Here is a 60,948-nt window from a genome sequence, read left to right on the forward strand (position 1 = left end):
ACTAGGCTCACTTTCCATTTCCTCATAATGAAAACTTTCATGTGCTGTTCTGTACAATTCCCGCAAAAGTCAATTTCCTAAATATTTTTTCTTAATGTCACTAAGCAAGCTTTAATAATTATTCCCCCCAGTTCTGCTTGTGCTTATCATACAGATGCTGACAACGCTTTCTGGATTTGTTTTATTTTATTATTCCAGGATCACAAGATCTTCTGTAAATTAAAGACATTGTATTACTGAAGGGAAACAGCTGGAACTTAATTCACGGGTCAACTCACCACTTTGAGCTGGTTACCAATGCAACAATTAAAACAAACCCGGAACGCTGTCATTGTAGCACTCAGTGGCCTCAAGAGTGAGATATTAAAAGCAGTGTGTTAAGCTTGTCATCGCTAAGCACCATGCTACTGAAAAATCAACACACTGTTTACTTCAAGCTTTTAGCAACCTACCTAGGACTGCAATCCTAAATGCACTTACCTGGAAGAAAGCTCCACTTAATTCAATAGGACTTAATTCTAAGTAGGCATGATTTGGACTGCATGGTTAGAATACATGGTCAGGTTGTTTCCTATCCAGTTGTCTAAATGGAAAATATATTCCTGGTTTTGTTTAAAATATCTGAAATTCTATCAAGCAACTTTACTTTTCTCCAGACCTCTATGCATCTTGCTGTGCCATTCAACAGTACTAAAAGAATAGGGCTGCTGTAGGGATTGTGGTGTTGCCCAGGCATAAAATGTTGAGTTTATATACAGTGGTACCTGTACTTAATTCATTCCGGAGGTCTGTTCTTAACCTGAAACTGTTCCTAACCTGAAGCACCACTTTAGCTAATGGGGCCTCCCGCTGCCGGAGCACAATTTCTGTTCTCATCCTGAAGCAAAGTTCTTAACCCGAGGTACTATTTCTGGGTTAGCGGAGTCTGTAACCTGAAGCGTCTGTAACCCGAGGTACCACTGTAGCAGGAATACATGTTTTAACATGAAGGTAGTTCCTGCCACAGTTAGCTTTACAAGAACAGGGAGAGAGTCATTCTTGCTGATCTTGCAATACTGTGTCACCAGAAAGGTCTTAGATAAAGACATTTACAGGAGTATGAACTGTTAACTCCTGTAAGATATTTCATTAGACTACCTCAGAAGTTATAACACAAAAGCAGCTTCTGAACAAGGAATAGCCAGAGTCTATAGTATATGAGGATATTTTGCTTTATCATTCAATACCAAATAGAGTTGATTTAATGCAAGCTCTTGAGTAAAAGCTATCAGCTGTATTTTAGACAGACAACATATTTTACCAAATCCATTTTTACTTAGCCCAATTAATAAATAAATGTGAGGTGCTACAAAGCAAGGAACAACATTTAGGAACAAACAAACAACCAAGTCTTCTAAACCAGCCACTGCTCTAAATACTATAGTTTTCCTAAAATGAATGTTAAAATATGGTATACGGTTCTTATAAAAGCACAAAAATTATCACCTGTATTTCCTCTGGTTTATCACCACTGCATTCTGTTTTGTTTTCCTCTGGGTGGAGCCCTTCTCACATATACTTCTCCTGTTAGGGCTCATTTGCTGAGGCATATTTACTTGGAAGTAAGTACTGTATGGTGGGACGCAGGTGGCGCTGTGGGTTAAAGCCTCAGCGCCTAGGACTTGCCGATTGAAAGGTCGGCGGTTCGAATCCCTGCGGCGGGGTGCGCTCCCGCTGCTCGGTCCCAGCACCTGCCAACCTAGCAGTTCGAAAGCACCTCCGGGTGCAAGTAGATAAATAGGGACCGCTTACCAGCGGGAAGGTAAACGGCGTTTCCGTGTGCGGCTCTGGCTCTCCAGAGCAGCGATGTCATGCTGGCCACGTGACCCGGAAGTGTCTCCGGACAGCGCTGGCCCCTGGCCTCTTAAGTGAGATGGGCGCACAACCCCAGAGTCTGTCAAGACTGGCCCGTACGGGCAGGGGTACCTTTACCTTTACCTTTAAGTACTGTATAAGTGAATTCGGTTGTATGTAATCCCAGGTAAACATGCATGGGTTTGTGGACTTAATTGTGCCTTCATATTTTTCATTAAGGTTTCGAACCTACACGACAGCAGTCACCGAGATATCTATAATTATTTTGATCACCAATATAAATTAGTGTTTTCAAGCTTGCATAGTTGCAATATGCCCCCAGTCTTGCGAGGTACTACAAGAGATCCAAATTTTTGTTCATGAGGAATATATAGGGACTCAAGATGAAGACCTGTGAAAGGAATAAACTCATCACAATTAAACAGTCCACATCTGGGTTTGCATCGCCACATTTCATGGTGAGGTAGATTATATGTGTGTATGAGGATTGTTTCTTTTAACAGAAATTTAATAAAAAAGAATTTTAATAAAAAATAAAATTAATAAATATGTAACAGCTATATGACAGGTCAAAATCCAACAGGTCAAGCTGTTCTTTGAACCTTGGTGTCCATCAATGCGGGCTCCAGACCTGCAGATAATAACGTGACAGGAGTTCTTCAACAAGGAATTCCAATTAGAAGCCAGCAGCCTAATGTCACTAAAAGTCAGGCAGAGCATAAAATAAGACAAAGTAATGCCTGTCTACAGTCACTGTTTCATGTAGAATTGTTAGAGCTCCATAGGGGGAAAGAGGGAGAAATATAGACTGGTGTTTTGATGACGACGATCTCTTGTAATCGCTACTGTTACCGGAAAAATCCGAGGGCTCCCTTGGACAAAACAAAGACACCAACCAGGATAACTTGGAGCAAAACAGCAGCCTGTAGGCTTGGCCTTTATTGAACTGTTGCAACAGGGTGTTCCCCTCACTTGCAAGAGAGAGGAAAAGACCCACAAGAATAGTGTGCAAGGTCTTATAAAAACTTTTGAAATTCCCCTCCTCTAGGTCAAGCCCACCCCCAGAAACATCATGCATACATTACAGAAAGGAGGGGTTGAGGGAGGAGTTGTGGTGGTAACCTGAGTGTCTAGTCACCTGCCTGGTTCCTCCTTTCCCCCCCTCCCCATGAGTCACTTCCAGGAGACAAAGGGGAGTTTGCAGTTTCCTGCCCCCAGAGGGAAGATCTGATCATTGTCCTTTGTTTCAGTCCATGCTGAATCCACTCCCATATGCAAGTTCTTTGTGATCTTGATTGTCTTCTGTCTGGGATCATCAGGGTTGGCATAACAACTGGGCAGGGCTCCTGTGGATGTGCTGAGATGGTGAAGGGATTATGGCTGACCAGAACCAAGCCACCCCCTTTTGATAGTCCTTGTCATATGGAATAAAATAAAAATGGAACAGTGCAAATCCGATGTATGGTTGATTTTTCTATGAATTTATAACAGAAGTGTGGCGTATGTAGTGTGTGAGTGTGAGTGAAGTTTGTACAAACTGGATGATGGGGGGGGGGGTTTCCTGCTACACTACCAAAATCACATTCATGAGGAATAGGGGGTCTCCCATTAGTCACTGGATTTCTGCCTTTTCACTATTTCCATAGAAACTCACCAAGTAAAAATGGGGCCTGCTCTTTATGAAGCAAGATATATACACAGTAATATCCAGCAGATATAGACAGCAATACCAGTTTTGAATCTGCAGACATCTGTTTTAATTTCTGTAGCGATGGACATGTTAGCCTCTGGCAGCAAAAGCAATGAACCATCTTGTGGCATCTGAAAAACGCTAGTCCACAAAACGCCCTTTTAAGAGTGCACTCCTATACAATGCCTACTCAAAAGTAAGTCCAATGAGTTCAATAGGACTTACTCCCAGGTAAGTGTATTGCTGCTTGGCAATACGCTCATCCTAAATCAGCTGCACTGACCACATCAAGACTTAAACCAATTAAGTGTATATAGGATTGCCGGGCTCATTTGTTAACGTTTGAGACAATGTGTGATTCTTATATGAACGTTTGATTTTCTCCTTTTTCAAATTTCCACAAATCCTTTTAATTCCATCTGTGGAATGCTCTCCCCAGGGAAGTTCACCCGGTGCCTTCATTATACACCTTTAGGCGCCAGGCAAAAACAATTCCTTTTTAACCAGGCCTTTGGCTGACCTGATTGACATTTAAAAATGTGACTCTTTTTTGGGTTATTGTTTTTATTTTGATTTTATATATTGTGATCTTTTCTGTGAACTGCCATGAGACCTCCAGGTATTGTTGTTGTTGTTTAGTCGTTTAGTCGTGTCCGACTCTTTGTGCCCCCTTGGACCAGAGCACGCCAGGCACTCCTGTCTTCCACTGCCTCCCGCAGTTTGGTCAGGCTCATGTTTGTAGCTTCGAGAACACTGTCCAACCATCTCGTCCTCTGTCGTCCCCTTCTCCTTGTGCCCTCCATCTTTCCCAACATCAGGGTCTTTTCCAGGGAGTCTTCTCTTCTCATGAGGTGGCCAAAGTATTGGAGCCTCAGCTTCAGGATCTGTCCTTCCAGTGAGCACTCAGGGCTGATTTCCTTAAGAATGGATACGTTTGATCTTCTTGCAGTCCATGGGACTCTCAAGAGTCTCCTCCAACACCATAATTCAAAAGCATCAATTCTTCAGCTATCAGCCTTCTTTATGGTCCAGCTCTCACTTCCTTACATCACTACTGGGAAAACCATAGCACTTTTTGCAACTACTGCTAGGAAAATTAGAGCAAATTATATAGCCAAGGTAGCACTTTTTGCAACTACTGCTAGGAAAATTAGAGCAAATTATATAGCCAAGGTAGCCATTAACTGTAAAGGAGATGAATTTATTTGATCCTATCTACCTACCTCAGGCTATGCTCTATCTTTGTCACCAAACTCTTGAGTATAAATTGCACACTGTATTAATTGATATTGTTTTTAACATTAGTGGCCACGTGATTTTAGCTTATGAATTTTATTGTTTAATGTTTTTATTTGTACATTGGGGTACTTTTATAGCTCTGTTTAGTGTACGTAATGTTTTAATAATATAAATGTTTTAAGTCTTTTTTATCAATTCAGTATATTTTCTTTTAATTGTCAAATAATTCTGTGTATATTGCGGCAGCCTTTGGCTATGTGCAATAAAACTGACTGAGACTGAGACTGAGACTAACTATACGGACCTTTGTTGGCAAGGTGATGTCTCTTCAGGTATAGGGCAGCATATAAATTCAATAATTAAAATAAATAAAATAAAACCTACCACATATGATCGAATGAGCCTACAAGATAAATCTTATTATAAGCAGTGCTTTTTTTTCTGGGGGGTACTACTACATATTTTGTGAATCTAACAGAAGAAACTATTTTTTTTTGAATTTTTTTAGTTTCTCCTCTAGCATGGTGAATCGTCAGTTCTATTGCTACCCCAATGTCCTTTTACTGTATTTGTTTTTCCAGATTTGAATTACAAAATTGTGATTTTCTTGAGTCAAAATGAGATTTTTATTTAAAGAAAAAAAACACCGATTATAAGGTACCGTTCACGGTTCCATCTACCCTCCTCAGTGAAAAATAAAATAAAAACAAACACCGCTTGGTGCTACCAATAACCTTCCCCACGCAAATCTGCGACCTCCACCCTCCCCGGAAGCTGTAAAGAAAAGGAAAACGTGCGCTGGGCGAAGAGTCATTGCAAGGTTGCACGATGGGGGCGTGTCCAGCGTTGCCAGGGGGCGGGGACCGAGGGCCAGCCAATGGGAATCGAACCCGCCTTCGTTTCTGCCCCCGGGTTGGACAGCGCGGACATTCCGCCGGCGCTCCGGGCCCGTTGGTTGGCTGCGGCGCCCCTTCCCGCCCAATGAGCGCTCGCGTCGCCCCGGCGGAGAGGCGAGAGGCGCGCGCAGCCGTTAGCTAGCTCTTCTTTTCGGCGAGCGCTTCGCCGCGGCGCGGACGGCTCTCGCTCTTGCCGCCGTTTCCCGGAGATAATGGCGCCCCTCGGGAGCTGACGCTCGTGGTTCCTCTCTTCCCCCTTCTCTGTCCTCCTCGTCCTCCTCCTCCTCTAGCTTCGGAAGGGACCGACTGTGAGGGAAGCCGACGCCTCCGGGCCTCGCGCGCAGCAGCAGCATCACCAGCATGAAAGTCATCGTCGGCATTGGCGGGTGAGGAGAATTTGGGCGCGTGGGGCGCGGGCGCGAGCGAGGAAGGCGCGCGCGGGAGCCGAGCGGGCGGGGGGGGGGCGCGGGGGCGCATGGCTCTGGACCGACATATATTCGCCTTGCTGCTGCTGCTGCTCTTTTTATTTTATTTTCACTTGCTTTTATTTTTTATTTTATTACAATTATTACTTTATTATAATTATTCCTGTTATTAACAAGCGGAGACAGGACTCATGGCTTTGGACCGACATATATTCGCCATGCTGCTGCTGCTGCTCATTTTATTTTATATTCACTTGCTCTTATTTTTTTATAATTATTATTTTATTATAATTATTACTATCAAGCGGGGACGGGGGCTCATGGCTTTGGACCGACATATATTCGCCATGCTGCTGCTGCTCTATTTTATTTTCACTTGCTTTTATTTTTATTTTTATTATAATTATTACTATTACTGTCCAGCGGGGACGGGGGCTCATGGCTTTGGACCGACATATATTCGCCATGCTGCTGCTGCTATTTTAATTTTTTTTATTTTATTTTTGTTTTATTATAATTATTACTGTATTTATCAAGAGGGGACAGGGGCGCATGGCTTTGGATCGACATATATTCGTCATGCTGCTGCTATTATTATTAATTATCTCCGCTATTTAGATGGCTAGTATCTCCCAGAGCGGTTCAGTTTTGAACGTTTGTTTCTAGGGGATTGGGGAGAGAAAGGAGAGGGGGCTGAATTTTTATTTTTTAACTTACTTATGGCTTGCTCTCGTTTGTACTATGATTGTCCCCAACAAATAAATTTCGTTTAACTGGCTGATTTAAAAACAAGCAGCAGCAACGGGTTGCATAAAATAATATAAAATGTTATAATTGTGAAACACTTCTTTTGAAAACTAAGGCGGTCTTTAAAACAGATTTTTGGGGAGGGGCTTGCGATGCCATCAGGTTGGCAGAAAAGGCGCGCCAAGGGCAAAAGGGGAAGGTGGTGAGATGGGAGGGAAAGACCCAGAACAAAGTGGCGAATTGCACAGGCACTTATTTGGGGGATCCAGGCTAGGCTTCCCTCCCTGTTGCTTCTTTATTATATTATTTTTATTTGAGTAGAGGTTGGCTTAGAGGGCACCTTCCCCCTCCAGGCCTCCACCGTTGCAGGGAAAGTGGAGCTGAGCATTGTTTCCGGTAGGGAAAGTGATGGGGGGTAGCGAGAGAGGAGCTGAGTCTGCTGCAGTTGCTGCTGCTTGTGTTGGATGAAAGGGGCCAGGATGGTTTTCACCCTCCTCTGGGGATGGGCTTCAGCCCTGCTGCCCATGTGCAAGATCTGGCAGCCGTTGCAGCAGGAGGCTTGCTTCCACATGCTTAGTTTCCATTCTGTGCCACAGCAGCTGTTGAGGTTATGGTGTAGGATGTTAAAAGTGTGAGGCAGGGCTGGTTGCTGGCCTCATGGAACTGTTTCATTTTCTCTCTTTTTTCAAAAAAAAATTTATGCTTTTTATTCTGACAAATTAATAAAAATAAATAAATAAGAATAAAAATGTGCACCCCACCACTGAGACCATTCCATTTTAACTATGCAACCTCCGCAAATTTCAACACCTCTTGCAATGGCTTGACCCTTTCCCGTTTTAACAGTACAAGTTCTACAAACACCCTCCATATCTCCTCAGAATAATTACAACACCTCTTGCAATGGCTTGACCCCTTTCCGTTTTAACAGTACAAATTCTACAAACACCCTCCATATCTTCTCAGAATAATTTATCCTGCATATTCCCCATCTTACCTTAATGGCACATGTTAATTTATCATTAATAGCTATATCCCACACTTCTTTGTATCATTCTTCCTTTTTATATTCTGGTTGCCCCTTCCACTTCCTCACTATAATAATTCATGCAGCTGTCAATAAATATGTGAGCGAGTCCTTCCTAGCCTGTGAACCTTCCACCCCATCGTAAATTGATAATAACGCTACCTCTGGGCTTTCAGTCAGCTTTGACCCAGTGATTTCTGTTACTTGATTTTTATGGAGATCTTACATTGTATGGTATTGATTGTTTAATAAATGTGTGCATTAAAACCAGTTGGATGGTCAGAAGCTAGATTCTGTGTCTGGTTGGGGAGGCTGCTTAAGAACCCACGCTGATGATGACAACGGCACAGCTTTTTTAAAATTATATTTTTATCTTGCCCTTTCTTCAAGGAAAGGGCGTAAGACAGCTTCACAGAAGATGAAGTTAACAGTGGCTCCTATGCCTGCTCCCCCCAGGAACAGAAGCAGCATAGCACTGAATACCAGTTTTGGGAGAACAACAGTGGGAGAGGACTATTGTCCTTATGTCCTGCTTGTGAGCTACCCATAGGTTGGCCACTGGGAGACTGGATGCTGGCCTAGATGGGACTGTGATTTGCGCCATCAGAACTCTTGAGTACCGAATGGTGCATGTGGTTCTCCCCATGCACAAACGTGGTTCTACTTTGCATTGACAACTCTGAGCTAGGCTGAAAGGGTGTGATAGTTATCCTATGCACTTTACGGCTGGTTGGGCTGCCCTAAAACCTTTAACTAGTGCTTTACTTTGGCTTGTCTATGAATAAAAGCAGTGATAAAACAAGGACTTAATGCATCTGACTAAGCACATTGTGTGTCTCCAAAGCTACAGTAAATGGTGCCTTGCTGTTTAGCTGCAGTAAGCTGACATGGCTACGCCTTTGAGTCTTAAGTTTTTGTTCTTACTGAGGATGTTTTAAAATGGTAGACAGTCAGTGTGTGTGTGTGTGTGTGTGTGTGTGTGTGTGTGTGAAAGAGAGGGGGGGAGGGAAGCTGATGGGTGGTAGTCAGGACATAGTTTGCAGCCACTATAAGCAGAATCAGGAAGTACAGCTGTCTTTTCTAGCAGCTAGTTTCATATTTCCCCTTCTTTATCTCTTTGGTTCACTCATCTCCTAGTAACGTTTTCCCACACAGAGATGTTTCTTGCTTCCCACAGATGTGTTTGGAGTCTGCATGTTTTCTAATTTAATTCACACCTTTCTTTTTCCATCCTTCCTTTCATATTCTTATTTCAGGATCACCAATGGTGGGAAGACCACCCTGACCAACAAACTTATGCAGGCACTCCCTAATTGCAGTGTTGTGCACCAAGACGACTTCTTTAAGGTGAGGCAGAATTCAGTTTGTATACCCTTCTATGATCTCCACATTCCTTGCATCACTTCCTGCCGTATCCTCTTTTGAATACAGGAAATCCTGCAACCTGCATCTGTTGTAAGTAGACTACTTACAGACTTGCTGTCTGTAAGGAGTACTTCACTTGACCCTTTCTATATAAGGTGGCTTTGGGAAATGGGTTGAATTCTTAAGATGAGGGTTGTACTGTGTGGCAGTGCTAGGGCCATCAGCACCCAGTGTTCTGAATGCCGAGTCCAAAATACATCCTATTTCTGTCTGAGATGTCTGTGGAAGGAGCGATGGCTGGAATCCCCATACAGTCCCACAACAGTAATAGAATGCTGCAGAGTTTCTGCTGCAGCAAGTAAACCACAAAGGATGTTTTAGTATCTAATATCCATAATTGTGTATTTCTGTCAATACAGTGGAACCTCAGGTTGCGAACATGATCCATGTGGGAGGCGCGTTCGCAACCCACAGCGCCGCATCTGCGCATGTGCGGGTTGCGATTCAGCGCTTATGCGCAATTTGGTGGTTCTGCGCGAATGCCGAAACCCGGAAGTAACCCGTTCCTGTACTTTGGGTTTGACACAGTGCGCAACCCGAAATCACGTAACCTGTAACCCGAGGTACCACTGTATCTACATGAGAAATAATTGAGAAATTTCTGTTGTGCCGTTACCTGTGCACAAACACAACTGAACTTCCACATAACATGGGCAGAACTGCTGTTGTAACCTAGGGCAGCCATCTCGACTACCTCTGTGTGTGCTGAATAATGGCCACTGTATGCAGAAGTTAATACTAGTTGATCATATGTTGTCCAGTAAGTTGTTAAAACCAGTGTTATTTATTTAAAGTACTTTTAACTCTACTTCTTAGTCAAGAAGGCTCCCAAAGTGGCTTAACGAGATCAAGTAGTAAGATGGTCCCTGCCCCCCAGCTTACAATCTTAAAATAGGTGACTCACAAAGAAAAAAGAATGATGTAAAAAGCAATCATAGGCACCACTTATTAACCTTGTGACTCATTTGTGTAAGTAATGCCTATAGAAGTTGCTCATTTCTTATAAAAGTGGTATTTTCCCCTTTTGTCCCACAGCCATAGTAATGTTTTGAAGGGCAGGGAAGGGAGGTCATCTTGCAAATGCTAGAATACAAATGGTCCTGCTAAAATGGATTTTTGTACTGGCCACGCCTTAGTGAGGCAGATTTCTAGCTGTTATAACTGAGGAGAGTTTTGCAGATGTGTTAGAAAATAACCTGCTATTTGCAGAGGTTAGTGAATGGGGCTTCAGTGATGAGCATAGCTTGTTTTCCTCACAACTAACATAAAATATGCAGAAACATGTTGGTTTGCTGGTGTTACCTTACCTAATTGCAAATGTTGGCTGCTTTTAGCACAAAATGTTCACCTTGGTGCTGAATTCTTAACTTTACAATAAGACTCTAGATAGCATCAGCAGCAGATCCATACATTTAAAATGGGGGACAAAGTATTCACTTCTAACAGCTGAATGGGATGGTGAGTGAGGGCCCTGTGTCCATTGTTTGCTTCCCCATAGCCTTTCTTAGTCTTACAGCTTAGCTCATGTCTAGTATTGGAACTTAGCTGAGAAGCACACACCTGGAGGGAGAGATGGACGGCTGGGTACACCACCTCTTTTTGCTGTCAAAATTAAATACTCTGAATATTAAGAGAAAATTGGTTTCAAATATGCAGATCTTCTGTGGTTGTATCTAATTACCTCTACTTTAAACAGATGTGATATTGGACATATTTAGCCCACCTAGTCCTTTTCCCCCACACTGCAAATCACTCCCCTTCTTTCTCTTTTCCCCACCTCCGGCATTGACCACTCAGTTGGTAACTTTTGATCCTAGGAGTATAGAATCATCCCACTCTTAGTGAAACTGCTCCATATCCAGCAGCATTTGTTTTCTCCAACTTGCTAACCTAAAGGGGTTTCATACTGTTCCTACCTGAAGTTTTAAGTCTTCCTTGTCCTCTTGGCCTTGTTTTTGTTTTAATATATCAATTTACTTTGGGAGGAGGGTTGATGCCTGTGAGTTGTTCTGCAGTCAGTGGATAAGACTTCTGGTGTGGCCTCTGGATGACATTTCTGTTTTTGAAAGTAGGTTAGGTGTGCTTGTGGTAGTGATTAGATAAAGGGTGAAGTGTCTTGTTTCTGCCTTTTAGATCTGCACTACTTAAATTTATTTAAGGTGCAGCTGTAATACATTTTTAAGGGTAGTGAATTACCAGAAATCTGTTTCAACGGGCTCTTTTACCCATCATGCTCCTCTTAAAATGGATGTTGAATTTGTCAGCAGTTCTGTAGACAGTTCTTATTCTGTTTCAGCCCCAGGATGAGATAAAGGTTGAAGATGGATTTAAACAGTATGATGGTAAGTTCTGTTTATATCCATGCAATTACTAAAAATAAAAATTCTAGTCCTAGAACTGCACAATAGGGCATGAGTTGGTAGAGTCCCTTGGAATTCATAACTTTGATAACATGTGTTTTTCTTGAATCTAATGAATTTACTGCTTTTTTTGTCTTAGTTATTAGTGCTTTGGACATGGATGCCATGATGAGTACCATCAACGCTTGGAAGAAAAACCCAATTAAGTTTGAACGATCTCATGGCATCAACACACTAGATACTAGAGCAATAGAGGATTCAGAGGAGAATGATACCATCCATATTCTTATCGTGGAAGGATTCTTGCTTTATACTTACAGGTAACTGAAGCACACGGTTAATGAGCTCTAACTAGGTGATTACTTTATAGAGTCATAACATTTAAATGATCCCTTCTGTTTGTAAGTAAAACTTAATATTCCTAAAGCTGTTCCAGCCGTCTGTATCTAATCACATAACTGCTAGCAGCTGCTTGGCAGGTCTTTGATAATGAAATGAGTGTTGTGTGATTATTTTTGATTGTATGAGCACATAACAGCAGACTGTGATAACATAAGCATTACTTGTTCTGGTGCGTGATAGATAATTGCTGTTCTGATGGGCAGTTCTTTCAAAATGTGATTTTTGGTGGGGCTGACCAGGGCAGAATAGCAGAAATGAAGGACTAGGTTGGCATATTTTCAATGAGGAAACTCAAATCTTAGCAAGCCTTTTAAAAATTTATATTCCTGGTTGCAGCTTGAATATGAGCCAGCCCTATAGTAAGGACTTGGACTTCCAAACAGCTTTGGATCATCTCCCTCACCAAAATCTCCTGAGTGAACTTAATGATCATGGGGTAGAATTACCAGTTCTTTTATGGGTCATCTGAGTTGAAGAGCAGAAAACAGCAAGAACAGAGAGTTACGTTGTGCTGTCTGCCAAGGATACGTATTGGGACTAGTACTATTTAATCTATTCTTAACTATCCGGGTGAGCTGTGAGATAGTTAAAATTGTGAATGTGACACCAAAATGTCTGAGACTGAAAATCCAAGCTGATTACAGAGAACTCTAAAGCAGGTCTCTTCAACGTTTTTCAGACCCACACCCACTTTTAACCCAAACATGCATTTGGGACCCCATTTCTTAATTTTTTAAATCATATATTGTACAGTTGTACCTTGGATCCCGAACACCTTGCGAGTCAAACATTTTAGCTCCCAAACTCCGCCAGCCCGGAAGTGAGTGTTCCAGTTTGTGAACGTTCTATGGAATCTGAACGTTTGATGCAGCTTCTGATTGGCTGCAGGAGCTTCCTGCGGCCAATTGGAAGCTGCGCCTTGGTTTCCGAACGTTTTGGAAGTCAAACGGACCCACCAATTGAAGTCCAGTTCTCTCAAGGACTTGTCCAAGTTGAGTGAACAGGCAACAAAATGGCAAATGGGTTTCAATGGTAATAAATGTAAAATGATGCACATTGTGGCAATAACATTCACATGCATGCTGCAAGGATATGAACTAGCACCGACTCTTCAGGAAGGATCTTTCGTTATATTGTGTAGTAATATCAAATCATCAAGCCTTTTTGTGGCAGCCTTGAAAATAAAGGTCCATGCTAGGAATTGAAAGTAAAATGACACATTGTAGCCCTGATGGAAATTTAATGTGACCACATTCAGAGTACAGGTAATTTGCAACTTACAAGTGTTTAACTTGTGAGCATTCAGCTTTATGCGTTTGGCAGTTCAAAAAATAATTAGTAGAGGAGGCAGGTATATGGGGAAAAGCCTGGCAATCCCACCTGCCGTTGATCCTAGTGAGTTTTGACTATATGCACTGTTGGGTTTAGGTGCTATCCTCTGAACCTAACCCCCCAGGGTACATTGAGAGTCACTGTATTGTGTATACCTCTGGTTGCTCAGTCTTTAATAAAAGTATGGTAGAGCTTTAAAGGTGTAGCAAAGGGAAATATAAAATATCAAAGAGTTGAAAGGCAGAGCATGTGGGCTTTTCAGTTTATAACACCAGTGTAGGAAAGGGCATGACATATTATTCATGGTTATGGATTTCACATAATGAATTTGATGAGCAGACCATTCGGGACAGAAAAGAAAATATTCTTTCACAGGAGCTTAATTCACTGCTACAGAACATGGTTGCAGCTTAAATGGCTTTAATAGGGGATTAGACAATTCATGGGGAATACGCCTGTCAATAGTTCTTGGCTATGAGCCGCGTAACAGGCAATGTCCTGGTTGATGGATGTAAGTATTGTGTTGATGCCCATTGTTGGATAAAGGACGCTAGACCATTTGGTCTATTCATGAGGGGTTTTCCTTTGTTTTGTTGTATTAAAAAAAACACCCTGGTCACCTTTTCTTTTCTTTTTAGGCCCTTGATTGATGTATTTGACTACCGGTATTTTCTTTCTATTCCCTATGAAGAATGCAAGAGGAGGAGAAGGTAAGCCAAACACACACACACCCACACCCCTACAAAAAGCACGTTGTTTGATAATCTGAAAAGGTAACCGAATAAGTAAATGGGGCTTGCATGAGCAAAGGACTTTCTTAATTTGCTCGATAATAAACACATTCAAGCTGAAACTTATGGTGTGTTTTTTCTCCCTCCTCCCCAAATATTTAGTTCAAGGAATTACACTGTACCTGATCCACCAGGTTTGTTTGACGGTCACGTCTGGCCCATGTATGTCAAGCATAAGATGCTAATGGAAGACCTTAATGTTGATGTGGGTAAGTTTAAATTGGGACATGGGGTCAGTTTTAAAGAATGTATTCTGTGAGGTAGGTAAGTTTATTTTAAGATTTTATAAGGCAATGTTCCCACAGTGATTTTACCGGTGTGAAATATTAGTGTTATTGAAACGATCGATTTGCTTAAGCTGCAACTGTTGCTCATTAAATAACTGTTCATAATGAATTGACTTTCAGTATATGACTGATTGAGTAGGGCAGTGTTGAATTGATAACACCTGTGTATCTGCCCATCCTTCACTTCAAAGTAGTCCCTTTCTAGCAGCCCAGATTGTCTCCTTTACACAGCTTCAAACTGCTGGGGCTGCAAAGGATGCTTCCATGCCACATGGAGTCTAAACTTTCCTCCCCAAGATTCAGAACAAGTTGTCAAATTAAAAATGGGTGGGATATAGTGTACTCAAAGCTCACAAATCTGTCTTTGGGCTAGGACACCTTTGGCCCTCCAGATGTTGCTAAACTACAACTCCCATCTCTCTTGATGGGGCTGAAGAGAGTTATAGTTCAGCAATATTTGGAGGGCTAAAAGGGTAGGTGGTTTGGATGGGCTTGCTTAGTTGTCTGGAGACCATTTTACTCATTGCAGGCACATAACCTTGCAGTAATCTGTAATCAGTATCCTAGCTCAGAGGTTTTCAGCCTTTTGGGGTCCACAGCTCCCTTGACCCAACTACATTCTTTCTGTTGCACCCCTGTGGGGCTCAGGAGCCCAGTTATGTCACCCCTTGCCTGCAGAGCTGGCAGCCCCTCACCCCTCCTTTGTGGAGGGTTCCCTCAGCCTCCTCTCTTCTCCCCTCTCATTGGGAGTCCTCTGGGCAGCTGCTGCCCCTGATCTCTGAGCTGCCCACCTTGCCCCAAAGACAGGTGCCTCATACTGCCCCACAGGTGCCTGGGGAGCAACCCTTGGCCATCCCCAGAGGCACCATTTGCTTGGGGAGCTCAACAAACAGCTGTTGCAGGCCTTTGAGAGGCAGAGATGTGTTGAGGGCATCAGAGGAAGGAAGGAAAGAGAGGCAGAGGCCAGGGTTGCCTATGGCAACCCAACCATCATTCAAGGCACCACAGAGTGCCACGGCACACTGGTTGAAAACCACTGTCCTAGCTTGTTAACAAACTGTACTCTCCTTTATTTCCTGTTTGCTGAATTGCCATGGTTTGTCGCTAGGATCAGAAACATTGTAACAGCAAACCAGTATTTTGTTACATCTGAATCAGGCCTGTAAATGGTCTGAAAACTTTGAATAATCCAGTATATATTCATGAAAATGAAACTGCATTCTTCAGGAAGATCTTTGTGAATCTTAAACATCTTCTTTCCTCCTCTAACTCTTGTTGGCCAGATTTAAAAATGCATTACATATGCAGATCTGTGCGCCTGGCATACACAGAAATAGCAATACTTAAAATAACTGGCTTATTTCAGCTTGCTTCTTCAAATGGTGGTGTTTTATATTTCAGTTCAGTTGGATGGAAGAAAATCAAGAGAGGAACTCTTTAATGAAGTCTATGAACACATTCAGAACAGCTTAGAAGAACTGCTGGTAGGAATTGTTCTTAAATAGGGGGGCAAAATGAGTTGCAGATTGTTCCATGTAAGATGATTAACACTCATTACAGTTCCAAAAAAGTGTGCATGTGCATCAGTGCTCTGTATTTTAATTTGGGCTACCTGCTAGGGTTGCTAACAGGTACTTGATGGTGAGAAATCTCTCAAATATTGATTTTTTTTCTTCAGATGATTGCAATTATATAAAGGCTACATCCCATGCCATATAGCTGTTAAGAGCATATAATTATCTCTTTTGGAAAATGTGTTTATGTAATTTTTTTTATTTTTTACAGAGATAGACAAGTGGTTGGAGGATTCTTGTGAAGTAGAAGACACTTGTTCAGTAACTTATTTTTTTCTCTCCTACATATGCCTGGCTTGGCAGTAAAGTTCCAACTTCTATGAAGATTTTTTTCCCCTTTGCTGTTAATAAATACATTTTTCTTGCTGACATAAGTCTCTAAAATGTGGCCTTGATTAAAAAGCATTTACCACCTTCAAAGCTTTTGAGATTTATTTTGTGCTTTTGTATTAATGCTAATCTGTATTTGCATAGGAATCCTAGAGGTTGTATTGTGCAAATTATATTGTCAATAGTACAGGATGCTTCCTAATACCTGGTCAGACTGCCTTGTCTATTATTATTTATAACCCACCTTTTTCTCAGTGTGGCTTACAGCTAAAAAGAAGAACCACTAAAATAGTAAGCAATAATTAAAGAACAATTAAACACTTAATATAATTAAAACTATAATCCTTTAAAACCACGTAAATAATTACAATAGAAACAGCACAGCACCAGCCCTTTCATTAAAAGCAGTCAGTTCCCAAAAGCCTGTTGGAACACAAAAGTCTTCATGCCAGCAGGACAACAAAGGGAGCCAGTCTAGTTTCTCTAGGGAGGGAGTTCCAAAATCTGGGAATGAACTCTCCTGAAGAGTTCAAAACCCAGGCAGGTTCACGTGAGGGAATACAGTCTTTCAGATAGTTTGGATCTAAGCCATATAGGGTTTAAGAAGGTTAACCAGCACTTTGAATTGCACCTGGAAAGACAGGTAGCTAGTGGAGCAATTGTGGAATGTCCTCTCATCAGAGATGTCAAACAACTACCTTATTTTTCACTCTATAGGATGCACTTTTCCCCCTCCAAAAATTATGGGGAAATGTGTGTGCATCCTGTGGAGGGAATGCAGGCTCCTTGGATTCAGCGATAGCAACGCAAAGTCTCCAAAGCGCAGAGGGAGCGCTTCCTCCGCGCTCCGGAGGCTTCGCGTTGCTTTCGCTAGAGAGTGAGGGGTCGGTGCGCACCGACCCCTCTCGCTCTCCAGGCTTCAGAGATAGCTCCCTGAAGCCTCGGAGCGCAGCGCAAGTTCCCACTGCACTCCGCAGGCTTCAGGTTCCTTTCGGTGAAGCCAGGAGAGCAAGACTCTCCTGGCTTCAGGAGAGAGGGAGAGCTGCGCAGTGCCCCTTCAGCGAAGTGGCAGGAGAAATGGAAGGGGCTCCGTTTCTCCTGCCGCTTCGCTGAAGAGGCACTGGGCAGAGGGGGAGAATTCCCCCCCTTCTTCTCCCCCTCTAAAACAAGGTGCATCCTATAGAGCGAAAAATACGGTATTTGACTTCTAGAAGACATCTGAAGGCAGCTCTGTTGAGGGAAGTTTTTAATGGTTGATGTTTTATTGCGTGTTTAGTATTTTGTTGGGAGCTGCCCAGAGTGGCTGTGGCAACTCAGTCAGATGGGCAGCATACAAATAATAAAATTGTTAATTATTAACAAGGGAGTCTTATGCGCCCTATAACCAGCCCTAGTCAACAATCTGACTGCAATTATTTGAACCCGTTGAAGTTTGCGAGCACTTTTCAAAGGCAGCTGCACATATATCCTGTTTAGATTATTGTCACATGCTATAACTAAAGTGTGTGTCACTGATCAAATCAGGCATCTCAAGGAAATGGGTGCTCCTGGCTGGCAAATGTGCTCCTGGCCACCCCAGAACTTCTCTAGCTTAGTATTGCTTACTGGCAACTGCTTTCCAGGCTTTCAGGCAAAAAGGTGTTTTACACCACCCAACTCATTCTTTGAATTAGCGATTGTACCTGGGAAACTGCCTACAAAACATAGGCTCAATCCTATTGAGCCATGACTCCTCCCCAACAGGAGAAAATTCTGCAATTGCTGACAAATCATAGGAAACAGGCAGTTGAGACAGTTCCCACTTACCGTATTTTTTGCTCTATAAGACTCACCTTTTCCCTCCTGTGTATCTGAAGAAGTGTGCATGCACACGAAAGCTCATACCAAGAACTAACTTAGTTGGTCTTTAAGGTGCTACTGGAAGGAAAAAGATTTTTGTTTTGACTATGGCAGACCAACACGGCTACCTATCTGTAACTTTTCCCTCCTAAAAAGTAAGGCGAAATGTGTGTGCATCTTATGGAGCGAATGCAGGCTGCGCAGCTATCACAGAAGCCAGAACAGCAAGAGGGATTGCTGCTTCACTGCGCAGCGATCCCTCTTGCTGTTCTGGCTTCTGAGATTCAGAATATTTCTTTTCTTGTTTTCCTCCAAAAACTAGGTGCGTCTTGTGGTCTGGTGCGTCTTATAGAGCGAAAAATACGGCACTTGGCTATCTAGGGAATATTAAGCAGTGTGGTACAATGCGTTTAACAATGCAGATATTGGCAGTACTGATAGAAAAGGCCCCAAAATAAAGCCTGGTTTTCATTGAACAAGGGCAGAATGTTCCATATTTGTTACAAAGATAAGTTCTATGTAAGGAGGCACTTGCTGATAAGGAGTTGGTACAATTGTAACGATGACACGACATTTTATAGAACGCTTTCTGAATTTTCCCTGTAGCCCTTCTGACGGGATTTGTAAGGTAGTCCATTACAGTATCTCTGTATTACAGACTTGTAACACTTCTTTAACTGGGATCATTCAAGGTTAACGGTTAGCCACTACACCAGCTGTTAAAGCTGGGAAGAGAGCGCATATATAAGCTAACACAACTCAGTATATTATCTCATGGGTAGACTCAAAATAGAAAGTCAACAGCTAAAAATGCAGCTGTTGCTACACTATGCTGGATAGTTCATTTACTAGCTGGATAAAGTTTTCTTTAAAATGTAGATTCAGGACCTACAAAGACATTGAAAAGTACCAAGTTTATTTGCTTTAAAAAATAATACATAAAATCCAAGTATTTATGAGTCTGAAGCTCTAGTCTCTGCTCAGAAACTTTTATTGATATAAAGCACAGGACATCTTTCTATATCTTGCTGTATACCTTTTTAAGCTGTGGTCGTACTTTTGTGGTTCGTAGCAGGTACAAAAGGACTGGCGGCTACTTCAACCCTAGGTGTAGCAGTTTTCGTATCGGAGCTGGACCTCCCCAGTATCCCCTAGAAGAAATATTTCAAGGGTTAGAACTGGGATAAAGACCACTTCAAGCTTCATCATCCTATTCACCAAAAAAACCTTTTGTATTTAATGTTGGTGCTTTCCTTACAATCACGATTCCCTTCTCATACTTGCATAAGTTATATAACTGGCATGACAGAATATAAATTGAAATGGTTGCTATTTGCTGCAGTGATGACTTGTTCATATAGCTCGTGTTTAATCTGAGATGTAAAAATTTGGAAACCAAGGGAAAAAATTGTGTTTTTTTTAAAAAGGGGGGGACACTTAATACCTGTGTTCGTTTTTAAATACACATTACCTATCAAAAACACTTTAGGACAGTGTTTTTCGACCTTTTTTGGGCAAAGGCACACTTGTTTCATGAAAAAAATCACGAGGCACACCACCATTAGAAAATGTTTTAAAAATTAACTCTGTGCCTATATTGACTATATATAAAGTAATTCTCTTGAATAGGAATCAAATAAACACAAAGAAAGTATTTTATAATTACTTTATTATGAAATAGTAAGTAAACAGAAATATGAAAAATTATAAAATACTTTATTTTTAAATCTTAAGAATTTTTCAATTTTTCCCACGGCACACCAGGCAACATCTTGCGGCACACTAGTGTGCCGCGGAACAGTGGTTGAAAAACACTGCTTTAGGACAATGACATGAAATACAGTCATACCTTGGATCCCAAATGCCTTAGTAATCAGACGTTTTGCCTCCCAAACGCTGCAAACCCAGAAGTGAGAGTTCCAGTTTGCAAACGTTCTTTGGAACCCGAACATCTGATGCGGCTTCCGATTGGCTGCAGGAGCTGCCTGCAGCCAATCAGAAGCCATGCTTTGGCTTCTGAAGGTTTTGGAAGTCGAACAGACTTCCAGAACGGATTCCGTTTGACTTCCAAGGTACGACTACGTATAACTTGGTTTACTGTAGAGTTATCCTGTCTGGTATATTATTAATAATAACAACAATTATTATTTATACCCCACCCATCTCGCTGGGCTTCCCCAGCCACTCTGGGCGGCTTCCAACAAAATATTAAAATACAGTAATGCATCAAACATTAAAAGCTTCCCTAAACTGTATTAAAAGTACAGTTTACCCCAATAATAATTGCAAGTCAAATTTAGTTACAAATGGAGCTACAAGCTGCTGAACCTGTAACAGAGCAATCCAAACCCCTGAATCGCAGTGCGGAAGGAGTTTTGGATAGAGTGCAGCTGTCTCTCTGCTCAGTTCTGCCTGGTTCTGTCAACAGTTGAGCTCCACTGTCGGGGAGTGCCCTTGGGTGTACCCACCCAAACAGGCAGGCAGAAGCCCCTGAAATTGGGGTGTTCTGGGGCTGGCATGAGAGTTCCTGTCCTTTGACAGCAATGGGCCTGATCTGGGCATCTTTGCTGAACCAGCCTGAGAGATGGCTCAGTAAAGGGCCATTCTTCCCTGCTCCCCTGCCTTGACGGCCTCCAACTTGGATCTCTTTCAAAGAGGATAAAACAAATTGATGGAGGATCTGAATACTTAACTGCTGGAAATGGCAGCTTCTCCTAGGAAGTGGTTCTGCTTGTGGGCTTGCCATGGGCGGCAAATTGTCCAGATTTTGGACAAGATGAGGGCACTGGTGTGATCCAGCAGACTCTTATGACCCTAAATTGGGGTGATGGTTGTGTCAAGCCTCACTATGGCCAACCCAGGCGTTGGACTGCAGTTAAAGCTATCCCTCTGAAAAATGAACTTGGCAAGTCAAATTTCCCTCCCTGCAGCTACGTAAGTCGAAAGCTGCGTCACCATTTGGAACGGCAGATTGATAAACTTTTTTTTAATTTAAAGTGCTTGTTTGGTGTAAAGTAAAGGTAAAGGGACCCCTGACCATTAGGTCCAGTCGTGACTGACTCTGGGGTTGCGCCGCTTTACTGGCTGAGGGAGCTGGCGTACAGCTTCCGGGTCATGTGGCCAGCATGACTAAGCTGCTTCTGGCGAGCTAGAGCAGTGCACGGAAATGCCGTTTACCTTCCCACCGGAGTGGTACCTATTTATCTACTTGCACTTTGACGTGCTTTTGAACTGCTAGGTTGGCAGGAGCAGGGACCGAGCAACAGGAGCTCACCCCGTTGCGGGGATTTGAACTGCCGACCTTCTGATCGGCAAGTCCTAGGCTCTGTGGTTTAACCCACAGCGCCACCCACGTCCCTTTTGCTTCTTTTGTGTACTTCGGCATTAAACTAATAGCACATATAGAACTTCCCTCTATAAAAGCGTCTTTGAAACACATAACTGCATCTTTAATTCCCCCCCCCATATAAGATGTTAAATGTTCTCTATGACGGTCCAAATGGCTTTTTTTTAAAAGACATTCACCGTTCAAACGAAAACCTACCTGTGCAGTTAAGAAATGTGCAGCTGGTTTGCCGCATTGCACAAACCTGTGCCACCAAAAATGCCCTTGCATTTTGCGTCGGTCGGTTTTTCCAAAACCCGCGCAAGTTAGTTGGGCATATATACACAAGGGATACTTACTTCAATAGCCCATGCCAGTAAAGGAATGGCATGAGATCAGCTTTCATGTGAAAACTTGTCAGCCGCTCCTTGCTCTGGTCAAAAGGAAACGTTTCTAAAGGCTGCGCGCTGTAATCAAATTCTGCCAGGATCGCACGGTTGTAGTTGGTTACCAGGGGACAGGATGTGTATCCATCATACTACAAAAAAAATTGTGGTGTACATTTTACATAATGGAACAAAACCAAAAACTTCACCTGAATATTGCAAAACAATTTCTCAGGTTTTTCACCGCAGAAGGGTCCCTCCAGTCTGCTTATGACTCAGTGGTGTCCAAACTTTTTTCAAAGAGGGCCAGATTTGATGAAGTGAACGGCTGTGAGGTTGTGAGGGCCGACCAAAGTTGTTGAGCTTTTTTTAGGATTTTATTCCAGGATTGCCACAGGGGCCGTCGGGCCAATTTAGGCCCCCGAAACAGTCGTACCTTGGAAGTCAAACGGAATCCTTTCCAAAACTCCATTCGACTTCCAAAACGTTCGAAAACCAACGAAGCTCCTGCAGCCAATCAAAAGCTGCGGAAGCCCCGCCGGACGTTTGGCTTCCAAGAGAATGTTCGAAAACCGGAACACTTCCGGGTTTGCGGTGTTCGGGAGCCAAAACGTTCAAGACCTAGGCTGTTCGAAAACCAAGGTATGACTAAAGACCTTTGTGTAATTCTATCTCTTTACCTCTTTCATACAACATAAGGTAAAGGTAAAGGGACCCCTGACCATTAGGTCCAGTCGTGGCCGACTGTGGTTGTGGCACTCATCTCGCTTTACTGGCCGAGGGAGCTGGCCTACAGCTTCCAGGTCATGTGGCCAGCATGACTAAGCCGCTTCTGGTGAACCAAAGCAGCACACAGAAACATCAACCTTCTGATCGGCAAGCCCTATGCTCTGTGGTTAAACCACAGCGCCCCCCGCGTCCCTTCATACAACATAGTATAAGTTATAACTTATTAAAAATTAGTTTGGTGATGGTACTTAATGTAGTACTAGATTATGGTAAATCAAATAAACAAGGAATATTCAGTGTTGGAGGGGATGACAGGAAACGAGGAATTATGTTCACATGTGGTGTACATAAACGTGTACAATTATTTGGGCAAAGGGTGTTTAAGGAGATAACAGAAACCACTGGGTTAAAGCTGACCAAAGGTCCAGAGGCAGCATTTTTATCAATTTACGATGGGGTGGAAGGTTCACAGGCTAGGAAGGTCCTGCTCACAAATTTATTGACAGCTGTACGAATTATTATAGCGAGGAAGTGGAAGGGGCAACCAGAATATAAAAAGGAAGAATGATACAAAGAAGTGTGGGATATAGCTATTAATGATAAATTAACATGTGCCATTAAGGTAAGACGGGGAAGATGCAGGAGAAATGGTTTTGAGGAGATATGGAGGGTGTTTGTAGAATTTGTACTGGTTAAACGGAAAGGGGTCAAACCATCGAAAGAGGTGTTGAAATTTGTGGAGGTTGCTTAGTTACAATGGAATGGTCTCAGTAGTGGGTGCACATTTCTATTCTTATTTATTTATTACTATTAATTTGTCAAAATAAAATAAAATTTAAAATAAAGATGCAAAGAGAGAGAGAGAGTGTGTATACCTCCCCAGTACCCAGTTCTAATTATGATGTTTTGTCTTTTTCTACTAGCTTGGTTTATGTCCGAAAGCAGGGATATAATGGCAATTTGGAAGTTCTCTTGCCTGCTGTTGTTTGTTAGCAGTATTAAAAAATGAACATTGCAGAAAAGCCCATAAATAAATTTGCAAGAATTTAGCGTATCATAAAATTGTTGGGATGATATTTTTCCATAAAATGCAAGAATCCAACCTATGAAAAGCATAGGCACAAGTTATATCTGTTCTTGTATTGCCAGTAAAAATAAAATATCTGAAGAGGTGTTTACGAAATGCGGTTGGACCATGATAGCAGAGCAGCAGAAGAATGGAACCTTGTTTTAATTAAATGGATTAATTTAATGCTCCTAATTGGGGGCTCCTCACATCATATTACTAGGAAATATCATTTGCCAATACTTGTGTGGCCAGATATATGGAGAGAGAGAGATTTTCTTAAACCCATTTATATACCACTTATCTCCCAATAGTCTCTTAACTGGTTTACAATGATAAAAAAATAATAATTTGAAAATATAAAATCAAGCTATAATTAAAATGCTTGCTGGATTTTTTTTAAAAAAAGTCTTCAGTTGGCACTGAAAGTTCAGTCTGACCTGAATTGGAAGGGAACTCCAAAATATTGGGCCCACAATACTCATTGTACAGATCCTGGTGGATATTAGCTGTGCCTTCGCCAAAGAACTCTGTGATAGGGCAGGGATATAAGGGATTAGGTGGTCCTTAAAATATTCTGGACCCACATTATTAAGAGTGGGGCTGCCCTACGTCCTGAAAAATCAGGACATGTCCTGGAATTCACCTTTGAAAATGGTGTCTTAGATTATTTTTCATAAATCGGGCAAATATCCTTGAAAATTGGCAATGGGGGTTAAATCGTATCCAAAATGCCTCAAAAATTCTTGTAGCTTTTGCTGAAAAAGGTCAACAATTTTGGCAGCTTCCTTTAAAAACCTCAACAACTTTTGGAGTGTCCTGGTTTTCACTTTTTGAAATCTAGCTAGTGCAGACTTTAGAACACTGGGGTTATGCGCTGGTGACAGTCTGTCCCTGACAACTGTAGGAACAGCTTTTTGCATCATTTTTTTTTTAAATGCAACTTAAATATCCCTGCTCACACAATGCTTTGAGGACGACCTGTGAACAAGGCATTTTGAATTTGGGTGAGAACCTTTCTGATCTTTAATAAGTTAAACAATACTGCCTCAAAATATGTTACAAAACCTAAGTCATTGCCCATGGGATCTTTATTAAAAACATAATTCTTGATTCGAAGTGATAATACTACCCATTTAATGACCAATTAGTTGAATTAACTAACTTACCTTTTTAGCTGGAGGCTTGCCCTTCATTACGCAAGATATGGTTTTATCAAGCACACCAGACTGGCCAGCTACAGAAGAGATAATGGTTTGTTTACATTAGTGCCGCAACGTTTTCTTCCCGAAATAGAAACACTAGAGTCTAAAAATAAAATTCTATTTTTAAGTGCTACCCCTTGAAACATTTCTCTGTGTATTCCTCTTATTGTTTTTATTTATTATTATTTAAGCTACTCATAGACCACTTAATTGCCAAAGTTTCTAATTGGTGCTGTGTTGCAATTTCTTTTTCTGTCTCAATTTCCAAACGGACCAACACAGCTTCCTCTGTTAGAATATCCACTAATTTGTACCATAATTTAGTCAGTGATAAAATAGATGGACCCTGGTCTAGCTAAAATTGGTTGTACATAAGTTCTATTAATTTGTTCTAAGGCCTAACTAACTAAAGACCAATGCTTGCTTATAATAGGGCAGATTAGAGAGAGCAGTTGTGTAGCTCAGGAGCAGAGCAGAGAAGACCAGAAGAAGAAATAATAATAATAATAAAATAATAATAGTAATAATAGTAATAATAATTTTTTATTTATACCCTGCCCTTCCTGGTTCAAAAACCGGGCTCAGAGCAGCTAACAACAAATTTAAAACACTTTAAAAACAATTATAAAAGCAGCATAAAATACAGTGTAAAAACATGAATAACAATAAAAATAAAAAAATCAATTAGATAATCCCCAGGGCTAGCTGGCTGAATTGGTCTGAGATCTAATCCCTGGTATCTCCAGTTTAACAAAACTGGAGCTTCAGATACAAAGGCTGGAAAGGCTGATATCTGAGGCCTTGAAAAAATTGGGATGGAGTAGAACAAGTATGGGAAACCTCAGGCTCAGGGACTAAATCTATTCTAACTCAGCTACATTAGTCAAAAAACAATATTTTGAATGCGTTATGAACATGCAACACCAGATGGTACCAGAGAGCAAAAGAATTTCTCTGTGATTCTTCCAGTGTTTTTTCTCTTTTGTTACAACGATTTAATTTTAATAAAGTTTTTTTCCCTGTGTGTAGATGTACCCTTGGTCAGTCAAAGAAACTTTTTTTTAAAAAAAATCCTATTTCTGATCTTTCTGACATCAGATCCATAAAAGGCTTCTTTCAGTATAGGAAGCTTAATACTCAGTGTTTAAGGCCAGATTTGCAGCAAGCTTCTATTCTTAGTTATTTCAGGTATTTGTATACTGCTTTTCTTCAGATAGCAAAAGGGTTTGCAAAGAGAGCGAAAAAGGCTACATTAAATAAGAATCAAATGTAGTATTTATGTTAACACAGAATTAAAAAAAAAAAAGGTAAAGGACCCCTGATCCAGTATGGTGTAGTGGTTAAGAGCGGTAGACTCGTAATCTGGTGAACCGGGTTCGTGTCTCCGCTCCTCCACATGCAGCTGCTGGGTGACCTTGGGCTAGTCACACTTCTCTGAAGTCTCTCAGCCCCACTCACCTCACAGAGTGTTTGTTGTGAGGGAGGAAGGAAAAGGAGAATCTTAGTCGCTTTGAGACTCCTTCAGGTAGTGATAAAAGTGGGATATCAAATCCAAACTCCTCCTCTTCTTTTGATGACAGTTAAGTTCACTAGCAAACGACTCTAGGGTTGTGGTGCTCATCTCGCTTTACTGGCTGAGGGATCCGGCGTTTATCCGCAGACAGCTTCCGGGTCATATGGCCAGCATGACTAAGCCGCTTCTGGCGAACCAGAGCAGCGCACGGAGACTCCGTTTACCTTCCCGCCGGAGCTGTACCTATTTATCTACTTGCACTGGCGTGCTTTCACATTGCTAGGCTGGCAGGAGCAGGGACCAAGCAACGGGAGCTCACCCTGTCGCAGGGATTTGAACCGCCGACCTTCCGATTGGCAAGCCCTAGGCTCAATGGTTTAGACCACAGTGCCACCCGCGTCCCTAACATTGAATTAACATTGAATTAGTTAATGGCAAAAGCTACTCTTACCTACAGCTGCAGCCGTCTTTGAAGTGGGGAGGTTAGTGCAGTCTCCGATCCCAAACACATTTGGGTATTTCTTGTGTTGCAATGTCTCCTTGTCTACATCGACCCAGCCCCCTGCATCTGAAACCGGACTGTTCAGAAGTACGTTTTGGGGTCCCATGGGGGGTGTGACATGAAGCATTTCGTACTGCATCGAGAAAGAGAAAAGAGTTCAAGCAGTGCCAGATTTACGTATAAGCTAAAAAAACTATAGCTTAGGGCCCCACTCTCTTGGGGCCCCCAAAAAAATTTAAAGGAAAAACAATTGAATATACATTTCCAAAATATAAGATAAAAAACAAATAAAATAAAACCTTCATACAGCAACAGTGTTTTGTGTTGTGTAGGCTCCTAGAATGTAAGTAATGGTCCCTGCCCGCTAGTCTGCTCCCTAAAATATCACTGGTTTGCTCATTTCTATATATAGGGTGCCTACATTCTGCATGGACTGGTTGCATGACAACATGTGCAAATGGCTTGAGATACCTATTATTTCCATAAATCACCATATAGCATATACTCAACACAAAAAACAGTGACTATTTGTTGTTTGTCAAAGGACAGCTCGACATATAAAGGACCCCATTACCTTCAGTAGCTTAGGGCCTCATCAAACGTAAATGCGGCCCTGAGTTCAAGCACAACTGTATATTAAACAGCACAAGATATTATGGGCTGTCCAGTGAATCCACTGGATGACATCGCGGAAGAACGTTGCCTCAGGAGAGTGAGGAAAATTCTCAGGGATGATTCACACCCTGGCCGGCACTTTCTTGATCTCCTGCCCTCAGGCAGAAGATATAGAAGGCTGTTAGGCTGCTGACTGAAAAGATAATAAAAGGGCAACTGACTTTTGGGTTTGGTGGGTGTGCGTCAGTAAAGGGAATTAAGAATTAAGAAGGGAATTAAGACTAAGAGAGCTGAGTGGGGGTGCTTGTGTAATCTCACAGTATACAAGTTGTACAAGTGACAATACAGTATTTCAATTTTAATATCTGATACTATAGATTAACATAAGACACACAGAGAGAGAATTTTCCCTGGCTAAGATGCATTTACGCAACTACAGCTGCAAGGATGTTGCTTGCCCAGCGACAGAAAGAGAATAAGATGCCGACAAAAGCGGGCTGGCAGATGAAATTATTGGAGTAGATTGACTTTGAAAATCGGAAATCAGGCGGATCAAAACTTCAACAGAGAATGGGACAGATATACTGTAGATCATATTTAAAAGAACACTGGAAACGCTTGAACTCTTTGGCAGGCTTTGAATAACTCTTGCAGTGTTATAAAGACTTTGGATATTTTGGAGAACTGTAATTTGAAGGAAATATTAATATGTGGAGGATTAAGATATATAAAGGAGCCGTGCAGGGGAGGAGGGAAATCTCGGGATACAGAGGAATCTTGTTTTATTTTAAGATGTTAAGAAAAAAAGGTTAATTGTGTGATTTATTTTGTCATACCAATAAAAATTATTTCAGAAAAAAGGTATTCCCAGGGATGATTGTCATGTTTTTAATATTCTGTTAGGAGCCGCCCAGAGTGGCTGGGGAAACTCAGCCAGATGGGTGGGGTATAAATAAAATAATAATAATGATAGTTGTTGTTGTTGTTAAGATAATGTCCTTATAAAGTTCCCCCGCCCTCGCTTCTTCACCGAAGTGTGCCATAGGTGGAGGGGTCTGTTGCAATCTCATCCACATAGCTCAACCATCCCAGCGCTCAAAGTTGTTTGGTCAGTTTTTCAACTACACTGTATCAACCATTTTCACCTTCTCACATCACATACTTCGATCAACATTTTGATTTACTATTTCCTGCCTTTTCTAACAAACAGGAAACCAATCCAGGTCACAAACAGGAAAATCACAATAGTCACCATAATTCGCTTTGTACATAGATGCGCCTGAAAAAATCTCATTTTGCTGACCTGATAGACCTCCGTCTCCCCACTTTTGTCCAAGTTCTCAAAGACCGCTTCCTGTTTATCAGCCCGAACTTCAACGAGGTTGTATTTGTAGTTGACAGTAATGTCCCTCGATTTGATAATCTCTAGCAGAGCATCGGCATACTTCTGAACACCAAAAATCACTCCAAGGGCAGTATTGAAGATTATTTTGGCTTTCGGTCGTTTCCCAGTCTACCAAGAGGATAATTCAAAAGTAATGTTTCAAAACCATAGTTATGAGTGTCAAACCAGAAGCAGGAGACAGAATGCTATTTTTTACAACACCCACCAAAAAAATCCAACATAATTTAGTACAACTTTTTTGGGGAAAGGGTAGAATTCACCATCACCATCTATAAAGCAAAGTGCACGTCTTTCTTCAAAACAATTGCTTTAGTCCCTTGCAAATATATGCAGAAACAGCTGGAAAAAATGTGATTAATGAATCAACGTAATTGTTATAAGAATTCTAACGTCTAAAATATAAAATAATATAATAATATAAATATAATATAAAAAAATAAATTAAATAAATGTACAGGCAAACGCATACATAAGTATATCAACCACCTGTCTGAAACAGTACAGGAAAACAATCCTGAAGCCATTTTGACTCTCCCAAATTAACCTCAAATATTTCTCTGCAAGGAGGAAGGAAATGGGAAAAAGCTTTCCAATGGTCTTTTGACTGTAGGGGCTTAACCCTCCCTTTTCAAATACAAGTATGGCAAGTATCTGTTAATGGCAAGTATCTGTTAATTATTATTATTATTATTATTATTATTATTATTATTATTATTATTATTATTTATACCCCGCCCATCTGGCTGAGTTTCGTCAGCCACTCTGGGCGGCTTCCAATCAAGTGTTAAAAACAATACAGCATTAAAAACTTCCCTAAACAGGGCTGCCTTCAGATGTCTCTTAAAGATAAGATAGCTGCTTATTTCCTTCACATCTGAAGGGAGGGCATTTCAAAGGGTGGGTGCCACTACCGAGAAGGCCCTCTGTCTGGTTCCCTGTAACTTGGCTTCTCGCAATGAGGGAACCGCCAGAAGGCCCTTGGCGCTGGACCTCGGTGTCCAGGCTGAACAATGGGGATGGAGACGCTCCTTCAGGTATACAGGACTGAGGCCATTTAAGGCTGTTAAGCTGAGCGCACTCTCAATATGTGTAAGAGATTCAGGAACTAAGTATTTACCATCCCAAAGAAATGGCCAGGCAACCCAGATAATGCAACCAAGTAGGGCATTATCAGGTATCTTGGCAGACAGGAGAGAAGCAACACTCAAATTTCTGCCTCTGTAATGTATTTATGATGTTTTGGGGGGTGGTCTTGGGCTACAGGGTGGGGAATTTCAAAGGTCTATATAAGGGCTTGTGCCCCATTGTTCAGGGTCCTCCTCCCTCCTGTGTGTGATTAGTGGAGACCCTGTTGCAACAGTTCCTTGAATAAAGATCAGGCTTACTAGCTGCTTTGCTTCTCAATATACGCTGGTTGGGCTCTGTTATTTCCTCCTACCGATAGGGAACCCACTTAAGGACTCTATATGGGCTTTGGAATACCCCATAAGGGAAAGGGAGCCATTTTTTCTTATAACATAATCAAGGGACAGCCTCCCTGCCTCCATCTTTCTCAGGAGATGAGAGAGAAGTCCACCCTAATAGCTAAAAAGTTTTTGTGAATAGAGGCTGAGAGTCCCAGCAGTTTAGAAGAAGAAGAAGAAGAAGAAGAAGAAGAAGAAGAAGAAGAAGAAGAAGAAGAAGAGGAGGAGGAGGAGGAGGAGTTTGGATTTGATATCCCGCCTTTCACTCCCTTTATGGAGTCTCAAAGCGGCTCACACTCTCCTTTTCCTTCCTCCCTCACAACAAACACTCTGTGAGGTGAGTGAGGCTGAGAGACTTCAGAGAAGTGTGACTAGCCCAAGGTCACCCAGCAGCTGCATGTGGAGGAGCGGGGAAGCGAACCCGGTTCACCAGATTAGGAGACTACCGCTCTTAACCACTACACCACAGCGTAATATCTGTGCAGATGAAGCTCTGGCCTTTTTCCATTGCGAAGATCTTGCCGTCTGCTCAAGCCACAACGCAGATCTATTGAGTCTGCCCAGCCTCCAGTAACAGACAGCGCATACCTTTCTCATGTACGCCTCTGACAAGTACATGATCTTTTGCGGCGCTCCGGCACATTTCACGGGTGTGTTTGGAAAAGTGAAGATGGCATTTCCTCCCTGGAAATCTTGCAGAGCCTTCCAGGTTTTCTCCACAGTGTGAACGGAATAATTGGAGCCTATTTTAGGAGTGCTGAAAGCTTCGGGCAAGCCCTTGATCTACAATAAAACAAAATTAGCTGCGTAATATTTAATTGTGCCAGGCGCATGGGAAATGCAAATTGAGAGTGGCTTCTTTCCAGCTATGTTGAGTATGGGAGGAAAGTGCCAACCTCAGTAACATAGTAACGCAATTCATATAGATTTTCTTGGGACCGAGATCATGATCAGAGCTATTACATCAGCATTTACCTTGATTCAGTACAGTGGTACCCTGGTTGGAGAACAGCTTAGTTTATGAACAACTTGGATTAAGATCGCTGCAAACCCGGAAGGAGGTGTTTTGGTTTGTGAACTTTGCCTTGGAATAAGAACACGTTTCACTTCCTGTTGAGTGTGTTCCATTTGTAAATTGAGCCCCCCGTTGCTATGAGAAAGTATGCCTTTGTTTAAGAACGCTTTGGTTTAAGAACGGACTTCCGGAACGGATTAAGTTCGTAAACCAAGGTACCACTATAACTGGTGAAATATTCAGATCAAGTCTTCGCATAAACAAGGCATATTATTGTGTTATACGTCACATGGTGTCTCCTAGTTGGTATAGGCAAGCAGTGAGTAACCTGCGGCTCTCTAGATGTTGCTAAACTACAACTCCCACCATGCATTGGGGCGTTGGGCATCTTTTAACTAGAGACAATAGGATTTGCAGTCCAGTAAAATCTGGAGGGTCGCAGGCTTCTGTCTCGGATATTAACCGGTCCTCAAATTACTGATGCCTCCCTGAATGTATGGAAGGCTATGGAGTCATAATTTGGTAAAAACTGCACATGCGTTGGAGATGCAATAGGAATAATGCTTCTCTAAAACATGTTTTTTCACTGTCCTATTTTGATAGATTTTTGGCAGAAGGTAACTGAAGCCATCAACAGAACTGAATGGAACAACCTTACATTTACAGAGCAAAATATCCTCTTGAATTATATACCCAGCACATGGAACCTTACAAAAGGACAACATGGGTGGACTCTCGGTGCCCTTACCACAGCAAAAAGACTGATCCTGATGAACTGGGAAAATAAAAATGCGGCTCCCTTCTACGATTGGATTGAAGACTTATACAAACTCGCAACATATGAATAACTTGCATATAAACACAGACTTGCCATGGACAAATTCAATGATATTTGGAATCTGTTCTTACAAATACTGTAATAGGTTAAGATTTGGTGAAGTACAATAGCAACCTCATAAAATATACAATTTTTGTTTTCTTTGTTTTCCCTCCTCATGGGTTTTGTTTCTCTTTTTCCTTTTCTCTTTTTTGTTTGTGTCTCACCATGTTTAGTGCCCATATAGTCATGTACTTTTTGAACTTTCAATAAAGATTTTAAAAAACCTACACATGCGTAAGTTAAAGAAGCCTTCCTCCACGTAACATGAACAGTCTGAAACAGAGAGCAATTGACTTGTTTCTAATTTTTAAATAAAAGAGGTTGTATTGTTGATGAGGGAAATGAAATTCGATTCTGGATGTACTTCTAAACATGTCCAAAATTCCACCATTAACTGTCATATTCTAACATGAACTGCGAGTATTCTCCGATTTGAAGCAAAGCTTGTTCATTCTCACATTGATCCCATGCATGAATCGATTGCTAGACCTTCGGATATATTCAACTTCTTAAGACAGACCACCAGGGGGCCCCTGCAGGCCTTTTCTGTTAGCCTTCAGGAAATACAGTGGTACCTCGGGTTACATGCGCTTCAGGTTACATACGCTTCAGATTACAGACTCCACTAACCCAGAAATAGTGCTTCAGGTTAAGAACTTTGCTTCAGGACAAGAACAGAAATCGTGCTCCAGCAGCGCGGCAGCAGCAGGAGGCCCCATTAGCTAAAGTGGTGCTTCAGGTTAAGAACAGTTTCAGGTTAACAACAGACCTCCAGAACGAATTACCGTATTTTTCGCTCCATAGGACGCACTTTTCCCCCTCCAAAAATGAAGGGGAAATCTGTGTGCGTCCTATGGTGCGAATGCAGGCTTTCGCTGAAGCCTGGAGAGTGAGAGGCATCGGTGCGCACCGACCCCTCTCACTCTCCAGGCTTCAGGAAGCTATCCGCAAGCCTTGCAAGCCCGGCGGGAGTTCCCGCGGGCTCACAAGGCTTGTGGGCAGCAGCCTGCAGCCCCAGTGAGTGTCCGCAAGCCTTGCGCGCCCGGCGGGAGGTCCCGCCGAGCGCGCGAGGCTTGGGGCAGCAGCCTGTTGCCTGAAGCACAGGGAGCCCTCCGGAGGGCTCCCCGTACTTGGGCGAGTGTCTGCAAGCCTTGCGCGCCTGGCGGTAGGTCCCGCCAGGCGCGCGAGGCTTGGGGCGGCAGCCTGCCGCCCAAAGCACGCGGTGCCCTCCGGAGGGCTCCCCGTGCTTCGGGCGAGTGTCTGCAAGCCTTGCGCGCCCGGCAGGAGCTCCCGTTGGGCGCGCGAGGCTTGGGGCGGCAGCCTGTTGCCCGAAGCACAGGGAGCCCTCCGGAGGGCTCCCCGTACTTCGGGCGAGTGTCTGCAAGCCTTGCACGCCCTGCAGGAGCTCCCGTCGGGCGCGCGAGGCTTGGGGCGGCAGCCTGCGAAGGAGAGGTGCTGCGCAGAGAGAGAGAAGGCGCAGCGCACCTTCAGCAACGCGCTTGTCCAGCGAAGCCGGAGGAGGAACAGAAGGGTCTCCTTCTGTTCCTTCTCCAGGTTCGCTGAAGGGCGATGCCCCTTCTCCCTCTCTGCGCAGCACCTCTCCTGTGAAGGTGGGGCGCTGGGCAGAGAGAGAGAAGGCGCAGTGCCCCTTCAGTGACGCGTCTGTCCTGGCTTCTGCTTTAGCCCTGCGCAGCCTCTTTGGGCAGGGGGAGCCTTTATCCCGCTGCCCTGAAGAGGCTTGGTGCGGTTACTCCAGAAGCCAGAACAGCCACACGGTATCCCAGAAGCCAGATCCCTCTTGCTGTTCTGGCTTCTGGGGTTCAGAATATTTTTTTCTTGTTTTCCGCCTCCCAAAATTAGATGTGCCCTATCGTCCGGTGCGCCCTATGGTGCGAAAAATACGGTAAGTACTTAACCCGAGGTACCACTGTACATGCAACTTGTCTTGTCATGATCACCATCTGGAACAAACAGTCTGCATGCACACACTCCCAATTAAAAAATAATTTCCTCACAGCACCCAGACCCTGAACATCCTGGCCCCAGCTCATCACAGATTCTAGTACACTTAAAACCATTGAAATTGGTGGTATTCAAAGTGCATTAAATTCTGTGTTGGATTGTGGATACCATAGTTTTCCGTGTATAAGATGATGTTTTTCTATTATAAAATAATGTTAAAAATTGGGGGTCGTCTTATACATGGATAGTGCAGAGTGGGGAGGGGCGGTTGGTTTCAGCCACTGCGGCAATTGGGTGGGTGATTGACAGCTGCTTGCGGCGAACGGTCAGGCGATTTGTGGCTTTGGCGATGCATGCGATTGTCAGCATTGGTCAGGCGGGTGAGCAATTTATGGCAACCCCCCCCCAAAAAAGCTCAAAAAATCTGGGATTGTCTTATACACGGGGGGGCGAGTTTTACACAGAAAAACACAGTGTTCTAAATGCACACTGGCCCCACACCTGCATGCAAATAACTGCAACGTTTTCAGGACTGAAATGCCTTCCGGGGATGAATTTTTTGTCCACCCCCCCCCCCCGGCCAGTTTTGGGAAACAATATAATGTCTCAAGGAAAAACCAAAACATGATTTTTCATTGGTGTTACTTTTTCCAGCAGAAACATTTAGAATCCAGCCAGCGGGGAAGGCCCGGCCTTCTTTTAAGGCAATTTGACTCTCCAGAAAGTGAATTTTCAGAGCACCGGAGTGCATTTCAGTGGGGCTTACTCTCTGGTAAGTGGGCACTGGGCAGCAGCAGCTTTCTCCAGCCTGGTGGACTGTTGATGTTTTGGAATATAACTGCCACAGATTATCGCTTTTTTATTTTTATTATTAATATTCTGTCGGCAGACGCCCAGAGTGGTTGGGGAAACCCAGCCAGATGGGCTGGAATGAATTATTATTATTATTATTATTATTATTATTAACAAAACGACAATGTAATGACATAATTTTGGGACCACTTGCAAACATTACATAAGCTATGTCATTTCACCACAGTGGACGGCTCACTGCGAGAAGCCAAGTTACAGGGAACCAGGCAGAGGGCCTTCTTGGTAGTGGCGCCCTCCCTGTGGAACGCCCTCCCACCAGATGTCAAAGAGAACAACAACTACCAGACTTTTAGAAGACATCTGAAGGCAGCCCTGTTTAGGGAAGCTTTTAATGTTTGATGTATTACAGTATTTTAATATTTTTTTGGGAAGCCGCCCAGAGTGTCTGGGGAAGCCCAGCCAGATGGGTGGGGTATAAATAATAATATATTATTATTATTATTAAGTTGAATAATGCAATTTGCGGCAAGATTGCAGCAGAATGGAAGCGGCGCTGCATAAGACAAATGCAGAATGGGCAGTAAAATGATGCCCAAAGTAACTCTTTCTATCCTGCTTCACACCAGAGTTTTTACCAACAGAGACTTTTTTAAAATAAAAAAAATACCTTTTCAAAATGTAGCTGGAGCCCAAGGGCGATGATCAAATACTTGTAAGATATCTGTAATATAAGAAAGTCATTCATTACATTGAGCATCTTTGCCAATCTATGCTACAAAGCTGTCTTTTCAGGAGCTTCATTGACCATTAACCCTATAGATGTCTACTCACATGTAAGCCTTATTAAGTTGAATGGGACTTGCACCATAACACTCACTTTTTTCCTCCTAGAAAGTAAGGGGAAATGCCTGTGCGTGTTATGGAGGGAATGCCTACTGGTGGCATGCCTACTGATTTTCTTCCTCTAAAAACTACGTGTGTGTTATGGTCGGGTGCGTGTTATAGAGCGAAAAATACGGGTATGTATAGTATTGCAGCTTCAAAACAATCACACAAGGTGATTGTAGAATCTCCTATGACACTCCGTCTGGAAGCAATGGGTTGTACCCAACTCCTGTTCAGAGCAGGTCCATTGAGATAAATGGATCTGAGTTAGCCATGTTCATCAGTTTCTTTCTTTTACTTTTTCTTTGTGACAAAGTAATAATCATAAATAATTAAGAATAAAATGTGCACACCACCCCCGAGGCCGTTCCGTTGCAACTAAGCAACCTCCCAAAATTTCTACACCTCTTGCGATGGTTTGACCCCTTTCCCTTTTAATAGTATAAATTCTATAAATTATCCTCAAAATCATTTCTCCTCCATCTTTCCCGTCTTACCTTAATGGCACATGTTAATTTATCGTTAATAGCTATATCCCATACCTCTTTATACCATTCTTCCTTTTTATATTCTGGCTGCCCCTTCCACTTCCTCGCTATAATAATTTGTGCAGTTGTCAATAAATTTGTGAGCAGGTTTTTCCTAGCCTGCAAACCTTCCACCCCATCGTAAATCGATAATAATGCTACCTCTGGACTTTTGGTCAGCTTTAACCCAGTGGTTTCTGTTATCTCCTTAAACACCCTTTACCAAAAATAATTGTACGTCTTTACATCTCTACCACATGTGAACACAATTCCCTGTTTCCTGGCATCCCCTCCAACATAACACCAAATATTCCTTGTTTATTTGATTTAATCTGACTGCTGTTAAATAGCATCTCCAAATTAATTTGTGATGTTCATCCGTTTCAATGAGTCTACTGTGAGCAGGGCTAATATTGGATGCAACTGCTTGGGCTCATATTCTCCATCAAGGTGACAAGTTTCCGTAAAGTACAGAGCTTCAGTTTTTGTAGTTAAGAGGATTAAATGAATAGGCAGCTGAGAGCTTACCTTTTGGTTGTTCTCCAGGTGGACACAGTTCTTGTCTGGATCCAGCTTCTGAACTCTGGATTGGATCCACTTTACACCGGAAGGAATCACACTTGCCGTTGGACGGGAACAAGGTGCCAGTGGTTTTGCTCCCGCCCCGACCAAAGTCCAGAGTGGCTGATAATAGTGCTTCTGAAAATATACATTTTTAAAAAAACCAGAAGCATTTTTACTTGGTATTATAGGTCAGGACATTAATAGGCATGATGTTAAATTGTTTTTATATGCAACAACTGCGATAAGGGTGTTGTTAGCCCAGAAATGGAAACAAGAAGAAATTCTGATGAAAGAAGAATGGCAGACAAAATTAATGGACTATGCAGAATTGGACAAAATGACAGGAAGGATTCGAAACCTGCGGGACCAGAGATTTACAGAAGATTGGAAGAAGTATCTGAATTATTTGAAGAGCAACTGTAATCAACAAATTACGCTAGTAGGACTACAAGAAGTTTTGTAAGGAGAAATATACAAGTGTTACAAAGTAGAAAAAGATAGAGATATTGGTTATGAGTTTGAAATGTAATAGGGAAGATAAGAAATGCATCCTGAGAAATTAGACTGGAAAATTTTCAGACAGGATTGATGGAAGTCAAAAATTTGAATAAGATGTAAAAGTAGGTTTAATTACTGTTGAAAATGATATGTTGAAAAAACTAATAAAAATTATAATAAAAGAAATAAAAAATAAAATAGTGCTTCTGAAAAACAGGAGCAGAAGCCACACAGCCTGAGCACTGGAGGGACTTCTTTCAAAAGTCAGTTAAACAGGTGTGATAAGAAAGGAGCATCTGTACCTCAGTCCTTAAATTGTAACATCTCCAATTAATAATCTTTAGTATGGGGGCTAGTGAACACCTGTCTTTAGCAGCCCACAGCTCAGAATAAACAATACGGGGTTACAGTAGGAATGCGGAAATCTGTCAATTTTTGTTTCTCTCTAGTTCTCATTTTTCCACATTTCCACATTGCGAATTATGTTTCTTAGGTCCTTATAAAAATTCAGCAGTATTCAATGTGAATTTATCCTAAGATATACATTTGTATGCAACTTTGCCCATTATAAATTTTTGCAAAGCAAATTCCCCTCATGTTATTTTCACTAATACAGTCATACCTCGGGTTACAAACACTTTGGGTTGCGCGATTTCGGGTTGCCCACCACGATGAACCTGGAAGTACCAGAACAGGTTACTTCTGGGTTTCGGTGCTTATGCATAAGTGCTAAATCGTGCTTTGTGCATGCGCAGAAGCAACCCGCACGTGCACAGACACGGCGCTGCAGGTTGTGAACCTGCTTCCCACACGGATCACGTTCGCAACCCAAATGTCCACTGTATGGGCATTTTTTATACATGCTTTATTCTAATGTACAGTGGTACCTCGGGTTAAGTACTTAATTCGTTCCAGAGGTCCGTTCTTAACCTGAAACTGTTCTTAACCTGAAGCACCACTTTAGCTAATGGGGCCTCCTGCTGCCGCTGCACCGCCGGAGCACGATTTCTGTTCTCATCCTGAAGCAAAGTTCTTAAGCCAAGGTACTATTTCTGGCTTAGCGGAGTCTGTAACCTGAAGCATATGTAACCCGAGGTACCACTGTATGTAGTTTTGTACACAATAGATGGCTGGAGAACAGCAGAGCAAAATTCAGAGAACTGCAAATTCTGATGGATTGTTGCATTTTGGTTCTCACATGGTGCGAGTTACAATGATTTGTCTTTAAAAGTGTACTGAATCAAATGTCTCCCTTCTCCCTAGCCTACAGCTGAATGCGTGCTCCGACTCCATATAGGGCAGCTGCAGATTATGTTCACCACCTGGCGACAAATTTTAATATTTCAAAATGCGTAAACTCAGCCCAAGTCTTGGATGTTTTATTTCTAGATTAGAAGAGCAACCCACACCCCGCCCGGTGAGTGATCTTTCCAGGTCAAAAAGCATTTGTTGTTCTAGATGCAATGCAAAAAGACAGGAATGTTGCAGCCCCCTAAGTATCAAAAATGAAGGCCAAAACTGAGACAATTTATACGTGGCTGAGCAGCATTCAATCCTACCCTGTTTAACAGGAGAACATCTTGTCTCAGGCAAAAATGATCTGAGGGTGACTCTCTCTGATTGCTTGCTTAAATTCCTGCCATGGAGTGTTGTTCTTTAAAATTTTTAAATCATTTTAATTTGATTTTACAAATGAAAAGTTATAACAATACCACATACATATCCATATATAGAGATTTCTCTGAATCTCGAGACTCCCCCCTCATCCCAGGCATGGGTCCTATTGTCAACATTTCCAACTGTATTTTATTTCATTGTCTATATTTTATATCTGTCCATATTGTCCATCGTATTTGTTACACTACAAGTGTTATTAGAATCCTGCTAATGTTCTCATCTGCTTACAGTGGTCTCCTAAATAAATTATAGTGTTCTTCTTTTAATTTAAACGAGGCTTACAAACTTAGAACAATAAATTTCTCCCCCAGCAGACCTAAAGGGTAAAGGTAAAGGGACCCCTGGCCATTAGTTCCAGTCGTGACCGACTCTGGGGTTGCACGCTCATCTCGCTTTATTGGCCAAGGGAGCTGGCGTACAGCTTCCAGGTCATGTGGCTAAGCATGACTAAGCCACTTCTGGCGAACCAGAGCAGCGCACAGAAACGCCGTTTACCTTCCCGCCAGAGTGGTACCTATTTATCTACTTGCACTTTGACGTGCTTTCGAACCACTAGGTTGGCAGGAGCAGGGACCGAGCAACGGGAGCTCACCCCTTCGCGGGGATTCAAACTGCCAACCTTCTGATCGGCAAGCCCCAGGCTCAGTGGTTTAACCCACAGCGCCACCCGCGTCCCACAGACCTAGCACCACCTAATTGAAATTATACACTGTTAAGTACTGAAGTTCTCATCCTGGGCCAGCAGGGGGATACTGTAGATAGTTTTCACTCAGGTCCACGTCAGTTATTTTAGGCGGGAAACCCTGGGTTGTTGTTGCTACAATGTTGACAGCCGGCTGCCTATAAAAGCAGGCCGGCTGAGCTGTTTGCTGTTCAGTTCTGTCCAGCTTACAAATAAAGAGCTGCTCTGGAGAAATCGCTGTGTCGTCTGCTATGTTCGCCCACAACCTAACATGCACATTGGTTTTATTTATCAAATTTATATACATCCCACCCCTGCTCAGCCGTGAGACAGAACTTCTCAAGATTATTCTGTCCGGAATAACTGGGAGAGGAATGTGATGCATGGGAGGTAACTATTAATATTAGGAACTCCACTGGGATGGAGGCAGGAGGAGAAGAGGGAGAGCCACATTTTTACCTCACTGGGCTCAACAACCGCCACATTGCCAGCTCCGACTTTTCGCTTCATCCGTGCACTCATGGAGACTCCGCCGGTGCCTCCTCCTAGCACAAGCACCTCGTAGTAATCCTTCGAAGCAGACCTGGCTGTGGTGTGGAACTGGGAAGATCTCATTTTCTGAACCCCCTGCCTCATCAAAGGCACCATGGGACGCACACCGGCACACGAAGACATGAATCCAACTGTTGCCATCTTGGGCCAGCCTCAAATCTGCGAAGCGATAAGGAGAGATGTGAGCGGTGAAAAGGAACGTTGCTTTACGTTACTGTTTGGGTACCGTCAGGGATCGTGATGAGGACGGCTGTATTCCTCTTGATCCTGATCCTGAATCTTCCCAGGAGCAGGAAGACAGTACAGTGGTACCTCGGGTTAAGTATTTAATTCGTTCCAGAGGTCCGTTCTTAACCTGAAACTGTTCTTAACCTGAAGCACCACTTTCAACACCAGTCTTGAAAGACCTACACTGGCTCCCAGTACGTTTCCGAGCACAATTCAAAGTGTTGGTGCTGACCTTTAAAGCCCTAAATGGCCTTGGTCCAGTATACCTGAAGGAGCATCTCCACCCCCATCATTCAGCCCAGACACTGAGGTCCAGCGCTGAGGGCCTTCTGGCGGTTCCCTTGCTGCGAGAAGCCAAGTTACAGGGAACCAGGCAGAGGGCCTTCTCAGTAGTGGCACCCGCCCTGTGGAACACCCTCCTACCAGATGTCAAAGAGAAAAACAACTACCAGACTTTTAGAAGACATCTGAAGGCAGCCCTGTTTAGGGAAGCTTTTAATGTTTAACAGACCATTGTATTTTAATATTTTGTTGGGAGCCACCCAAAGTGGCTGGGGAAACCCAGCCAGATGTGCGGGGTATAAATAAATCATTATTAATTATTAATTATTAATTATTAATTATTTAGCAAAGGGCTTACTACCTTCACATCTAAAGGGAGGGTGGTCCACAGGTCATGTGGCTAGCATGACTAAGCCGCTTCTGGCGAACCAGAGCAGTGCACAGAAACACTGTTTACCTTCCCGCCGGAGCGGTACCTATTTATCTACTTGCACTTTGATGTGCTTTCGAACTGCTAGGTGGGCAGGAGCTGAGACCGAGCAACAGGAGCTCACCCCATTGTGGGGATTCGAACCGCCGACCTTCTGATCGGCAAGTCCTAGTCTCTGTGGTTTAACCCACAGCACCACCCATAATGCTACCTCTGGACTTTTGTCAAAACAAAAAAAAATCCTTCCAGTAGCACCTTAAAGACCAACTAAGTTACTTCTTGGTATGAGCTTTCGTGTGCATGCACACTTCTTCAGATACACAGAAGACTTTTGGTCAGCTTTAACCCAGTGATTTATGTTATTTCCTTAAACACCCTCCCCACCCCCCAAATGTACGTATTTCCATCCCCACATGTGAACATAATTTTATACACTTCTGTCGCACTCCCCCTCCTTTACTCATCTTTTTCAAAACTAAAAAGTCCCGAATGTAGTCCCGAATGTCGAAACTTTTCCTCCCGGGGAGTTGCTCCCTATTACAGTATTCTATTTTCCCTTGACTTCTCCTGACAGGAGGAAGTTGGGGAAAGTGGATGACGTTCAGTGAAATTTCGCAAGGCTGCTATATTTGATATACACAGAGCGCTCATGTTGTACTTGGGACAAATGACTCAGCTCTTTTGACTGTTTCCTTTTCCTTTCCCATCCCAGGCTTTGCAAAGCAGGCTGAGAGATCTTTTGCCACCTCGCATCCACCCCCCTGAATTTAATCCCTTAAACGTTGGGGGCAAAGAGACTATCTGGTGGCTAAAACAAGAGTCTTGTGGCACCTTAAAGGCTCCCCAAATTTATTATGCCTAAAGCTTTTGTGGACTGCAGTCGGCTTCATTGGTCGTATCGGATGAAGGAAGTAGATTGTGTTGTTTTTGCTGGAAAAACCCAGCGCGATGTTTAAGAGGCCATTAGTTCGGATCAATTCTGGATAAGCCGCAAAATAAACAACTTTAGCAGCACTAATGAGACAAACTTAATGGAATGGCAGAAAGTCTATGCATTTAAACCAGGGTTGGGGCTGGGCGAGGGATCCAATTTTCAGATTGGGAAAGGTTATGGAAAACTGACTTACATTTTTCGGCGTGCTGTACAGTGAAAGAAATGAAAATGATGTGCAGATGGTATTTGACACCTAGTAAACTAGCAAAAATGTATAAGACAGGTACAAATATCTGCTGGATATGTAAAGAAAAGAAGGCACCTTTTACCATATGTGGTGGAAGTGTAAGGTTAAAAAAAGCATTCTGGGAAATGATATGTAATGAGTTGAAATTAATGTCTAAACTAACTTTTATTTTAAAAAACAACAACCAGAGGCTTTTCTATTAGGAATTGTAGGTGCTGATATTCCAAAGGAGAAGAAAAGACTTTTTATGTATGTGACAACAGCCACACGGATGATACTAGCCCAGAGATGGAAAGAAGAAGTCCCTATCAGAGAAGAATGGCAAATTAAACTATTGGACTACACTGAAATGGCGAAACTGACCGGAGAGCTCAGGAACCATGAAGACCAAAACTTCAAAAAGAATTGGAAAAATTTATAATTTATCTTGGATAAAAACATTAGCAGGATTGCAATAACACTTGTAATGTAGCATACTATGGACAAATTGGAGTGACTTAAAATATGGACTGTTGGAAAATATGCAGTAGAAAAGGTTAATAATAGGACCAATGGAAGGAAAGGTGGGGAGTCTAGAGATTCGAAGGAATCTTTAAATGTGGATGTGTATGGTTGTATTGTTATAATTTTATACTTGTGAAATCAAATAAAAATTATTTTTTTTAAAAAAATCCCGCATTGCAGGGGGCTTGACTAGATGTTGTTCAAGGTCCTTTCCAGCTCTACAGTTCCATGATTGTATGAGACTGAAGCCATTTTGACCAGATTACTGAACAGAGGGGAAATTTCTTTTGGCTGGGTGCTGATTTGAACATGGATGCTGCTCGCTGATGGAAAATATATATATTTTACTTTTCTTCCCCTATCTCATTAGAACAGCAAGGCCATGGTTATGGGAAACCAAGTGTTTTGTACGTGCTTTGAGTTGCAGAATGCAAACACATTTTATTATTATTATTATTATTAGGTGGTCTGCTGAGACTTCCCACTGATTTTAAAGTGGTCCCCACCAAAAAAAGAAGACCACTCTGTTAAAGGGTATAAAACTATGGCTGGACTCGCTGTTCAAAGGTCAAGAATTAAGTTAATTTTTGCACTAGTTTTATAGTTAAAAGGTAAAGGTACCCCTGCCCGTAAGGGCCAGTCTTGACAGACTCTGGGGTTGTGCGCCCATCTCACTTAAGAGGCCAGGGGCCAGCGCTGTCCGGAGACACTTCCGAGTCACGTGGCCAGCGTGACATCGCTGCTCTGGCGAGCCAGAGCTGCACACGGAAACGCCGTTTACCTTCCCGCTGGTAAGCGGTCCCTATTTATCTACTTGCACCCGGAGGTGCTTTCGAACTGCTAGGTTGGCAGGCGCTGGGACCGAGCAGCGGGAGCGCACCCCGCAGCAGGGATTCGAACCGCCGACCTTTTTGATCAGCAAGTCCTAGGCGCTGAGGCTTTAACCCACAGCGCCACCTGTGTCCCTTAGTTTTATAGTTAGACAGCAGTAAAAGCACAATCCTTTCTCCCCTTTTGGCAGTAGAAACATAAACGTATAAACCAACAGCATATGCTCCATATCTCCATCATTGCCCTGTAAATAAAGCTCTTGCTATCAAACTCGTGCTCATTGAAAAGGGGATGACTGCAAGTTTCCTTCTCTACCTGTCTCTGTGGCTTAATGATTAAACAGCAGCTTCCTTTAACTTGTACAAAAGTGGTGTAAAGCACGCAATATAATCCCCACAGTCCTCTGTGTGCAACAGTTCAGTAGACCCAAGAGCAGCTGTCCCAAGAGCGATTGCAACAGAGAAAACATTTGGTGCCCACCTGGATTTTATAGAGCACAAAATGCTGTTCACTGCCAGGAGCATCTTGTGGACTACAATAATAATAATAAATTTTATTTATACCCTGCCCTCCCCAGGGCGGCTAACACCAAATATAAAAACAATCGATTGAAATACAGCATAAAAAAAAAATTAAAATACAACATTAAAACATTAAAATGCAGCCTCATTTCAGTGGAAACTCAATCAGAAACTTTTTTGGGGATAAAAACGTCAAGTCTTCACCAAGGCTAACTATCCAGACTGGTCCTACATGGGTCAGAAAAAAGCCAGGTAAGTCCCCAAATAGGACTTCCAACACAGAAGGAGAAAGGAAAAAAAGGACTAGAAACTTGACTGGACTTATTTTACTTGGCTGCTTTTTTTGTAGTAATTTTTTTTAGTTTTCAATTACAATAATCCAATAATAGCCTCATTATATCAATGTCAAATTATAATACAAGTTACAGGTAGGTAGCCATGCTGGTCTGCTGTAGTCGAAACAAACAAACAAACAAACAAACAAAATTCCTTCCAGTAGCACCTTAGAGACCAACTAAGTTTGTTCTTGGTATAGGCCATGATAAAGTGGGCACAGGACATTGGGCACAATATCATGTTTGAGGACTGGGAAAGGTTGTGGACTACTGGGTTGAATTTCACTGCATGTAATGCTTTGAAAGAAAATGTAATGAAAATGATATACAGATGGTACATGACCCCAGTCAAACTTGCAAAAATATACCACTTGTCTGATAATAAGTGTTGGGAATGTAAAGAAAATGAAGGGACATTCTTTCACCTCTGGTGGACCTGCCCTAAAGTGAAGGCTTTCTGGGAAATGATATATAATGAACTGAAAAAGGTATTTAAGTATACCTTCTCTAAGAAAACAGAGGCCTTCCTTTTGGGTATTGTCGGCCAAGGGGTGGTAAAGAAGGACTGAACATTCTTTATGTACGCAACAACAGCAGCAAGGATACTTCTCGCGAAGCATTGGAAAACTCAAGATTTACCCACACTGGAAGAATGGCAGATGCAACTGATGGACTATATGCAACTGGCTGAGATGACCGGCAGAATCCGAGACCTGGGAGAGGAGACGGTAGAAGAGGATTGGAAAAAATTTAAGATTTATTTGCAAAAATATTGTAAGCTGTATGAATGTTAAGCAGGATGCTTGATTATAAACAATTTGGCACCATTAAGATAGATGAAGTGAAGTAGGAAGATAAGTCAAAATGTAAGAAAAAACAATTTTTTTGGATAACTACAGTATTTGGCTAAATTTATTTTTTTATGGCGTATAACCAAGGTAACTAAAATTTAAGATATAATATTGAAAACTAGACAGTAAGGATGGAAGTAAGGTGATAATTTGTTGGATTAATTTTTTAAAGTGGAAGGTAGGGGCGGGAGACGTGAGGAGGTCCCAAGAAGATAAGAAAATATGTCATGTTATGTTATAACTTTGTTTGTTTGTTATACTGTAACTTAAAAATTTCAATAAATATTTATTAAAAAAAAAAAGTTTGTTCTTGGTATGAGCTTTCATGTGCACGAAAGCTTATACAAAGAACAAACTTAGTTGGTCTCTAAAGTGCTGCTGGAAGGAATTATTATTATTATTATTATTAAATTATAATACAGTTCCTAATATCAATCATTCAAACACCAAATTATATAATTTAGGTGCCCCCCCTCCAGCGTGCTAGAATTTATGGTTTGACGATTTACTTTATTTCTGCTTTCCAAAATCTTATTGATCTCCATGACATTCCAGTCATCATAGTAATCCCTTATACAACAGCAGCAATATTTATAACTTCTTTTCGTGGTGACACGTTAAATAGTTTATAAGTCTACAAGTGAAAATCTCATACTGTATCCTTGTTCTTCCTGTGTGTGACATTTATTCTGTCCATATTGTTTCTTCCTGTCCTTGGAAAATATTACGTCTATCTTTTACCAGTTGTTGCTCCTATACATCATGCCTTGCGCGGAGCTGATGTCCCGATGTTATGCCAAAATTACTTGGTTGCTTTTTGACAAAAATCCAGCAGGTGGATATGGAACAACTGATTGGTTCAAAATTGGGAAAGGAGTACAACAAGGCTGTATATTGTCTCCCTGCTTATTTAACTTATATGCAGACTTCATCATGCAAAAGGCTGGGCTGGATGAATCCCTAGCCAGAATTAAGATTGCCGGAAGAAATATCAACAACCTCATATATGCAGATGACACAACCTTGATGGCAGAAAGTGAGGAGGAATTAAAGAACCTTTTAATGAGGGTGAAAGAGGGGAGTGCAAAATATGGTCAGAAGCTCAACATCAAAAAAACGAAGATCATGGCCACTGGGCCCATCACCTCCTGGCAAATAGAAGGGGAATGGAGGCAGTGAGAGATTTTACTTTCTTGGGCTCCATGATCACTGCAGATGGTGACAGAAGTCACGAAATTAAAAGACACCTACTTCTTGGGAGAAAAACAATGACAAACCTAGACAGCATCTTAAAAAGCAGAGACATCACCTTACCGACAAAGCTCTGTATAGTTAAAGCCATGGTTTTTCCCCAATAGTGATGTATGGAAGTGAGAGCTGGACCATCAAGAAGGCTGATCGCCGAAGAATTGATGCTTTTAAATTATGGTGCTGGAGGAGACTCTTGAGAGTCCCATGGACTGCAAGAAAATCAAACCTCTCCATTCTTAAGGAAATCAGCCCTGATTGCTCACTGGAAGGACAGATCCTGAAGCTGAGGCTCCAATACTTTGGCCACCTCATGAGAAGAGAAGACTCCCTGGAAAAGACCCTGATGCTGGGAAAGATGGAGGGCACAAGGAGAAGGGGACAACAGAGAATAAGATGGTTGGACAGTGTTCTCGAAGCTACAAACATGAGTCTGACCAAACTGCGGGAGGCAGTGGAAGACAGGAGTGCCTGGCGTGCTCTGGTCCATGGGGTCACAAAGAGTCAGACACGACTAACCGACTAAACAACAACAACACCTTTTCTCAGCGTGAAACTGGAGTGAGGGAGAACCTATGCTCTGCACTACGGCACAACATGTGATAGCAGACAGATGATGGAAATCAGGAAAACTTGGCCTTCTATTTCATCCCACCCCTACAGACCATAATGGTGATATGTTTAGTTTGGAAGAATTATAGCTGCAGAGACAGCAGCCAGAGGTCAGGTAAACACACATATAAAAGCGTCTTCTGGACGGCGAGAATGTTTGATGTAAAGCAGAGACGTTGTCCTCCAAGGTCTTGTTTATGCTACATACAGCCCAGCTCAATGCCAAGTAAGCAAAAGGCTGCAATTTACTGCTGAGCAATACAGAGCTGAAGTTGACTCCTGTTAGGGGCTGGAGATATTTAGCAGGGATTGGGGACCATCTCGGCTGCCTCTTAGTGCAGACCCAGGCCATTGAGCCTGAACTTACATCTACTTCTTTGGCGATCACTCGTAGCCGAGTAAGATTGTCTTCCATAAACACCAGTGTCGTAGCATGGGGGGTGCAGGGGGGGCCCAGCCGCACCGGGCGCAACATCTGGGGGTTAGGGTTAGGGGGCGCAAATCCACGGGTTAGGGGGCGCAAATCGATGGGTTAGGGGGCGCAAATTACTTGCCTTGCCCCAGGTGCTGACAACCCACGCTACGCCACTGATAAACGCAGTTTTAACTGTGAGTCTGTAAGTGACTGTGGAGGCCAATTCTGGATCCACACATCCTTCGACAGTGGGGACGTAGGTTTCGGGCGGGAGTTGATCACGGTCAGGGCCGGATTTAGGTTTGATGAGGCCCTAAGCTACTGAAGGTAATGCAGCCCCTTTATATGTCCAGCTGTCCTTCGTCAACAACAAATTGTCGCTGTTTTTTGTGTTGAATATATGCTATGTGGTATTTTATGGACATAGGTAAAGGTAAAGGTATCCCTGACCATTAGATCCAGTCGTGGCCGACTCTGGGGTTGCGGGGCTCATCTCGCTTTACTGGCCAAGGGAGCCAGTATACAGCTTCCGGGTCATGTGGCCAGCATGACTAAGCCGCTTCTGGCGAACCAGAGCAGCGCACGGAAGCGCCGTTTACCTTCCCGCCGGAGCGGTACCTATTTATCTACTTGCACTTTGACATGCTTTCGAACTGCTAGGTTGGCAGGAGCAGGGACCAAGGAATGGGAGCTCACCCCATCGCAGGGATTCGAACTGCCAACCTTCTGATCGGCAAGTCCGAGGCTCTGTGGTTTAACCCACAGCGCCACCCGCGTCCCTAGTTTATGGACCTAGGAGGTATCTAAAGCCATTTGCACATAACAAAATATGCAGGGGCATCTTACCCATAGAGGCTAGTGGCTCGGGGCGCTGAGGTTCCCCCACCCCTTTCATAAAAGCTGCCTATCTGCCCTTTTCTTGCACAAGATAAGCTTTTCCTGCCGCAGGGAAGGGCAGAACAGAAGTTGATGTAAGCTTATATTTGATTATCCAAGGCCAACGGTCCTAAGTTTGTTTATTTAGCATCCATGCCACACCCTGGGGTTTCAATAAACCATTCAGCTTCAGTCCTGTACATATTTCCTTACGGAGGAAGTGCCTTGCACCAGGCTCCATCAAGCCCAGCAGTGCCTACTCGGACTGGCAGCAACAATCCTATCACCTGCCACTTTATCCTTTTCACGAGAGATGCCAGGAATTGAACCCAGAACCTTCCGTATACAAAGCACATGCTCTGCCACTAAGCTACAGCTCTTTCGAAAGGTGTGCAATGCAATTTGACTGTAAAGGTCAATAGACACTGACTTCTAGGGTTATCACCACTTTCTGAAAGGAATGCTATATTATTATTATTATTATTATTATTATTATTATTATTATTATTATTTTAAAAAAAGGGTAGTAAAGGCAGCAATTCAAGCAGCACAGGCTTCCCCATTACAGTGGTACCTCAGGTTACATACGCTTCAGGTTACATACGCTTCAGGTTACAGACTCCACTAACCCAGAAATATTACCTCAGGTTAAGAACTTTGCTTCTGTAAATATTTCTGTATTTATTCGTACAGTGGTACCTTTGGTTGCACGCGTGATCCGTTCCGGAGCTCCAGTCGGATCCCGAGGAATTCGCAACCGGAGGTGCCTGTTCTGCGCATGTGCCGGTGCAGTAGAGCATTTCTGCGCATGCGCATGGGGCAAAAGCCGGAAAAATACTTCTGGGTTTGCCGTGTTCACATTCTGAAGGATATGCAACCAGAGGTGTGCATATCCAGAGGTACCACTGTATACCGCTTGAGGCCAGTAAGCACTTTGCAAATCTAAAAACCAATCTTGTTGGCATCCGTCGGTCTCGAAAGACAACAGAGCGCTGCTCCGGGGCGAAGTCAAAACTCTGTGTGGGTGTAGGGAGCCCCAAACTGACCTTCCCGGGGCGCAAGCCTGGGCAGTGTGTGGAGATCCTGGGCTGCCCAGACAATAAGATCCCCCTCTCAGCCTCACTGATGTGGTTCAAAGGAAAACAGAGCAATACAGAGAAGAAGAAGAAGAAGAAGAAGAAGAAGAGGAGGAGGAGTAGTAGTAGTAGTTTGGATTTGATATCCTGCTTTATCACTAAAGGAGCTAACATTCTCCTTTCCCTTCCTCCCCCACAACAAACACTCTGTGAGGTGAGTGAGGCTGAGAGAAGTGTGACTAGCCCAAAGTCACCCAGCAGCTGCATGTGGAGGAGCAGGGAAGCGAACCTGGCTCACCAGATTACGAGTCCACCGTAATCTGTGTAGGGTTGACTCTGCAGCCTTTTTCTTTTCCCAAATACAGTGGTACCTCGGGTTACAGATGCTCCAGGTTACATACGCTTCAGGTTACAGATTCCGCTAACCCAGAAATAGTACCTTGGGTTGAGAACTTTGCTTCAGGATGAGAACAGAAATCGTGTTCTGGTGGCGCGGCGGCAGCGGGAGGCCCCATTAGCTAAAGTGGTGCTTCAGGTTAAGAACAGTTTCAGGTTAAGAACGGACCTTTGGAAGGAATTAAGTTCTTAACCCGAGGTACCACTGTACTAATACCAATACCAATACTAATAATAGATATCAAATGATGTGAAACTGCAGGTAAAATGTGGCCTCTTAGAAGTCACAACCCTTTCCAGTCACCCAGGAAAGAAAGCTTCTCCTAACATGGAGCCTCGCTGTGCCAAATACACACATCCCCGAAATAAAACAAAAATGAAAGGAACCCGCCCCCCCCATACATGAGAAATATTGCTCTCATTAACTATTAACCAACAAAATCTCATAAAATTGAATATGATTTTATTTTACTCTGTGAACACCACGTAGTAGCTTACTGGGCTGCAGCCAAATCTCCACATGCTCAGAAACACTCTCTTCTGTCCCATTTGTCAGGAAGGAAGCCAGTTATTCCTGTTATTCCAGTTATTCCTGAACTGCCATCATCCCTGACCAGTGGCCCTGCTGCCTGGGCTTGATGGGAGCCCCAGTTCCCCCCACCTCTGATCCCAAGCCGAAAATCCTCTTGCCCTGCTGCTCCTCATTTCCCTCCAAACCCCTCAAACTCCCCCGGTGGAGTTTTGCTGGCGGAAAAAAAAAATCTGGCGACGGGCGGAGCTTCACCGGTTGAATTTCCACCTGGCGCAGCTGTTAAAAGCGCAGAAGGGAAAAAGGAACGCAAGGCAAGGCAAGGCAAGGCAAGGCAAGGAAAGGAAGAAAGAAGCAACTTCAACCCTGATCCCCCCAGGAAAGGAAACTCACCAGCCAGAGGGAGAGAAACCGACCTCCCAGTTCTGCTCTCCTTAATTTCAGAGCTGATGGCCGATGGCTGCGCAGCCTCCGCCCGCCTGTTGCGCAAGAGCTGCTCTCTCGCCTATCAGAGGGAAGATTCCGGAGGGGCCGGGCGGAGGCCGGGGCTGAAGGCAAACAAACGCCGCTCCCTCTCCGGATCAACCTTGCGCCCCGGCATGATGTTTCCCTGCGCAATAAATTCTGGGCGCTCCAGAAACGCCGGTGCGCATAGGTGGTTTTAGACTCTGGACTGCATGGGGTTAGCTGTAAACACACGCACCCTCTTTTATTGGCTGGCAATGGGTTGCACCCGACTCAGTTTTACTCAAGAGTAGGCCCACTGGAATTAACACAGTTCGCGTAGAATCGTGGAGTTGGAAGGGACCCCGTGTGGCTAAGGAAGACCGGAAGAATAAGAAATCAAGATAACACACACACACACACACACACACACACACACACGAATATATATATATATATATATATATATTTTACTTTTACACGGGAAGACACCCGAGGACACCAAAACCTGCATTCCTGTACCCGTGAAAATCTACGAAAGCAAATATATATATATATATATATATATATATATATATATATATATATATATATATATATGAATGGAAATGGTTTGTTGAATGTTTACAGATAAATTCTAAGCAGATGAAAACATTGGCAGGATTATTGCAATAACCTGCAGTTTTATAAGACTATATATTATATATACAGGAGATGAATACATGAGCAAACTAAGTTAATTTGGATATGCAGAAGATATTAAAAATAATTTTAAGGAACCGCAGAAAGAGGGGGAAGGAAGTCAACTTTTGAAATGTCAAAATGATGGTAAAATCAGTGAAATGTGTAGAATCAGTGAAATGTATAAAATTGAAAAGTATAAAATAAACAGATAAATAAGAGTATTGTGTAATGATTTACTTGATTTAGGGGAGCAGCTGCCCTCCCGGCCCCCCCAGCTACGCCTATAGGAGGCAACAGTTAGGAGTTAGGAGTTACCAGTCTCTGCAACCACAGCAGGCACTGTGATTCTCCAGTGGGTTGAATTCACCCCTGGAGGTGCACTCCAATTTTATTTCTGAGTCAAGCTAGTGGCTTTTGCCCAGAAGAGAATGCAGCCTTGCTGCACCCCGAGCTGGACTTCTGAGCTCTCCAATTTCAGCGGCAAAGGACCCCTGGACGGTTAAGTTCAGTCAAAGGCGGCTATGGGGTTGTGGACCTCATCTCGCTTTCAGGCCGAGGGAGCTGGCTTTTGTCCACAGACAGCTTTCTGGGTCATGTGGCCAGCAGGACTAAACCGTTTCTGGTGCAATGGGACACCATGACGGAAACCAGAGCGCATGGGCACGCTGTTTACCTTCCTGCTGCAGCGGTACCTATTTATCTACTTGCACCAGCGTGCTTTCGAAATGCTAGGTTGGCAGGAGCTGGGACAGAGCAACAGGAGCTCACCACCGAGCGGATTCGAACCGCCAAATTCCGATCAGCAAGCCCAAGAGGCTCGGTGGTTTAGACCACCCTGTGCGAAGGTAAAATTTGGAGGCCCCCCCCCACCTCTCACGCTCTGTTCTGCAGCATTCTTTTGCAGTGGTGTAGCATGGGGGGTGCAGAGGGGGCCGGCTGCACAGGGCACAACATCTGGGGGTTAGGGTTAGGGGGCGCAAATCCATGGGTCAGGGGGCGCAAATCCACGGGTTAGGGGGCACAAATTACTTGCCTTGCCCCGGGTGCTGACAACCCATGCTACGCCACTGTTCTTTTGGCGCCCCCTGCAGTGTGGAACCCAGTACGCTGCCCTAAAATTGTCTCTAGTGGCAATGACACAGCAGAGAGAATCACTCTCAAACGCAGGATTCATGATTTTCCCCACTTCCATAGGTGCCTTGCAGTGCAGAAGCTTGTTGTCATTATTTGCATGCTCAGGGCTTCTTGATCTTTTAAGCTCAGGGGTACTAGGGCTAAATTAATTCGTAAACTCAACATGTTTGTCTGGCCAACCTGCTCAAGGCTCACATAGTGTTAGGCAGTGATAACATATCAGTCTTGCTACAGCAGCATCTCCCTGGGCATCTGTGTACCAAGAAAATTCCCATGCCTGCAACTCCTGCCATTTGCAGGTGGGGGGGGGGGAATGTTCTTTCTGAAACCTTGGCGGGCTGCTGCCAGTCAGTGTGGACAGTACCGAGATAGGTCTAAACCACTGAGCCTGTGATTACTCTAGCACAAGTTCCTGCAAGTTTCCTTTCAGAATGTTTGAAAATGCATCATTTCACAAGTCTGATGAAAGTTTGCTTGTTCGCTCTTACAGAAAAGAAGGATGGAACACACCCTTCCCCCAAAGGGAGAGGGAAGTGAAATAATAGGCATAATAATAAGTTTTTTAAAAAGTTAAAGACAAAGAAATTTGATATACTGGAGTTGGTTGAATTGTTTCTTTATTTTTTTCATATTGTGTCTTTATTTTTTTCCATTTTATTGGAATTAATTAAGCTATATATATATAGATCTTCAATCTAATTTCATTTACATTTGATTACAAATAAGATGTTTTAACAGGACATATTCTGTCCCAAAACAAAAACATTAAAACCCTCCTGGACTTTAGAATTATATATATATCTCTATCTTTTAGAAATAAGTGGAAACCACAGCATCTATCAGGTATTTTTCCTCACTGAGAAGTACACAATTAAATTAATTTTTAAAGTATGCTTTTTATTATCTGCAACCAAGTCGGGTAACCCACTTTGGCCCCCAAGATTGTTTGAAATCCAATCGGCCTTAGTTACAGCAGAGTCATTTTTTGCTCTTTCCATAATTTGAGTAGTTGAGGGCATAGAAACATGGACATAAAAATATATATATGTGAAACTGAAGTGATGCAATAAGGACTCAACACAGGGAGAGTTCCACTAGCTTTCTAGCGGTTCAGATGTCATCCTATTCTTTTGTCGTATCTAGAAGATGTCATTGCAATGCATATTGAACCACAATTCTAAAACCACTTGCTATGGAGCACCACTATGAAAGCTGGAACCAATGGTTATAATCTACAAGAACTTTCAAGGGGCTCCATAGATATGCCTCTAATCCTTTCTAACCCTCTAGCTCTCTCCCTTAACCCCACCCCTAACCCTCCAACCATCACCCAGGCATCCCCAACCTGCGGCCCGCCAGATGTTTTGGCCTACAACTCCCATGATTCCTAGCTAGCAGGACCAGTGTTCAGAGATGATGGGAATTGTAGTCCAAAACATCTAGAGGGCCGAAGATTGGGGATGCCTGCCCTAACCTTCCAACCCTCTAAACATGGGAGTTTAAATATGGAAAAGATGGGGAACTTTTGGCCTTCGAGATGCTGCTAGACTAGAACTCCCACCATCCCTGTTGTTTGTGTTGTGCTGATTAGGGCTTATGGGAATTGTAGTATTACCACATCTGGAGGGCCCTGTACCATCCACATTCTGCGATTTCAGCAGGAACCTGCAGCGTATGCAGAGCCAAGAGTTGTGCCACGTAAACTTCACTACTGCCACCACTGAAATCACTGTTATGCAAGAGCACTCATTTGCTGTGGGTTTTTACAGACACACTTTAATTCTGACATGATCGGAAGACGACATAATTGAATCTAAAAGCCTCACTTCGCCAGCAGTGCCTATTGTTCTCGGAGCTGAAATAAAACGGACAAGGTTGTCATGCGGGCTTCTCATTCCTAGTCGGTCTACAGCTGCCATGCTTATTTTGTACACGGCAACAGGAAAGGGAGAATCAACGAGCCAAGAATTGTAAACCAGACTTAAAGCTTAAGCCTATAGTTAATGAGGTAGAGGTCAGCTATCAACAAAACAATCGTACATGGGACAAGGATGCACCAACCTAAGACCATATAAGATGTTGTTAAAGAATGCAATATTCTATTTGTGGGAAGTAAGAAAAAGGCTGACGCAGCAACGTTAAGCTGTATAGCGTTAATCGAAAAGGCATCTTGAGCTGCTGGTAAGCTCCCTGTTCCTGCTTTCCTGATTAGGAAATAGCAACCTGGAAACGCTAATACTGAACTAATAGACTTCTTGGCAAGGAAGAACATCAGGTTCATGAGGTGCGTATATGGGCCTCCCCACCAAGTCCAGAGAATAGTGTAATTAGTTCGACAAGCCAATACATGTTCGGCTTTCATGTTCTTTTAGCCGGTTTGGCGGTTAACTGTTTCTCTCTTTCAAGCTCTTTTTCCCGTTGCTGCTCCCGTTCCAGTTCTTCTTTCTGCCTCTTTTGCTGGAGTTTGAGAGCTCTTCTCTGAAACGAAAAGCCAGAAAAGAACGTGACTTTCCAGAAGCTGTAGAATTAGATTTGACAGCACAGCAGCGATATCCAGTTGTTACAGTGGTACCTCGGGTTACAGATACTTCAGGTTACAGATGCTTCAGGTTACAGACTCTGCTAACCCAGAAATAGTACCTTGGGTTAAGAAGTTTGCTTCAGGATGAGACCAGAAATCGTGCGGCAGTGACATGGCAGCAGCAGGAGACCCCATTAGCTGAAGTAGTACCTCAGGTTAAGAAGTTTCAGGTTAAAAACAGACAAATTAAGTTATTAACCCGAGGTACCACTGTATTTCTCCTGAGGTTTTTCAGAGAACTCCACCCACGCAAAAAAACCAACAACAACAAAAAAAACAAAAAAAACCAAGTGGGATTTGCAACATAATGTCACAGTGGATCCGACCTAAGAGAAGTGCTTCTGTTCAGGATTTTAGCCAGCCATTCCCTCTAAGCACAGTATCCTGTCCTCTTCCCCACTCACACATTTTCCCCACTTGCTTTTCCAATTGGCACTCAATACTGGATTTCATGGCTATTCAGTGTGCCCAGACAACATCAGGCTTTTTTAGGGGTGTGTGGAATTCTCCCTAAGTTGATACTTCCACAACCTCACAGGTCCCTCCCACAGAGGCCGATGACATTACAGTCGTACCTTGGAAGTCAAACCGAATCCGTTCTAGAAGTCTATTCAACTTCCAAAATGTTCGGAAAGCAAAGCACAGCTTCTGATTGGTTGCAGAAAGTTCCTGCAAACAATTGGAAGCCGTGCCGGACGTTCGGCTGCCAAAAATCATTTGAAAACCGGAACACTCACTTCCGGGTTTTGATCATTCAGGAGCCAATTTTTTCAGGAGCCAAGGCGTTCGTTCAAGATCCAAGGTACGACTGTACCCTCTTTTTATTTTCCAGCAGCCTTGCTTTTATTCTTTTTCTACCAGTCCTCACCACCTGAGTTTGCTATTACAGGGTGTGCTGTTGGTCTATCTAAGGAAAAATTATGTGCAACACACACAAATAATTCAAATAATTCTATAAAAAACCTGTTAATAGATTCTGTATTTATATTTACATACACTCCTACCTGTACAGCAAATGAAACAACACTTATGAGTAGCCAATATATAGATTGAATATTTAGCTTATGTATGAATAAAAGATAAATTCATCATTAGGTAGAATCTATAGTTAATTTTAATACAGCACATGTATGCTTACTTGTAGGGAAGTTCTATTTTGTTAAGTGGTGCTTGCTTGCTGGTTAAGCAAGCATAGGACTGTCACCTTCATTCATTAGAGACCTAAATCTGAGATGTACAACTGGATATCATGTATATTAACAAAGAAGTAAGTGTCACTAAGTATAGATGACTGCAGCCCAAACATACTAACAAGATTGCAATATCATAATACTACGGTAACTACTCTTCGGTAGCCTGATGAATTCTCCTCATGGTAGCATTAATGGTACTAGGGATTCTGCTGTACACAAACCTTTCATCAGAAAGATAATTACTTCAAAAACTGGAAAATTAATAAAATGCTAGTTCCCAATGAAAATATAAAGCAAAAGCAGAGCATGAAGATCAAATTTGATCTGCAAGACCTCAAGAACAAAGAAATAAGCAGTACTCTTTAACCTTTGTTAGTCAAAGTGAAACAAAACTCACTTTCAACTTTGATGTTTTCTCATGCAGCAGTAGCATCTCTTTCCTAATGTTTACCAACTTGTTGTGATAGTACTTTGCTTCTGAAAACTTGAGAGAGCAACAAAAAAGCAATAATTCATTAGAACATATAACTTCAATATCAGCAACTGCCTGAAGTTACTGAAAGAAGTGAAAAGTTGTGATACAATGCGTACGTACTTGGAAATTAAATTCCACTGTCTCAGTGAGAATTACTTTCAAGTAAACCTGCATGATTGGGATGTATGATGCTAGAATGTGCTAAAAATGGGAGCTAGTATTTTTCCATCTATTTTAAAAGGTCGTACCGCATCAAGAGCTACTCCTGAAGCCCATGCAATGTTCACTTAGACCACTGTTTTAAGTATACTGAAATACCTTACTGCAACCCAGCTGCCAACCTCAAAAACCTTTCCAAGTCACTCTTATCATGAACCAAGCACCTCATTCCCTGGATTCTATGCAGAGTTGATTTCAGTAGTCTTAGGTATGACTAACTCTGCCTAAGATCAAGCAAACAAGACTGACCCGCACTCTCATTTACGTATGTTTGCTCAAAAGTAAGTCTCACAGTGTGTGATGGGGAGTACAGTGGTACCTCAGTTTCCAACCACCAAAAACCCAGAAGTAAGTGTTCAGGTTCCTGCACCAATCGGAAGCTGCACATTGGTTTTCCAACATTTCTGAAGTCAAATAGACTTCTGGAACGGGTTAAGTTTGGCACTTTTTTTTGCTATTTTTTTTGCATTTTTGTTTTTGAGGCTTTTTCGATTCATTTGTTTTTGTGACTGTGTGGAAACTGTGCGTGAATTATTCAGCTACTGAATGACTGTGTGACTGCGAAAATGGATAAAAGCCCCTCATCCAAACAATGACACTCATCAGTGCAGGTAAGAAAAAAATGTAATTTTACTTTTTATCATCTACAGTGCTGTCTTATTTATTTTATAGTACTGTGCATTGATTATTGCTTTTATTTTATATCCTGTGTTTAGGTTTCCCCATGTAGCATAGATTTTCTCAAAATATAAGATTCCATTTGTAGTGTTTTTGTACAAACATGAGCTCTAAAACTGAGGAAAAAGCAAACAGTTATCTGACAGAACACACTTACCAGCACATTGATATCAAGGACAGAATTACATTCTTTAAACTTTGAGATTTCTTGCTGCAGAGTTTCTAGTAGTACTTCTTGGTTCTGTCTGAAAGAAGAATGCAATAGTTTACACATATTTCACAATAAAACCACGTATTCAGTTACAGAATTTAGTGAAGAGCAAATGCTGCCTGCCAGAAGTCAAATATAAAAGGAAACGTATTCTTTCCTTACAATCTACAGTATTTAGCATTTGAAAGAAAGAAAAAGAAACATGTGCATTTTGATTGTTTACATACGTTAGCTCTTTTAAGGATAGTTTTGATCGTTGTAGATCAGGTAAATAATGTGAAATCAGCCCTTCTGTTAGCTGCTCCACAGCTTTCTTGTCTATAACAGTGAAGTCTTCTATTAATCCTTCATCGGGAGAATTATCGTTAGAATCTGTAAAAGATGTCATACATTTTTATCAACTGTGTATATGTGTGCACACAAACATTAATTATGTAAATACAAAATTAAAAACCCCAATGAATAAGCATACAAAATACAACCAAATAACAAGCACTTAAAAACCCTAAACACTAAAGAGCAGAGTAATGCAAGACCCCTGCTAAAATTATTTTATGCTGTGGTGATCATTACTGGGTGATCTGAACAACATGCATAAATAAAGGCCACCTTATTTTCCACATTTATCCAAGGTGAGAAAGCTCACCTCTCAATCTTCAGCCTGCAAATTCACCCACCCATCTCTTCAATTTTTGGCAGTTTTCCAGTGAAGTCGCACCGTACTCTTTTTGCCACTTGCTAGAGTATGGTTGTGACTTTTATTTTATTATTTCACCTTTTATAAACTGCTTTTGAGTCTTAAAAACAAAACAAAAAAACCCCCCCAAACCAATCAAGAGGCATGTACAGTTTTACAAAACAAAGGTAAGCAGAACCTTTTAAAGCATGCTTTTTATTATCTGCAACCAAGTTGGGTAACCTATTTCGGCTCTCAAGCGTGTCCACCCCCATCATTCAGCCCGGACACTGAAGTCCAGATCCGAAGGACTTCTGGCAGTTCCCTCCCTACGAGAAGCGAGGTTACAGGGAACCAGGCAGAGGGCCTTCTTGGTAGTGGCGCCCGACCCGTGGAACACCCTCCCACCAAATGACAAGGCAATGAGCAATTATCTGACTTTTGGAAGACATCGAAAGGCAGCCCTGTTTGGGGAAGTTTTTAACATTTGATGTTTTGTCATGTTTTTAATATTCTGTTGGGAGCTGCTCAGAGTAGCTGGGGAAACCCAGCCAGATGGGTGGGGTATAAACAATAAAATTATTATTAAATCCAATTGGCCTTAGTTACAGCAGAGTCATTTTTTTGCTCTTTCCCTAGTTTGAGTAGCTGAGTACATGGAAACATGGACATAAAACCCCCCATGTTTGGTTGAAGTGAAGCAATAAAGACTCAACACATGGAGTTTTCCACTAGCTTTCTAGCAGTTCGGATGTTATCTTATTCTTTTGCCATATCTAGAAGATGTCATTGCAATGCAACAAACAAATAAATGAAAACACATCCTTTGGAACAAAACCCAAAAACCCTGTGGCATCTTTCAAGAACTGAGCGGCTCCATCCCAACAAACAGTTATACTGAAGCACAGACCTGTCGAGATTAATGGGACCCGAGTTAACCAATAATAAAATACAATTATTGATGATGATGATGATGATGATGATGATGATGATGATGATGATATTTATACCCGCTCATCTGGCTAATAATCATCATCATCATTTCATTATTTATACCCCGCCCTTCTGGCTGGATTTCCCAGCCATGTCCCACAGTTTTCAACAGGTCTACTCCGAGCAGGATGCAACCCCGTGGTATTTTATTACGGGCTTAATATACATTTCACGACGTTTGATGGAAACGAGCCGTTTTTTGCTGCGGTCCTGGACGGCTCCTGCCGCACGACCCGCAGCTCTGTGAGCTGTGAGCGAACTAGATGTCTTCCCAAACGGACCAAGAGCGAGCGGATCAAATCCGTTCAGACTTTGAGGGCCCCGCGAGGGGCCCTCCAGCGGTCATCTAGCCCAACCCCCCGCAACTGCAACCCCGGCCGCCGAAGCCAACATACCCAAAGCAGGGTCGTTTCGGGCCTGCAGAGCCGCCTTCACGTCCAGCGGGTCCGCCAGACTCATCGCTTCCTCCCTCGCGAAACAGACAGACAAGATATTTATTTTCGAGGGGAAGCCAAGGCAACGCCAGGCCCCGCCAAGCCAGAAGTTGAAGTAGGCCTTCCGGTCAGAAAGGCAGCCAGCCTCGACGTAGGAAGGAAGACGGGCGCCTGAGAACCATAGAGATAAGAAAATAAAAGGGTAGAGGCGAACAGCAATGTTGTTGTTGTTGTTTTAAAAAAACATCTTTATTGAAAGTTCAGAAAGTACATAATTTTAATGTATTTTTAATTTTTGCTGGAAGCCGCCCAGAGTGACAGGGAAGACCCAGCCAGATGGGGGGGGGTACAAATAAATAATAATAATAATAATAATAATAATAATAATAATAATAATAATAATAATAATAATAATAATTAGTGCGCTAA

General features: G+C 42.7%; 3 protein-coding genes and 1 long non-coding RNA gene across 5 annotated transcripts; 1 reads left to right on the forward strand and 3 right to left on the reverse strand.

Moving 5' to 3' along the window:
• Positions 1-5,809: 5,809 nt before the first annotated feature.
• LOC309356638 (nicotinamide riboside kinase 2-like) lies at positions 5,810-16,469 on the forward strand. Its single transcript, XM_081888192.1, has 8 exons — positions 5,810-6,065; positions 9,135-9,225; positions 11,600-11,645; positions 11,803-11,983; positions 14,036-14,107; positions 14,291-14,397; positions 15,877-15,959; positions 16,261-16,469. Exons 1-8 carry the CDS (start codon positions 6,040-6,042, stop codon positions 16,264-16,266), a joined length of 612 nt encoding a protein of 203 aa, XP_081744318.1. The 5' UTR covers positions 5,810-6,039; the 3' UTR covers positions 16,267-16,469.
• LOC309356640 lies at positions 7,532-9,128 on the reverse strand. Its single transcript, XR_014162883.1, has 2 exons — positions 7,747-9,128; positions 7,532-7,661 (listed from the first exon to the last, which is right to left on the reverse strand). It is a non-coding gene; the product is annotated as an uncharacterized lncRNA (long non-coding RNA).
• Positions 16,470-19,191: 2,722 nt separating the features above from the next.
• SQOR (sulfide quinone oxidoreductase) lies at positions 19,192-51,358 on the reverse strand. 2 transcript variants are annotated; one of them, XM_081888672.1, is made up of 10 exons: positions 51,191-51,358; positions 40,390-40,641; positions 37,038-37,208; positions 35,765-35,818; positions 31,016-31,210; positions 28,863-29,072; positions 26,894-27,077; positions 24,894-24,961; positions 21,903-22,081; positions 19,192-19,369 (listed from the first exon to the last, which is right to left on the reverse strand). In XM_081888672.1, exons 2-10 carry the CDS (start codon positions 40,621-40,623, stop codon positions 19,312-19,314), a joined length of 1,353 nt encoding a protein of 450 aa, XP_081744798.1. In that variant the 5' UTR covers positions 40,624-40,641; positions 51,191-51,358; the 3' UTR covers positions 19,192-19,311. The 2 variants fall into 2 exon arrangements, with proteins under 2 accessions (XP_081744798.1, XP_081744799.1); XM_081888673.1 differs by lacking the exon at positions 51,191-51,358 and adding an exon at positions 50,767-50,791.
• A 3,450-nt stretch (positions 51,359-54,808) lies between these two features.
• On the reverse strand, positions 54,809-60,650 carry BLOC1S6 (biogenesis of lysosomal organelles complex 1 subunit 6). Its single transcript, XM_081888827.1, has 5 exons — positions 60,481-60,650; positions 58,644-58,788; positions 58,363-58,450; positions 57,231-57,317; positions 54,809-55,537 (listed from the first exon to the last, which is right to left on the reverse strand). The coding sequence occupies exons 1-5, from the start codon at positions 60,542-60,544 to the stop codon at positions 55,418-55,420; spliced, it is 504 nt and encodes a 167-aa protein (XP_081744953.1). The 5' UTR covers positions 60,545-60,650; the 3' UTR covers positions 54,809-55,417.
• Positions 60,651-60,948: the final 298 nt, after the last annotated feature.

This window comes from Podarcis melisellensis, assembly GCF_964234715.1.
Source record: "Podarcis melisellensis genome assembly, chromosome: 14".
NCBI lineage: Eukaryota > Metazoa > Chordata > Lepidosauria > Squamata > Lacertidae > Podarcis > Podarcis melisellensis.

Coding starts and splice junctions, on each gene's coding strand:
- LOC309356638 (XM_081888192.1), top strand. CDS start 6,040: ATGAAAGTCATCGTCGGCATTGGCGG. Junction 9,226..11,599: donor ACCAAGACGACTTCTTTAAG/GTGAGGCAGAAT, acceptor ATTCTGTTTCAG/CCCCAGGATGAGATAAAGGT. Junction 11,646..11,802: donor TGGATTTAAACAGTATGATG/GTAAGTTCTGTT, acceptor TTTTTGTCTTAG/TTATTAGTGCTTTGGACATG.
- BLOC1S6 (XM_081888827.1), bottom strand. CDS start 60,544: ATGAGTCTGGCGGACCCGCTGGACGTGAAGGCGGCTCTGCAGGCCCGA. Junction 58,451..58,643: donor CTATCCTTAAAAGAGCTAAC/GTATGTAAACAA, acceptor TTCTTCTTTCAG/ACAGAACCAAGAAGTACTAC. Junction 57,318..58,362: donor TCCTTGATATCAATGTGCTG/GTAAGTGTGTTC, acceptor TGCTCTCTCAAG/TTTTCAGAAGCAAAGTACTA.
- SQOR (XM_081888672.1), bottom strand. CDS start 40,623: ATGGCAACAGTTGGATTCATGTCTTCGTGTGCCGGTGTGCGTCCCATG. Junction 29,073..31,015: donor CAGAGGCGTACATGAGAAAG/GTATGCGCTGTC, acceptor TCCTCTTGGTAG/ACTGGGAAACGACCGAAAGC. Junction 24,962..26,893: donor AAAGACGGCTGCAGCTGTAG/GTAAGAGTAGCT, acceptor TCTCTTCTGTAG/CTGGCCAGTCTGGTGTGCTT.